Source organism: Dasypus novemcinctus, chromosome 16 (genome assembly GCF_030445035.2).
Source record: "Dasypus novemcinctus isolate mDasNov1 chromosome 16, mDasNov1.1.hap2, whole genome shotgun sequence".
Lineage (NCBI taxonomy): Eukaryota > Metazoa > Chordata > Mammalia > Cingulata > Dasypodidae > Dasypus > Dasypus novemcinctus.
The window spans coordinates 40471663-40543751 of NC_080688.1; the positions used below are offsets into that span (position 1 = coordinate 40471663).

Consider the following 72089-nt stretch of genomic DNA (forward strand, 5'->3'; position numbering starts at 1 on the left):
GGCATGACTTCTCTCAACACTCCTGCCCCTGCTGTGGCAATCATGGAGGACTCGTGTTGACATGGCAGAGCAAGAGGATCAAAGCAGCCTGGATCATTGAGTCACTGCATGGAGAAGAGCTGCCTTGGCAAGATGCCCAAACCCACAGCAGATTTTGCATGAGTGAAAAATAACTGTTTGCTGTCATAGCCACTGTGCTTTGGGGTGGCAAATTGCCTATCCTGAGTAGAGCAGGCAAGACATTCTCAGACACCTTCTTGCAGCCCTATGAACCAGACCGCTAATCAGCATCAGAAGCACTGAACTGATGGTAATGCCCATCAGTGAATGTCTCCTACTACACACTGAGCAGTCAGGACATGTCTTTCCTTGAGAGCCCAAGGAACCTGGCAGGCAAGGGGCTCAGGGTGAATTTGATGAGTGTGGTGTGGAAAATTCAGAGGCATATGGTGCTATAAACATCTGTGTAACTTCCTTGCACAAATTCCTGAGTTATGGCCTCACAAATCAGCCATCACGTGGCAGGGGCAGAGATGATGGCGAGTTATGGCAGGAATATAGATTTCACGCTCTTACTGTTTGTGGCAGGCCTTTAAAAGACCCCTGCTCCTCACCCCATCATTTGACCTTTGACATGTGTTCATTACTTAATGCTTATTAAATACTTAATAATTACAAATCCCTATGGTTCAGGGATGTTTTCTTGGCCTGACTCTGGAAAGTGTCCATTCCATAGGGATATTGGTCAGCATCTGTGGACCACTATTTGCTGATTTGAAGTGCTGAGTTTCTGAACAAAGCAAATGTTCAATAGCTATTCTTTGAATGAATGAATTCATCACACTCTCATCTTACCCCACCTCAAATCTTGCAAACATGAACTTAACTAACCTGAGCTAAGTAAATACTTTTTCTTTTTATTGTGGTAACATATGTATTTCTAAATTTGCTATTTTAATCATTTCACATGCGTAATTCAGCAGTATTAATAACTTTTACAATGTTATGCTACCATCATCACCTTCTGTTATTAAAGCTTTTTCATCACCCCAAATAGAAACTCTTTACCCATTAAACAATAATTCCCTGTTCTCCTCTCTCCTCCAGCCCCTTGGTAACCTCCAATCTAATTTCTGTCGTGATAAATTTGCTTATTCTAGATATTTCATGTAAGTGGACTTGTACACTACTTGTCCTTTTGTGTGCGTCTGTCTTTCACTGAGCATAATCTTTTCAAGGCCCATCCGTGTTGTAGCATGAATCAGAATCTCATTCCTTCTTTTGCAATTACCTCTGAAGTAAACAGCTGCCTGGTTGTCTACATCAGGCTCCATTAGAAATATTCTAGAATTTCTTTTCCTCATAAAAAAAGTAATTATATAGACCTAGAAGGGAAAAACTAGTTTGATTTGCAAACAGCCTTAAAATACACAGTTCTCTCTCTCTTTCTCTCTGTAGGCTCCAGGAGGCATTTCCTATTAAAAACTTCAGCTTTGCTTCTTATCACCTTTGCCCTCTTCTCTGCTCTGACTTCAAATTCAAGAGATGGTTTCCCTGGGGGATCTAGATCCTAGTGTCATGTGATCTGGCCTAAAGGCTAGTGGATGACAGAAGGGAATAAAAAGGGATGCTAACCTTGACTTCCACCCCTCCACGTGGAGCCTTCCTCACTGAATACCAGGAACTCGTTGTAGGAAATGCTCAACAAGTTCAGTAATACCTGTTAGTTTGGGTGAGTCCATCATTATTGGCAAGATTAATTCTGGGCTGAAAAAGGAACATGGAGTTAGCAAAATTTCTGGCTTTTGAAAGGGACTGATGAAAAAGTATTTCCCACCCACCCCCAAACAAATACATCCCTTTCCCCCTCCCCCTATTCTCTGGTAAACTCCAATCTACTTTCTGGCTCTCTGAATTTGCGATTCTTCATCATCTCTTATAAATGATAGGTAATATTTGTCCATATGTGCCTTATTTCACTGAACAAATTGTTTTCAAGTTTCTTGAATGTTGAAAGCCTGTCTCATAACTTCCTTCTTTCTGTCGCTGAAAAATATTCCATGGCATGTATATACCACAGTAGTTTATCTATTCATTTGTTGATGGACATGTGGGTTATTTCTATCTTTTGGTTATTGTGAATATTGCTGCTATGAATATATGTGTACAAGTATCTGAGACTCTATTTTCACTCTTTGAGTATATACCTAGAATTAGAAAAAATGTATTTTTAAATGTCTTATTGTTTTATCTATTCTTACTACTTGCTCATTATAGAAAAAATTTAGGGAAGTGGATTTGGATCAATAGATAGTGTCCGCCTACCACATGGGAGGTCTAGGGTTCAAACCCAGGGCTTCCTGACCTGTGTGATGAGCTGACCCATGCACAGTGCTGGTGCATGCAAGGAGTGCCCTGCCATGCAGGGGTGTTTCTTGCGTAGGGGAGTCCCACGTGCAAGAAGTGCACCCTGTAAGGAGAGCCGCCCAGAGTGAATAAAAGTGCAGCCTGCTCAGGAATGGCGCTGCATACACAGAGAGCTGACACAGCAAGCTGATGCAACAAAAAGAGACACAGATTCCTGGTGCCGCTGACAAGAATACAAACGGACACAGAAGAATACACAGCAAACAGACACAGACAGCAGACAACTGTGGGGGCATGCGGGGAAGGGAAGAGAAATAAAATTTTAAAAAATAAAAATCTTTAAAAAAAAATTTAAGAAATACATGAGAGAAAAAAGAAAAATAAATTTCAATCTCTACACACAGATGCTGCTATTAACATTTTCCTTTGGAACCTTCTCCCCCACCCCCACCCTGTATGTGAATGTATCTGTATCCAAGTATAACTACTTATCTATGATTATATATATTTGATATCATTTTAACTGGAAACAGAATTTCTCTCTGGAGACAACTGTATTTAGGAAAATGCCTTGATAAATTGTTCAAAGTTGGACAGTGTGACACTGAAGTCATGGTTGACAAGAGATAAGTAGACCAAAGAGATGGCTAAACTGCTGATGCCAAGGGGTTAGAGCTGGAGTTGTAAAACTCACAGAAGGATGTTTTGAGACATTTCAGGGAAATCTAACATTCAATTTGGAATTTTTCTTCAATGGGGAGCTGAAATGTAATCCTTCCCATTATTTCTCCAAATCTTCAGTGCATTCAGTGATCCTTTCTGGAAGATATCTAGGAAAGTAGCTCTGTCCCACTTCTGGGGTGATGTGCTGGGATATCAACCAGGGATAGCACAGAGAAGGGCAAGATTACCTACTCACTGACCTACTTCAGCAACAGCAGGAGCTAAGAGCCAGCAGAAATGAAGAAAACAGTAAGCTGTCCCTGGCCTCCAGTCCCCAAATGCCTAGACCTCAGGAAGAGAGTCCCTGGAGAGAATAGGAAAGAAGGAATGTGGGTTGGAGTTGGAGGAAATGTAATTTGAATTGCAAAGGCTAAACTGCTTTGGTCTTCATCTATGTTACATGTATATAACTTTACAAAACTGGTATCACACTATTTTTGTTATTTTACATCCTATGGATTTTCACATGAGTATTTCAAGATTGTCCATGACAATGCATGCCAAAAAACATTATTTTAATGGTTGCTGTGTCAGAGATTGGCTCTCTCGTTGTTATAGATATTAGGTTGGTACAAAGGGAATTGCGGTTTCGGATCATGAATTTTAAAAATCATAATGAGGCTCAAACACATCTTTATTAATCAAAATAGGAATCATTACAATCAACACATTTTTTGCCAAAGGGAAATAAATTTGTGTATTCCTGTAGAGTAAAAATCCATACTTTGGGATTTGACAAACTTTGGAAAGCATTTTCTACATCCTGCTGGTTGTGAAACTGTTTCCCCTACAAAAAGTTGAGATGCTTAAAGAACTGGTGGTTGGTGAGAAGTCAGGTGAATACGGCAGATGAGGCAAAACTTCATAGCCCAATTCGTTCAACTTTTGAAGTGTTAGTCGTATGATGTGTGGTCGGGCGTTGTCATGGAGAAGAATCGGGCCCTTTCTGTTAACCAATGCCAGCTGCAGGCATTGCAGTTTTTGGTGCATCTCATCAATTTGCTGAGCATACTTCTCAGATGCAATGGTTTCACTGGGATTTAAAAAGCTATAGTGGATCAGACCAGCAGAAGACCACCAAACAGTGACCATGACCTTTTTTTTGGTGCAAGTTTAGCTTTGGGAAGTGCTTTGGAGCTGCTTCTTAGTCTAACCACTGAGTTGGTCATTGCTGGTTGTCATAAAATCCCCTTTTCATCCCATATCATAATCTGATTGAGAAATGGTTCAATCTTTTTGTGAAGAATAAGGAGTTTTTTGGATTTTCAGTCAGCTCATGAAGTACCCACTTATCGATCTTTTTTTCACCTTTCCTATTTGCTTCAAAATCAATTGACTGTAGAATGGTTGACGTTGATCTTTGGCAACTTCTCGTGTAGTTGCAAGAGGATCAGCTTTGATGATTGCTCTCAATTGGTCATTGTCAACTTCCGATGGCCAGCTACTACATTCCTCATCTTCAAGGTTCTCATCTCCTTTGCAAAATTTCTTGAATGACCATTGCACTGTACATTCATTAGCAGTTCCTGGGCCAAATGTGTTACTGATATTGCTAGTTGCCGCCACTGCTTTATGGCCCATTTTGAACTCAAATAAGAAAATCACTTCAATTTGCTTTTTGTCTAACTATATTTCTATAGTCTAAAAAAATATAAACAGCAAGTAATAAGTCAATAGCAAAAATACATAAAGCAAGAAATGCACATTAAAATGATGTATAACAACCACATTTATTTAAGAATGTATGCCAATATCAAATGGCAAATTTCAACAATGCAAAACCACAATTACTTTTGCACCAACCTAATAGTACAAGCAATCATCAATATCTGTTTTTCTCTCCTTCCAAGCATATGGAAGATCCACTTTTCACTCCCTTGCAGTAGGGCAGGACCATGTGACTAATTGTGAGAAAAAGTGACAAGTCCTTCTTGGCTGAAGCAGTGAAAAGACCATTCGTGAATTTCCAGTTTCCTTCTTCGCCATCTTGACAATTGTGGAAGAAGTTGATGGTGCCAGAAAATGAAAGTGGTTTAGATTGCTGAGTCATCATATGGACAACAACTGTCGTGTAATATCCTCCAGACTTTGTGGGAGAAAGAAATACATTTTTGTTGGTTAAGCCACTGCGATTTTTGGCGTTCATACTCCAGCTGTATTAAGCCTACCCTGACTAACATACTAATAACTAAGCCCATTCCCCCCTTTCCTGGACTGTCAGCTGGGTCACCTTTTCCAGCCTTTCTAGTGGATAGGTTTGACTTTATGGCTAGTTTTAGCCAATGGATTATGTGCAGAGTTGTGTGTGCTACTTTTGGGTTGAGATGGGTAAGAAGTGGGTGTAGCCCCTCTCCCTCTTTTCCTCCTCCTGCTAACAATGGCAAAGCTTAGAAAATAAAGGAGCAATAAGTTTAAAAGGATTATGGGTCCTTGAAATGCTATTGGAGGGGAGCTGCCCACTATCCAGGAACACTTGTTTTGGACAAGTGAGTGAGAATAAATTTCTATCAGGTTTGAACCATTGTACATTTTTTGTTTTGTTCACAACAGCAGCTAGCATTTCATTAAATTTTAAGGAAACTGGTACTTTGAAGTAGAGTGGTTCTATAACTAAAACCTAAAATATATACCATCTGGCTTAATGGTGGAAGGCCAATTGGTAAGGCAGGTAGTAGCCTAGAAGACCAAGCACTCCATTATGTAATGGCAAAGCATGTAGCAAAATTGTTGTGTGTAATAACTTGGAAGTCTAATCCTATCAATATCCAGACTGTTAACTCAGGGAAACGGCTGGAAAGAGTGTCAGTACAAGTATGGGAAGGCTACTATTAGCTGATTTTAGTTGTTGAGACAAGAATTAGCTAGTTTTCAAGCAGAGGTGAGAGAGACTGGAAAGATCAGAGCACAGCCATTTTGAACTTAACGTGAGAGAGAATTAAATTTCTACCATGCAGGCATTTTTGTTTTGTTTGTTACAACAGTTATCATTACATTAACTGGTATGGATGTATAATATTTTATTGTATAGTTATGTTACACTTGGTTTAAACAAATCCTACTAAGAATTGGGATGTTTCCAATTGTTTTGCCATTATAAAACACCCTACTTTGCACATCCTGTACTATAGCTTTATCCAATTGTCTGAATATTTTCTTAGAATTTATTTTTGAATTTGGCATGGTATAGTTATAGAATTTGGGCATCTTAAATTTTAGCAAGTACACTTAATTTATACCATTTTGAAATCCCATTAACATATAGTTTCAACAGTAGATGTATTAATATTTTTTATCTTTAAAAAAGACAAGTAGAAAATACGTCCAATTGCTTAAATTTGTTATCAAATTTAAGTCAGGTTCAAATGTAAGTCAGGTTCAACATAAGTTCATATATTAACTGCCACTTGAATTTAGTCATTTCTGAACTATACTTCTCTTGAGACATTTGTCTTATTTATAAGGGCTCAATTTATATTAAGGATATATTTAGCTTATCCAGGACAGTCCCAATTTATGTCTATTCTTCTAATGTAAGTATTAAAAGCACCCCTTTCACTCTCAAAAGAGTCTTGGTTTAGACAATAAATTCTATGGCCACCCAAGATATAATCCCTTAGTGTGATGCATATATTGCTATTTCCCCCCAGATTGTCATCTGTCTTTCAAGTTTGATTAAATTTTTGGTATAAAATTTGTCCTTATTTTTCCTTAATGATTTCCAGGTACAGTATCATACTTTGAAAGCTTTTCCCCAGTCCAAGGTTATAGAAATAGCCGTTGAAATTTTCTTGTATTCCTTTTATGATTTCATTATTTACATGGGAGGACAACATACCTTCCACACCTCTGTCAGATCTTTACCCAAATGTCACCTCTCAGTGCGGCCTTCCAGGACCAAACTGATTTAAATTCCATCCCACCCATATCTCTTGGGAACACTCTTTTCTTTGCTTTATTTTTTCTCTCTAGCATTTATCACCATCTAATCTGCTACAGAAATCACATATTAAATGAATTTATTCTCTCTCTTTCCCTACCAGAACATTAAGCTCCACGACCATGGGAATTTTTGTCTATCCTGCTAACTGCTGGTTTTGTAGGAGTTAGAACGGGACTTTGGCATACAGTAAGTGATCAACAAAATACTTGATTGGATGAAAGTTAATCTTAATCCATCTAAAATTTATTTTGTAGTTAAGATGTAAGTATTCAGCTTACTCTAATCCATCTTTTCCTTATTGAATTAGAATACCCTGTAGCATATACTGACTCTTTATTTCTGTTCTATCATTTAGTCCCTCTATTCTTTCCCTGGCATCATCTTTAAAATTATGTAGTATTAATCTATTTCACAGTGTCTTGTAGGACAGATTTGTCAATAATCTTTTTTATTTCTAGTTTTCCTTATTTTTGGCCTCAAATATTTATTCTTATAGATAGAATTTAGCATTATTTGGCATGTTCCCATAGATACCATATTGGGGATTATGATTGAGAGAGTGTTTAAATTATAGTTTGATTTAAGGGGAATTTTTATTTCTACAATGATGCTGTCTCTTGCCTTAAATTATAGTATGAATCTCCACCTTTCAAGTTTTCATTTTATTAATTATTGTTAATACTAGCTGCTAAAACATAACTTCTAAAAAATCAGTCCCATTGGGTGGTCACTGGGCTACATTCTGCTTGGAAATTCAGGGACCAAAGCTGCGTCAGGGTTTTGCTCTGCTTCTCTAGCCCATGCTTTAGAATCCTTTGCCAGCAGATGGGAAAAGAAGGTAGAGAAGGTATACCGGTTTCTTAACCACCTTGGCCAATGACACATTATTTCCATCTCAGGTCTTTTCACACTGTTCTAATAGATAGAAATAAATTAGAAGAATAAGAACTGGAAGGGAATGGACAAAGCAAATATCATACCTAAATGTAAAATCTTATCAATTCTATTATTTTTTTTCTAACAGATTGCTTAATTTAAGATCAATATATAAGAATCAGTATTATTTTATTGCACCAGTAATAAAGAAATAGAAAATATAACAAAAAGGTTATCTTTTGTAAAAGCAAAAAAGTCCTATATTGAACATAAGAATAATAACATACATAAAACCACTACAGAGAAAATTCAAAACTCATAGAAGAATGTATACAAAAGATCTGAATAGTCATTTCATGCCCTTGGAAGGAATGACTTAATATTACAAAGACATCAATTTTTCCCCAAATTATTGTATATACAATTTAATAATGATTATATAAATTCAATGCAATAACAAGTAAATTCCAGCTGGATTTGTTTAGGACTCCAATGAGAGTATTCTAAAAAGCATATAATAATATTAATGGTACAGGTGTTTGAAGAAGAGCAGCAGAGAGAGAGAACTTGCCTGATCAGTGATAGGAATACAAATAGTGTGGTATTGGCACAAGATTGACAGAACAGAATAAAGAGCTCTGAAAGAGACTCATATATGCTTGGGAACTTAATGTGAGATAATAATGCCATCACAAAGCAGTATCAAAAGGACAGACTGTTAGTAAAGTGTGTTCAAAAAAACCGGCTCACTATATGGAGAAAAACAAAATTGGATCTACTTAACACCATAAAATATACAAATGGATTAATGGCCTAAATATGATGGAAGAACCCTGTAAAATTAATAGAAGAAAATATAAGAAATTAACTTTTTGACCTAGGAATGAGGAAGATTTTCTTAAAATCCTAAAAGTATAAAAATCCAAGTAAAAAAAATGATAAAGCTTAATCCCAATGAAATTAAGATTGTACTCAAAAAAGAAAACCATGGAAAAGTTTGACAGATAAATAAAAGACATTTGCAATTTCAAGAACCAGTAAGAGTCTAATATCTACAATATATAAAGTGCTATTGCAAAATCAACAAAAAAGAAGACAAATAGAGAAAGGGGTTAAGGTATATGAATAGACAATTCCCAGAAAAGAAACCCTAAAAGGTGAATAAGCAAATGAAGAGATGCTTAATTTATTATATTTAGGTAATTTCAAATTTAAATAGCAATGATATATTTTTATACCCTTACTCAGAAAAACTGGAAAACTGGATAATGCCAGGTACTGCCAAGGCCATTGCAAAACGGAAAGCTTCCACTACTGCTGGGGTAGTATAGACTGGTGTACACATTCTGTTGAATGATTTGCAAATACTTAGTCCAAATATTAATATATATACTCAATGATCCAGCAATCTCACTGCTGGGAGAGATCTCAAAGAATTTCTCACATAAATCTAAAAGAATGACACATACTAATATATTCACTGCAGTATTCATTTCAATAGCATGTAGTTGGAGGAAATCACTGGAGGAACAGACAAATGCAGTGTGATGGATGTACTCTATAAACAATTTGCCACAGTTAGAAACAATAAACAGATGTTTGAAGTATGATGATGAGTGAACAGAATGAAAAAGAATGAGATGTATAGTAACTATTATGAAAATTAAAAATACATGCATACAAAATACTCAGTTCAAGAACACATACAAATAAAGGATACATATCAAATACATTAGGATGGTCACCTCTGGTCAGCGTAGAGAATGAAGATAAAATTTAAAAATGAAACAAGAAAAGTATTACAAGGATCATTTATGATAGTGTACTCTGGATGGAGGTGAATGAATATAAATAACAATACACTTGTCACCCGGGGTCCAAAGAAAAGAGGAGGAAAAAGAGGGAATGAGAGAAAACACATTATAATCAAGTGGATGCAGTAATGGTCTGATATATTTATACATACTGATGTATTGTTTTTAAAAAATTTTATTTTTAATACTCTGTCAAAAGAGGAAAGTGTATATGATAAGATCCCCCCAAAGGCATAGTATAAAGTGCAGCATTGATTCTTGATAAAGCTTCTAATTAAAATTTTAAAAATATTCCTTATTAATAGAGAAATAATAATAGCAAACCTGAATAGAATACTTTGTGCTGGACACTTTTCTGAGCACTGTACATAGATTAACTCATTTAATGTTCCCAAAACTCTGTGAAGGAGGTACTAAAATTATCCCTGTTTTACAGATGAGGAAATTGAGGCATAGGAGATTACCTTGCCCAGTATCGCACAACTAATGAAATGTCAAAACTAGGATTTGAAACAAGATTCTCTGGCTCTAAAATCTATATTATTAATCACTACACTATCCTATCGCTCTACTAATAATGTATTTGGATATAATACTCAGTGGTTTTTTCATGTTGACATTCTTGAGATTTTCCAATTAAATTTATAGAGTATAATTGTTGCCAGGAAGTGGGTACCTTATCCTGAGACTACATTTTCCTCAGCTTCCTTGAACTGATTTAGAATTAATAACATGTACTCAAGATATGTATGTACATGAAACGTGTAATCTTATAATCTTATACTCTCACAATCAAATAGGGTTTCTTCTATGATTGCAAGGCTATTCAACAACCAAAAATCCATAAATATAATTCATCCCATTAGTAGTCTAGAAAAAATCAGGATTATTTGATAAAATTCAGCCTCTCTTAATGGTAAAATGTTAACCAAACTAGTAGCAAAAAGAAAATTATATTTATAAATATTATATACCATAGACCTATAGCACGTATTACCTTTCATAGAAAAAGTTTAAACAATTTCTTTAAGGGCAATAAAAAGAGATGCCCACTTTACCAAGGAGAAAAATTACTATATGTTAAAATATTGGTATAACTTTATGAGAAACTACCAAACTGGTTTGCAAAAGAAATTGTCATATTGTATTCCCACCAGCAGTGTATGAGAGTTCTAGTTGCTCCATATTCTTGTTGGACTTTTTAACATTAATTGGTTTTTTCAGTAGATGTGTTATTTTATCTCATCGTGGTTTAAAATTGCATTTTCCTATTGACTATGGATGTTGAACATCTTTTCTATGCTTATGATTTTTGTATACTTTTATGAAGTATTCAAATCTTCTGACCATTTTTTAGTTAGGTTGCATGACATGATTATTGACTTGTAGTAGTTCTTTACATATTTTGTCAGATACATGCATTACTGGAACTTGCTTTCCACTTTTTCAAGAGTATCTTTTGAAGAGCAAAGATTTTACTTCTAATGAACTTTACCTTAACAGTTTTGTTTTGTTTTTACACTCACGCTTTTCTGTGTTCTAAGAAAACTTTGCATACTCCAAGTTGTTTCTTCCTTTCCAGGAATGATATAACTTTAGTGTTTATTTTCAGTTCTGGGATCCAGATGGAGTTTGTCTTTATGTATGGAGTGAGATGTGAAGATCAAGACTTATTTCTTTCCATAGAGACCTTCCATTTTTCTAGCACAATTTACTGAAAAGGCAATTCTTTCCCCATCGGCATTACTGTCAAAAGTCAACTGACCAGATACGTGCAAGTCTATGGCTATTTCCATACCCTCTGTTTTATTTTGGAAGGACAAACTGGAACCTGGGATGGACTCTCTCCAACCTCGATTACATGCATGGCCTGCAGGAGCCCTTCACCAATGAGCTGCAAGTGCACACAGCCCAGGACTCAGAAGTCCATGAAGGAGATCTGGGGTAAGCGAGAGGAGCACCAGGCCCAGGTGCTTCTCCTCTACAATTTAAGCCTGTAGATCAGTATTATCTGCTCAAGCTTCCAAAGATTCTGGCACTTTACATCTCCTTCAGAGTATAAAAATGGCTGCTGCTTCACTTCTGCCTTCTAAACATCATGCAAATTTATCTTATGGCTAATCCTGGAACTATACAGGGAGAGAAATTCTGAGAAACATAGTTTCAGCTTAGTTTACTTGATGGAGTACAAAGCCACCACACCTGGTATCTTGAAATTAATTCGGTTTTTAAATCCAGTATCTTTTTGGTAGATTCCTAAGGATTTTCTATGTACACAATCTTTCTATGTACACAATATTATCAGAAAATGTTTCTTTTCTTTTCCTTGCCTTATTGCGCTGGCTTAGGTCTTAGTACAATTAGGAATACAGTGGGTGAGAACAGATAATTTGTGCTCTTAATATTAGGGAGGGAATGTTTAATCTTTTCCCATGAAATATGATATTAGCTGTAGTTTTTTTTATCAATTCCCTTGATCAAGGTAAGGAATTTCCCTTCTATTCCTAATTTTCTGTGAGTTTCTATCATGAATTGGCATTGAAGTTTGTTAGTTGCTTTTTTTTCCTTTTGTATTTATTGAGGTCAGCTGATTCTTTTATTCAGTTAATATAGTGATTGAATTTCAAATATGAAACCACTTTGTATTCCTGGAGTACACTCTACTTTATGATCTTTTAATGTATTTCTCGATTCAAACTAGGTAATATTTTGTTAAGTATTTTTGTATACACACTTATGAGGAAAATTGACTTATATGTATATTTAACATTTTGTAATGACTTTGTCTAGTTTTAATATCAAAGCGACCTGATATCCTAAAATAAGTCAAACTACTATGTAGAATTGGTAGTTTTTATTCCTTAAATGTTTGATAGAATTCACCAGTGAAGTCATCTGGGTCTGGAGTTTTCTTTTGGGGAAAGTACTTTAATTGCAGATCAAATTCTCAAATAAGAGGCTATTAAATTTTTTCTATTTATTATATCAGTTTTGGTATAAACATATTCTTTCAAGAGATCTGTATAAGTCATCTAAGTTGTCTAATTTGTTGCCATAAAGTTGTTCGTAACATTCTTTTATCATTTTAATGTCTGCAGGATAGGTGGTGATACCCATTTTCTCTTTTTTGATATTGGTAATTTGTGTTTTCTCCCTTTTTTTCTTGATAAATTTAGGTAAAGATTCATCATGTTTATTGATGGCTTCCAATAAATTTGCTTTTGGACTCATTGATTTTCTATATTCTTTTTCCATCTTAGTGTTTTCTGCTCTATATTATTTTCTTCTTGTTCTTATTTGGGTTTAATTTCTTCTTTTTCTAGGTTATTAAAATGAAATCCTATATCAATGATTTTCAAATTTTCTTTTCTAATATAAAAATTTTTAGCTCAATATCCATCTAAGTACTACTTTAGCTGCATTGCCTAATTATAATGTGTTTCTTCACAACACTTTTCAAAATATTTTCTAATTTCTTTTGTGATTTCTTCTTTGTCTAAGAATTATTTAGAAAAGTGCTGTTCAATTTAAAAATACTTGGGTATTTTCTGGACGTCTTTTTCTTATGTAATCTAATTAAATTTCATTCTGTTTGTAAAATGTTTTCTCTGTGATTCTAATCCTTCTCACATTTATTGAAATCTTGTTTTATGTCCCAGAATGTGATGTACCTTAGTGAATGTTCCACTTATATCTGGCAGTATATTCTCCTGTTGTTGGGTGTAGTGTTCTGTAAAGGTCGATTAGGTCAAGTTGGCTGATAATGTTATTTAGGTCTTTTTAATTCTTACTGATTTTGTCTTCTATCAGTTTAACTATGTTGAAATCTCCAAAGATAATTTGTAAATTTGCCTATTTCTCTCATTTCTATCATTTTTTGCTTTTTGTATTTTGAGGCTCTTCTATTACTGCATAGATGCTTAAGACTGTTGGGTTCTTGGTGAATTAACTCTTATCATTATGAAATATTCTTCTTTATCTCTGATAATATTCTTATTTATGAAGTCTTCTTTTTCTAATAATAGCAGATCCATTCCAGCTTTCTCCTGATTAGTATTTTCCTGATATGTTATTTTCCATACTTTTGTTATTTGGGCTTTATATTTAAAGTTTGTTTCTTACATATAGTTCAGTCTTACTTTTTATTCAAGTGATAATACTGCTTTTTAATAGGAGTGTTTGGTCCATTTACATTTAATGTCATTAGCCATATGCTTTTGGTTTTTTATTTGGCTAGTCCATTGTTTGTTCTTTTTTCCCCCTACTTTTCCTGACTTCTTTTAGATAAAATGGAATCCTGAAAATAATCAGTTAAACTTCACCATTGACATGCTAATGATACATCTTTGGTTTATTATGTTTTATTTCTTAGTTTTGCTGTAGGTTTTACAATACACATCTTTAAATATCAGTGTACCTTCAAACAATATTATACCTCAGGTAAACTCTCATTTCTCTGTTCCCATCCTTTGAGTTATTGTTGTCACAAAATTTACCTCCCTATATATTATAAGCCCTATAATACATTGGTGTTATTCTTTTTATATCTGAAAAGACAATTATCTTTTCAAGAAAGTAAAAAAGAAAAAAAAAGATATTTCATATATCCAGCTTGAGTATTATTTCTTCAGCTCTTTTCCTTGTGTAGATCCAAGTTTCTATCTGGTATCATTTTACCTCAGCCTAAATAATTTCCTTTGGCATTTCTTGTAGTACAGATCTGTTATTTCTCTCAGCTTATGTTTACCTGACACTGACTTTATTTCACCCTTGTTTAAAAAGAATAGTTTTTCTGGATAAAGATTTCTAGGTTGATATAATTTTCCTTTAGCACTATAAAGATGTCATTTCACTGTCTTCTATTTTGCATTGTTTTTAAGAAGTCTATGGTATTTTTTGTTTGCTCCTTTCTATGTAATGTGTCTTTTTATTGTATATTTTGATTTTTTTCCCTTTATCACTGGGTTTTCAGAAATTTATGATATGCCTTTGTTTGTTAAAAAATATTTATCAGGCTTGTGGTTACTTGAGTTTCTTGAGAGACTAAATATTGTTAAGATGTCAATTCTACCCAAAGTGATTGACAGATTCAATGCAATCTCAATATTCAAACAAACTTCTTTGCAAAAATGGAAAAGCCAGTCAACAAATTTATATGAAAGGGTAAGGGACTCCAAATAGCCAAAGCCATCTTGAAAAAAAAGAATAATGTTGGAAAACTCATACTTACTGATCTTAAAACTTATTACAAAACCATAGTCATCAAAACAGCATGATACTGGCACATGGGCAAACATATACCAATGGAATAAAATTGAGTTCAGAAATCAACCCTCATATTTTTGGCCCACTTAATTTTGACAGGGATTCCAAATCCACTCTTTTTTGTCAAATACCTTTTCTGTGTCTATTGAGATGATCATGTGATTTTTCCCCCTCTCTTCTGTTAATGTGGTATATTTATTGATTTTCTTGTACTGAACCACCCTTGCATACCTAGGATGAATTCCATTTGATCATGATATACAATTCTTTTGGTGCACTGTTGCATTTGGTTTGCTGGTGTTTTGTTGAGGATTTCTGTATCTGTATTCATAAGGGATAAAAGTCTGTATTTATCTTTTCTTGTGGTATCATTATTAGGCTTTTGTTTGAGGGTGATGTTGGCCTCATAGAATGAATCAGGGAATGTTCCCTCCTCTTCAATTTTTGGAAGACTTTGGGTGGAACTGGAGTTAGGTTGTCTTGGAATGTTTTACAGAATTTCCCTGTGAAGCCATCTGGTTCTGGGCTTTTCTTTTTGGGGAGGTTTTTGATTACTGATTCAATCTCTTTACTAGTTATTGGTTTGTTAAGTTCTTCTATTTCTTCTTGAGTCAGTGTAGGTAGTTTGTGTGTTTCTGGGAAGTTGTCCATTTCATCTAGGTTATCGAATTTATTGGCATACAGTTGCTCAGTTATAGTCCTTTCTATTTCTGTGGGGTCAGTAATGTCCCCCTTTTCATTTCTGATTTTGGTTATGTGCCCTCTTTTTTTTTTTTATTAGTATAGCTAAAGCTTTGTCAATTTTATTGCTTCAAAAAACCAACTATGGTTTTGTTTTTCTTTATTGTTTTTTTAAATTCTCTATCACATTTATCTCCACTCCAATTTTTATTCCCTTCCTTCTGATCACTTTGGGTTTAGTTTGTTCTTATTCTAAATCCTCTAGTTTTGAGGTAGTCTCTGCTCTTTCTTTTTTTAATGTAAACACTTAGAGCTTATAAATTTCCCTCTTAGCACTGCCTTTGCTTCACCTCATAAGTTTTGGTATGTTGTTTTCTGTCATTTTCATTGACCTCAAGATATTTCTTAATTTCTTTTGCAATTTCTTCTTTGACCCATAGAGTACATTGTTTAATTTACACACATTTGTGAATTTTCCATTTCTCCCTCTGTTTTTGATTTCTTGATCTTTCTATTGCAGTCAAATAAGATACATTGTATGGTTTCACTATTTTTTAAATTTGAGGCTTGTTTTGTGACCAAACATATTGTCTGTCTTGGGGAATGATCCATGTGCACTAGAGAAGAATGTGTATTCTGATGCCATTGGGAAGTGTGCTATATATGTTTGTTAGATAGCTAGTTTAGAGTATCATTCAAGTCTTCTATTTCCTCATTGATCTTCTGGCTAGATGTTCTATCCTTTATTGAAAGTAGTTTATTGAAATCTATCAGTATAGAATTGTCCATTTCTGCCTTCAAATCCGCCAATATTTGCTTCATTTATTTTGTGGCTCTGACATTTGCTGTATATATTTATAACTTATGTCTTCTTGTTAAATGAATCCCTTTATCAGTATATAGTGACCCTCTTTGTCCTTCATAACTGTTTAACTTAAAGTCTATTTTATCTGATAATTAGTATAGGTACCCCAGCTCTCTTTTTGGTTACTATTTGCATGATAGAATTTTCTATCCTTCCACTTTCATCCTACCATGTCCTTAAATTTAAGGTGATTCTCTTGTAAATAGAATACAGTTGGGTCATGCTTTTTTTTATCCGTTCTGCTAATCACTACCTTTTGACTGGGGAGTTTAATCCATTTACATTTAAAGTAAATACCAATAATGCAGGGCTTTCTTTTGTCATGTTGCTATTTTACGTTTGTAAGTCTTCAAGGTCAAAAAATGAATAATTCTTCCAATAATGACCACTTTCACATATATTTAACTTTTCTATTGTACTATTTTGAGTCCCTTCTTATTTCTTTCTGAATGTTTTTCATGTATTTTTTTTGTGTGTGTGGTTACAATGGGGGTAAAAGTTAGCATACTAAATTCATAACAATCATACTTTATTTGATACCAACTAATCTTCAGTAGCATACACATACACTGATCCAACACTCCTCTGTCCATCCCTCTCCCCTTTTCTTAACTTACTAAAACTCTGTCTTTGTACATTATATGTCCAAAACAAAGAATATAATTCAATAGTATTGGCATTTATAATTACCTATATGGTTACCTTTACCAGAGGTCTTCATTTCTTTATGATGTTTTGATCCACTGTCTAGTTCCCTTTCAATCTGAATAACTTCCTTTAGCATTGCTTGTGGGGAAGTCTAGTTGCTGACAAATTCCTTAGCTTTTGTCTTTCTGGGAATATCTTAACCTCTCCTCCATTTTTTAAAGGAAGTCCTGCTGAACATAAAATTCTTTGACAATTATTTTCATTCAGCACTTCAAATATTTGTACCACTGCCTTCTTACCTCCATGATTTCTGATAAGAAATCAGCACTTAATCTTATTGGGATTCCCTTGTATGTAGTTTGTTGCTTTTCTCTTGTAGCTTTCAGGACTGACTTCTTGTCCTTGGCATTGGATAATTTGATTACTATGTGTCTGGTCATGGTTCCCCTTGGATGTTTATTGGACCTCTTAAATGTGTGTATTCATGTCTTTCATTAAATTTGGTACATTATCTACCATTATTTCTTTGACTATTCCTTCTGCCCCTCTCTCTTTCTTCTCCTTCTGAGATTCCCACAATGCTTATATTGGTCTGCTTGTAGGTGTCTTACAGGTCTCTTAGGTTCTTTTCATTCTTTTGTATTCTTTTATCTTTCTGCTTCTCAGCCTGAATCATTTCAGTTGTCTTGTTTTTGAGTTCACTGATTCTTTCTTCTTTTGTCTCCAATTGCTGTTGAAACCATCAGGAAATTTTTCATTTCTGTTATTGTGTTCAATTCCATTATTTCACTGAAGAGATTCTCATATTGTTAATTCATTGTTTTCTTCATAACCTTTATAGTTCTTTCTCTGTTTTCCTTTATCAAAGATAATTGTTTTAAAGTCTGTCTCTGTTAAGTCCAAAGTCTGATCCTTTCATTGTTGGTATCTGGATTTTTATTTTGTTTCTTTGGATGGGCCATCATTTTCTTTTTCTGTTGTCTTGTAATCTTATGTTACACATTGCATATTTTAATATTTTAAGTGTTAAATCTAGGACTTAGTTCCTGGGCTGTCCCTTAAGTATGTGTATAGCTAGTAACATATGAAAGACAAATCAGAGTTGAGTATGGCCTTTTATTCTGGACGTCAAGGTTTTGCAAAGGAAGCCAGAATGGAGGAAACTTAAGAGGGCATATTTTTCCTTCTTTTTTTGGCTCTGAGGGTCCCCAGGGCTTTTTCTATAAAATTTTATCAGCATCAGACTTTCTTGAACACCAGTTGCTAATCAAAACAAACAAACCAAGATCAAAATCATCTTTTGCTCTCTTTGCATGTTGGCTCTGCTTTGGCTAGTAGTCTCCTTCAGAGCTTAGCCATCTATAAGCAGATCAGCACAAGGCAATGGGAAGGGTATTTTCTGTATAATCTGAACCTGCTGCTTCTCCTGGGCTTGTGCTTGCTAGAGGCCTTAGAATTTCCCAGTTTACAGGAGTTTGAGTGAGTGCCTCCTCTACTCCCTTTGAAAGAGACTGCCTCCCTTCCTTGGGTGCTCTTTTAACAACTTAATGCTAGTAGTCTGTTGCCCTAGGCTACTTCAACTTAATTGTTTCTCACACTGTCCCAGCTTCTCTGCCCTCTGGGAGGGTGAACTGGAGACATGTTCCTAGTTCAGTCTCTTAGACTTCCACCCAATAGATTGGCACTGACATACATGCACCTTAGTTGCACACAGAGACACTCTGCTCCTTCTGGAGCAGGGACAGGGACCCACAATAGGAGTACAAGTTGGCTCTACCCTGCATTGTGGAGGGAGTGGTGGAAGGGCCAGCAAAGACATCAGGAGCTGCTTCTGTGCCTTTTGAAGCTGTGTTTTCTTCATTCAGCAGTAGCCCAGTTAATATAGCACTATACTATTTTCCGTAGTTTTGAGAAAGGTTACTATCTTTAAGATCCCTCTTATGCTTTGTCCTATGAGTGGTTGGAACAATGGCTGCCTTTGGAGCAGTCCTCCAGGACTCAGAAATAGCTGATCAAATGTAGAGATCTGGGAGCAGACCACACATCCCCAGAGTTTGGAGGACTAGTTCTTTATGTCCCACCCTGGCACCAGCAAGCTGAGCCAGGAGCCAGAGCTCCAGTCCCCATTGCTGCTCACCATGAGGCTGGGGGAAGAGGGATGGTAGCCTCTGTGGGAGCAGGAAACTCACAGGACTTCATCACAATTTACCAGCCTCTTCCTTGTGCTCTTCCCCTTGACTCCAGAGTTTCTAAGTGGTTGATTCAGACAGTTCCTGCCACTTCAATTGTTGTGGTGGTGGAGGGTCTGATTCCTGGACCTTACCATGCTACCATCTTCCCACAATCCTCCAGTACATCCACTTTTATTGTGGTCATCCAAGCCTTCCTCAGAAGCTCCTATGAAAAGAATAAATGAATGAATTATTCTGTATTCACTAGTACTGGTGGTCCTTCAATGCCATAACTTCCCTATTCTTTCTTTTGGGTTTACTTTTTCCATGGCTATACTACGTTGGTAAATAGCATTGAATTGTTCATTGGTGAAATAATTCCCAAATTCTTGCTAGTTTGAGTATGCCTTTTTCTTGCTTTTATAAGAATAACTGCTCAACATTTATGGGATACTTGGTCACAAACTTTCCTCCTCAGAATTCTCTAATATTGCTATTATACATCCTGGAATAGCCTGATGATTTTCATCGTTGGTTATAGATTTTCACTGGCTGTTTGTAATAATAGATAGCATTTACCAAGTACTTATTTTGTGCCAGGCTATAGGCTAAATCCTTTTGCAAGGGTTTATTCACTTCATTCTCATGATAATCTTCTAAGGTGGATACTACTGCTTAAGATCATAGAAATGTGATTTGAACTTAGGTCATCTGACAGCAGTCTTAAGCAGTGCTATACTGATTGAAGGATATTTTTTTCTTTTATTTTTCTTAAATTTCTATAGCTTTGCTCAGAAACAACTTAAGGTTTGAGAAAGTTTTATTATGCCTGTTGTCATGAGTCTTTGTCATTGTCATATTCTTCTTTTTGTTTTTCCTGACTACTTTTCGACTTGTTTAGCACTTTTCATTCAAAATTTTCATTGTCTGATTTCCATAGCTATCAAATCTGATCATTTTCTTTCCTTTGCCTTTTTTTTTAGCAATTTTATTGAGATATATATTCATTCCACACAATCCATTTAAAGTGTACATTCAATGGTTTTTGGTATAATCAAAGTTGTATATTCATCACTGCAATCAATATTACAGCATTTTCATTACTCCAGAAGGAAAATCCCTACCCCCTTAGCAGTCACCTCTCAATTTCTCTATCCTTGCCACACATATTCACTAATCTAATTCTCTCTGAATTTATATTTAAAATTTATATAAATGGACTGAAACAAATGCAGTACTGTGTGTCTGGTTTCTGTCACTTAGAATAATTCTGTTTACAATTGATGAAAAAATATTAATATATTACTATTCACTATAGTACATAGTTTAGGTGTATTTTTGCCAAATACTACCTTATTAACATTTTGCATTGACAAGCATTTGTTCTTATTCATGGAAGAGCATTATCATATTTGTACTAATAACCATACTCACTGTTCACAACAGAGATCACTAAATTATACAGTTCCATGATTCAAACTTTCCCTTTCAACTGCAATCATAGCCCCATACGGGTGCCGTTCTAATCATATTCACTCTAATGTGTTATCACCACCTCTATCCAATTCCAAACATTTACTTTTAGCCTTATTACAAATTCTGCACAAATTAAGCCTCAGCTACCCATTCTCTATCCTTATTCTATCATTTGTCCTTTTCTATTCATTCTGAGCAATTTTCTCTAAATAATCTTCTACTGTTCCAATTTTAGTGTCAATTCTTTGCTGCTTCTGTAGTTTTAAGTTCTATAATAATTTTCTCCTTTTGATTTTTACTTACCTCTGAGAGTTTTCTTTAATAAATTTTTATTAGAGACATTATAGAAAAGTCATGCATACATCCCCATACATAGTTTACATTAGGCTTCATTGTGATTTATAGTCCTATGCTGGTGTTGTTTAATTTTTACTTTAGTAATATATATAACCTAAAATTTCTCCAACTATTTCTGCCTTGTGCCAGTACCATGCCTTTATATTTTTGTCATAAATTTTAAAATTAGGAAGTATGAATCCTCAAAGTTTGTTCTTTTTTGATGACTTTTACTAGTGTCCTTTATAAACAGAGGACCAAGAAGCCACAAACACAGAAAAAAAAGCCACACAGAAGTAGAGAAGGAAACCAGGAATGAGGAAGCCACAGAGAGAGCTGAAGCAACAAGATCCAGGAAGGAAGCAGATGCCTCCATGTGCCTTGCCATGTGCAAAAGGACTCCAGGATTGCCGGTGGCCAGTCTCCTGCTGATGCTTTCACAGCCTCAGTACCATAAGCTTATAACCTAATAAATTCCCATTATGAAAGCCAACCAATTTCTGGTATATTGTCCTGGCTTTGTGCTTGCTTCTGGCCTTAGAAATTCCCAGGTTTATAGGAATTCAAATGTCCCCTCTACTTCATATGAAATAGGCAACTCTTTTTCCCTCCCAGGTGCTCTGTTATATGAACTAAATCCTCTGCAGCCCAGGCTGCTTCTGCCTGCAGGGAAAGTTCTGGGAAAATGAGCTCAGACATGTATCCTGGTTCAGTCCTTCAGGTTGCTCACTTGACAAATTGACACTGATTTATAGGCACTCTGGTCTGTGTTTAGGTGTTATTCTACTCCCTTCAGAACAGGGACTCACAGTGGGGTTTTATCTCTGCATGTTAGGTTCATTTCTTTTTCATTGTACAATTGTTCTATGTCTCAAGTTCTGTTTTTATTCTGTATTCTTACCTTTTATTGGGTATGACTCTTTAGATGTGAATTTACTACTAATATAGGGAAAGCAGTATCTCCTAAACTTTTATTTCATAGGATTTAAATGGAGAGCTGGATGGTATATATCATTAGTTCAGTTTCTTAAGGAAAACAGAAGAGGAGCTAGAATCATGGAGAACTTTGACTAATTGCAATTTGATATATACTGAAACTCCTTCAGTAGTGCCAACTCTTGATGGAGTAAGAAAGGGGAGCTCCTGGGTTTCTGTTTGTTTCCCTACTACACTGCAATGCAGTCAGTTAAGTGGGAACCTAGACATTTTATTTGGTCAGTCATATGTTTTCTCAACCAATAACTTTTGCTGCTCACCTAGGGTTGCAATGTTGTTTCCTAGAAGAATGTCTCACAGGTTTCATCTGTTTTAACAATACCTCCTGACCATGCTCTCACCCTTGAGAAAGCTACATGGACCCTGTGAAGCCTGAGGCCTTCCAAAAGTGTGGTGCCCACTCCCAATCCACAGGCAAGGAATAGGCTTCTGGGAACCCATCTTTTCTGTTGCCCACTCACATCTCCATTTCCCATCTCACCAAGCTGGGAAACATTTTTAGAGACTGACAGAATTGTCCCTGCTCAATTCCCTTAAATCTCTGCCATTCTCATGAGTCTAGGAATTATACATTGATTCCTGGGATATTCTTTTAATTTGGTCAAAATTGTAGTATGTCTGGCAGATAGTCCTAGAATCTTAGCAAATGATTACATTTGGAGGAAAATCCAAAGAGCAATATCACAGAAGCCAAGTAAAGCAAGTATTTTAAGAGGGAAAATGTGGTTAAAATGAAATGCTTCTGAGACAGAGCGTCCATAGGATTTGAACAATCGAGAGGCCAGATATAGGTGGAATGGAGGGAAAGTTTTTAGTGGAATGTCTGGGGGCAAAGAAGATCTAGCAGAAGGTTATTAATGAAATACGTGAAATAAATGTGGAAAGAAGTATGTGGTTGGAGAAGTGGTCAGTCAGCTCTCGGGTCATCAGTTTCCATAAAATAAGAAGCTAACCTAGATAATCTCTAAGGTGCCTTCCACTGAGTCTGCCAAGTTGAAGAGCTGACTCTCCCTATCTACTGCACAGGAACTTCCCCATCAAATCTGTACAAAGAACACACTGATGAAGAGCTCTTGCTGAAACAAACCAAAACTGACTCTATTCAAGCCTTTAGATCTACTTTCCAATGTAGAGGAAATATGGGGAAGAGAGGAACAAATTGAAGGTGCTACAAGGAAACAACAGGTCACAGCATGTAGAACATTTTATAGGACAAAGCATAAATGGCATTTTTTAACGATAACAGCATCAAAACCAGTCAGGGGCTTGTAACAGATTCTTGCCCTACCCCATAAATCCCTGAGTTCACCTGCAGCCACAGTGAACCGTTTCCTGTACAGCATTCCACACAATCCCCTGAATCTGCTTCACTGGTGCAGGGCCACCCAGGAGTATTCAATGAGGGGTGGAAGTCAGTGGACAGAGATACCACTTTCCCCAGCTTTGGGGGGATAATTCTGAGAGGCATGCTTCACTGTTCCTCCAAGTAACCCCAGTAGAATTAAATCCTCATTGCCTGGGGAACAGATGTAACTCAGTGGTTGAGCACCTGCTTCTCATGTATGAGGTACCAGATTCAATCCACTGTACCTCCTAAAAAACAAACAAACCCCACTGCCCACAGCGACAACCTATTTTCTTAGCCTTTTCCCCTTTCCTATATCACTTTTCCTGCTCGTTCATTTTGCTTCCTAGTGATACCTCCAAATAAAATACCTACCTCCAAGTCCTTACCACAAGTGCTGCTTTTAGGGAAACCCAAACAAGGAAAATTGGACTATTTAAGATTAAAAGAGATTCAGGAGACAAAACACCTAAATGCATCCTGTGGCTACCAACTGGATCCTGGTTTGAACAAATTGCTGTAAAATGATATATTTGAGAGAATCCAAGAAATCTGAATACATTAAATGATATTAAGGAATTATTTCCTTAATTGTTAATTGTATTCTTATAAGAAAATGCCTGTATTTGGAGATGCATAAGGGTGAAATGGCCTGATTTCAGGGATGTTTTTAGTACTTAAATAAAAGGAAAAGGAAAAAGGAATAAATAAGGCAAGTGTGGAAAATGTTGACAGTTGTTGAATCTGGGAATTAGGTATATGAGTGTTCATAAATCTTTTGCAATAAAAAGTTTAAGCATTCTTTTAGAAAAGAAATTTAAATTCCCAGAAAATACTAATTTTGATAGGAAACAAAATTCCTCAAGGACATTACTTTCAGAAATCTAATCCCAGAAAGACATTCCTAAACTCCTTTATGCAAGACAATAAAATAAGCAAAAGACCCTCTCCCTCTGCAAAATGACATCCACTAATTACTCAACTTTTGTCTTCCCTGCCTGCAGCTTTGCCAAATGCCACATTTCTCTCTCTCTAGTATCAGAAACCAAACAAACTCTCTTGAAATCAGTATATTCCACTGCAAGAGGCCAGCCACTGAGCAGTCACATGAGAAGTGCCCTGAGCACCAGGGTGAGTTTTGAAATATTCCGGCCAAGCATATTTCTAAAGGCAGAGCCCAAGCATGCCATGCAGCTCTCAGAAGAAAATCCCATACATTTTCCATGGACTGATTCAAGATACCCACATAAATAGACCACGGCATCGCTGAATCAGTAAAGACAGGAAGGAACCTCCTAAAAAAGAAAGCTTTTGGTCTCCTGCAAGGTAAAATGTGTGCCTCAGATCTGCAAATGAAAGAGTATCACAAACATATGGTTAATGACTCATCCCAAATGGAAAAACAGAGTTTGTTATATTTTATGGAGATTTTACACGTCGAAGGTACATCTGTTGCTATTTACGCTGACATGTATGTAGAGATTGGCAGACCAAGTGCTCTGTAGGGATGAGCGAAATCCAAACCAAACCACAGAAGTTTCTAACTTTGAGGCTGGCTCCTGGAATGGAAAATGGTTTCCTGATCCCTTGAAACACTGCCCAGCTGAGGAGGGTGACTTTGAGAGGCCCACATCCCCGGCTGCAGTTAGATGAAGCAAAAAGTCCTGCTTTGCACAGGGGCCCCACAGAGAAAAGAACAAAGGCATGAAGTAGAAGAGGTGTTGGCAAGCTTGAGGAACAGTTTGATTGCCGAACACCTTCATTAACTGTTCCAGGCAAAATAGAGAGTATTTATTCGCACATAAACACGCCACCCCAAATCAGACAAAAGCCTACTCTTTAGTCCTGTTGTTACCATTCTATAAGAGGATGTCTGTGTACTCTGGAAGACGATTTTTTCCCAGTTGGGTAGCTTGGATACAGGTTTTCAACTCCTGGTCATATCATCTCCTTTTTTTTTGGTGGTTAAGTGGTCTTTATTTTTGTTCAGTTGTGTGATTATTTAATCTGTGGATGGTGTGTCAGGACTATTTTAGCTGGCCTGCTGCCTTCCTCCTCCTCTTTCCCTCTTCTTTGCTTGCCCTTTAACTGAGGAGCAACAGCAGTTAAATAAGCAACTAGTATCCTAGAAGGTTGAAAGACAGAGGTGCTATGAGAGTCAGCCAGATGAAGTGAGAATCCAGAGGTGGAAGAGAGAACTTAGGCTTGGTAGGATCAAAATTATTATCGGAAAGAGGTGACATATAAACCAGGTCTTGAGAGATGGGTAGAATTTGCTCATCAAAGACTCCATGCTTTCCACAGCTTTCAGTAAGGCTGAGAAACAGTTTTGGTTCCGAAGCTCAGCTTGCTTATATAGACCTACCCAAGGCCTCACACTCAGCCCCAGCAAGTTCATCTCACACTCCTGTGATTGGGAGTGTCTCCACAGCAGTTACACACTGTTCTTGCCTGTCCGATCCTTTTCAATAGCCCACTCTACTCACAGATTTAGGTGAACCTACTTTAAAATTTACATGCTCGTTAACCTTCTTGTTCATCTGTGCATTATTACCACTTAACAGGGGCATAGTGCCAACTGTGGGTTGAGTACAAAACCAATCCTCCCCATTTGAAGTGTCTCGAAAGAAGCAAACTAAATGTGAAAAGCAGAAACTTGATCGACTATAATACAGTATGAGTGAGACCACTTCACTTAACTCACTATTTGTCTCTAATCATCCTCGGTACAATGGCTGCTGTTGAGTATTACATTACCCATGTACTAAATTAAACGCAAGTTACTTTCAATATTGCCTAAAGCATTCTCCTCTAAATCCACTCTTTCAAGATCCGCAGTATGAGAGTCCAAGAACATATTACTGACAGTCATGGAAAATGTATTTAGCATTCTTATAAATGTTATAACTCCCTTTCTGGCAGAGGGCAAAATTGCTCCTTCTGCATTTATTCACGTGAAGTCTGGCTTCATCCCAGAGAATCACAGCGATTTGAACTGGGGAGGCTCTACAGTATCAGACAGCAGGTTGGGTCTCCAGCCTCTCCTGATTTTAAGCCCTCTACTTCCTAAAGATGATCACAGGTGTCACTCAGCTACAGTCATAAAAATCAACCCATGGTTTGCAATGCTATTCTGAACTTTAGAGTGATATAGCCAGAAGAGTCACTCTAGGGCATTAATGGAAAACTTGGGTGCAAGCTGCGTCAGATAAATATCAGAAGGAATGTACGTGCATTTGCTATAATGAAGGCCAAGGTCCAAATCAAATTTATCTTCATTGCAAAAGTTCTTGTAACAGGTCCAGGTCCTCCCCAAGGACTTTCCATCATCATAAATTCTGTGTAAGGACACTCTTGATGAAGAGGGGCACTAGGACTATTCCAGGCAGCAGGCCCTGAAATTTTTGTCTGAAAGACACTAACAGTATTGGAGAGAGGAAAGATTCCATTTTGGGGAAGTCAAGAGATCTCAACAGTTTGTGGGGTGTGTTTTGGAAAAGGAGATTAAGAGTTATGGCATCAGATCTGTATTTGTCTGTGTGCAGTAGGGAGAATATGCCCCTCCCCAAAAGATGCCTACATTCTGGTCTCCAGAACCTGTGAATATTACCCCCCATGGCAAAATACAGATATAATTAAGTTAAGAATCTTGAGATGGGGAGATTATCTTATATTATCTAGATGGGTCCAATTTAATCACAAAGGTCCTTATAAGGTAAAGAGGCAGGAAAGTCTGAGTAAGGAGAGGTGATGACAGATGGGGGAGTGGTAGGGAGGGAGAGGAGGAGGAAGAGAAGAGTGGAAGACCTTCCCTGCTGGCTTTAGATTTGGAGGAAGGAACCATAAGACAAGGAATGCAGGCAGCCCTTGGAAACTGGAAAAAGCAAGGAACTGGATTCTGCCCTGGAACCACCAAAAGGAACCAGCCCTGCGAACCTATTTTAGACTTCCTGAAATTTAAGAGAATAAATGTAGGTTATTTTAAGTCACTAAGTATGTGGTAATTTATTCCAGAAGCAAGAGGAAACAAATACACCAGCTTTAGCACTTGATAAACAGTGACTGGCTCTTGGGCAAGCTGCTTGACGAGTCAACGTCATTCTGGGCATCTATGAAAGGTCAAACAGTAAGACCCACTTCCCAGGCCTGTACTGCACTTTTCCATCCATTGAATGTGACTTCTGGCTACACCTGCTTCCCAAGGTGACTGTGAGGATCCAACAAACTAATAATGTAAACCACAGTACATAAGATGTGATTCAGGTAAGAAAGAATTTTTTGCTGCTGCTTGGCTAATACCCAGTGATGCTGCACCTCATTATTGGCATTTGGAGAAAACCTTGTGCCCCTCCCCTCATCCCCACTTTAGCCTCCTGGGCTGTAGCTTGGATCCTTCTCCCTCACTAGCCCAGGAACCCCTCAGGAGAGGCCTGTTGGATTCATCTTTGCATCTCCAGAACCTAGCTGTGAAGGTCCGTGAGAGTTATGGAAGCCACACGAGACTTCCTGTTTCTTGCCACCCTCAACACACCAGGTCCCCTGTTAGCAACTGCATTTGGCTCAAAACTATTTTGCTGCAAACCAGTAGTTTTCAACCCTGGTACACATTAAGGGCACCCGGGGAGCTTTTAAAAAATTACTGGTGCCCACACTCCAAGCTGGACCAATTAAACAGACTCTCTGGGGGTGGAGCCTGATCATCAGTAAAGTTTTAAGAGCTCCCCTGGTAGTTGCCATGCACAGGGTTGAGACACAACCAACAGGCAGCCATCACTTCAGAATGACTAACTCTGAACTCTGACATCACAGGTGAGATGTCATTAATCTATTATTTTTTTTTGGTTCTACGATCTTTTTTTTTTTTTTAAATGTTACATTCAAAAAATATAAGAGGTCCCCATATACCCCCATCCCCCCTCACCCCACTCGTCCCACATCAACAACCTCTTTCATCATTGTGGCACATTCGTTGCATTTGGTGAACACATTTTGGAGCACTGCTGCTCCACATGGATAATAGATTACACTGTAGTTTACACTCTCCCCCAGTCCATTCAGTGGGTTATGGCAGGATATACAATGTTCAACATCTGTCCCTGCAGTACCACCCAGGACAACTCCAAGTCCCGAAAATGCCCCCATGTCACATCTCTTCTTCCTTCTCCCTGCCCTCAGCAACTACCGTGGCCACTTTCTCTACATCAATGCTACAATTTCTTCCATTACTAGTCACAATAGTTCTATAGTAGAATACCAGTAAGTCTACTCTAATCCATATTTTATTCCTCCATCCTGTGGGCCCTGGGATGGTGATGTCCGGTCCACCTCTAAATCAAGACGGGGCTTAGATTCCACATGGATGATGGATGCGATTCTCCATTAATCTATTCTTTTCATCACATCAGAAACATTCTTCATTCTTAGGGACTCGGATTTTAACTCTCTCATGCAAAAATAACCTTTAGTAACTGTGCAGACATGTCAGGTGGGTTTTCTGTAAGCAGGCTGAAGGAATAATGGCCCCCATTTCTCTCAGGTGCTTAAAGTAGTGGTCCACACCTGCAGACCTCCCCTGCCGATCAGAGTTCTCCCAGCATCCACGCAAACAAGGTATTCCAGGTAACGGTGAGAATGCTGTTATATTTACTTTCATTTCACTTCAAAAAATACTCATTTCTGCGTTAGTATATGAAAATGGCTAACCATGTCCACCATGACTTCAGCTCTCAGGCTCTGTCACCCGAGCACCACAGCCAGTTCTAAGCACTGAGACATTCCAGAAGCCAGAGGCAATTGACACAGGACACAGAGGAGAGGTCCTAGGCCTGCCACAGTGTTCTCCATTAACCACCCAGGCTGTGTTGGAACAAATCAAATCTCACCCTGCTTTTCTTTTTCTTTTTGTAAAGGTCATACTGGGGATTGACCCCGAGACCTCGTACATGGGAAGCAGGCATTCAGCCAATGAGCTACACCCGCTCCCCTCTGCTTTTCTAACATGCCACTTCATCTCCGAGCACCTTTAGCAGGTCTGGTAAGGCACTGCTGATGACTGCAACACACTGACAACACTATCAGAATGGAAGTTAGCTACAGTATTTGAACCAAAACTCCATGAATTACAAGAAATATGTGCACAGCTATTGGAAATAAAAAGTTGTGATGTGGGAGCTGCATTGGCTCCTTACAATTCCCGTTTTTATTTCTAGGTCTACTGAAATTTGACCAGTGTTATTAAAACCTCAATACCAACCACAGCTTATTGAGTCAGCTTCACCATAGGTCAGCATTCACTATACTTAAAGTGGACTTTTTTTTGTAAAAAGCTTTAAAAATCCATTAAAGTAATGTGTTTTATATGTTACTGTACATTACTATAGAGAAGTTTAAAATAAAACTCTAATAACCTCAAGAAAATGCTCAGCCTTTAATCCCAAATCATTGAATAATAGCCCCAAGATTGTCATCTCTCCTGATATATGACTTTTCCTAGCTGGCAGAGGAATATTTATGATCCCCATTAAATATATATGAGTAAATGATACAGATGGCTTGAATGCCAATTAATACACATGAAAATATCCAATAATATATCTTCTTTTTGTAAATGATTATAATTTGACATTCTTGAAATACTTTCCTCTAGTTCTTTAACTTATGCTAATACCATTTCCCCTTCTTGCTGCTGCTTTTATTTATCTGTGCTGCTCAGCACACACACACACACACACACACACACGTGCACAAACCCACAAACTCACATACAAAGGCAATTACTGTCACTGAAATTTATATGCAAACAAAGTGAGCTATAAATGGAGATATGTATAAAAGATTCACATGCATTCTCTCTAATCATGACAGTTCCTAGTTTCCTTTACCTACTAAGAGAAATATTTAAGAAGCAGTATATTTTTTCTATTCTATTTCTGCAGTAAAATTTTTCCCCCAAAGTACACAAGTTTGGTAATAAGAAGGAAATCATTCTATATTTTGGGAAAGTAAAATCATGGCTTATATGAGTTGTGAAAAATTGTTGCAGTTGTAGTGACAGGATACATTTGGAATGTTTTTGATATCTAATATCCTTAAAATATGTATGACTGAGCTTTCATTATCTTTTATATCTTTTCCTTTACATTTTAAAGGTAGAATTTATATATAATTGTGGTTAATAGTACAAATACAAGAATGTTTCTATTACAAGGTGTTAAGAATATGGCAATACATGGGGAAAATACAACTAGCGTATAGACTATAGTTATCAGTAATACTGTAATATTTTTACAGCAATGGCAAATAAGGTACTATATCAATGCTAAGGGTGAATACTGGGGGTATAAGGGGGTATGGGTTTTTTCCCCTTTGGAATAATGAAAATATTCTGCAATGGACAAAGCTGATGACAGGACAGCTCTGTGATGAAACTGAGAGCCTCTGAATATGCACTTTGGATGGATTGTACAAGGCAGGGGACTATTTAACACAGCAAACCCCATGGTGACTGATGGGCTGTGGTTAACAGTACAAATATGAGAACATTCTCTCCTGAACTATAGCAAATATACAATACTAATACATGGTGTTAATAATAGGATGGTTTGTGGGAAGAATACACCAAATACAAGCTATGGACTATAGATAGCAGTAATGTAACGATGATGTTCTTGCATGATTCGTAACAAATGTATCATAACAATGTAAGGTGGTGGTGGAGCTATGTATGGGAATCCTGTGTGGTATGCATGATTTGTTAACTTACAACTTCTCAAATAAAAAAAGGCACATGGAATAAGTTTACTATTTGATGATTTTTGATGAATGTATGCAGTTGTGTAACAGAAATCCCAGTTAAACTACCAAACATTTCTATTGACTCTTCACGTTTCCTCATACTCATTTGTAGTCAATTTCCCCAACCCCCACCTCTAGATACAACCACTGTTCTGATTTCTATATGATAACTTATTTTTGTCTATTCTATAACTTTATATTAATGGAATCAGTAAGTGCTCTTTGAATCTTACTTCTTTTGCTCAGCTTAATGTTATAATGATTTGAGATTCTTTTTTGTCATATGTACCAGTAGTTTCTTTTTATTGCTGTGCCTTATTCCAATCCATTAGTTTGTTTCCAGTTTGGGGCTGTTACAAATAAAGCTGCTATGAAAATTATTGCATGAACCTTTGTTGTGGACATACGTAAATAGCTGAAGAGTTAGTCTAAAGTTCATTTATAGAGAGTCAGATCAAGATATTTCTGTCTCCTTCCTGCAAATGGCAGTGCACACCAGAATCTAAAGGAAACAGGTGCATTGATATGTAGTAGGGTGCTGGAAAATATAATATCCCAGCTCTTTCAGGGATACCTGTACCCCTTACTTAGCTCCCTTAGTATAAGTAGAGTTGGTTCCATTTTCTTGCTGCCTAGCATAGTGCCTACAATATAGAAAAAAACTAGATGAATGCTTATTGGATTTTAAAAATACATGCTAATTGACTGAATAGATGGATAAATGAATGAGTTAGTGAATGCCTCCTAAAGTTCTATATACGTGAGCCCAACTTCACACAGGTTCATAGCAGCTACCATGATAAAATCTAGAATGAAGCTATTCTTTCTGTCACTCAGGTAAGCATGGCTCTGCCCTCCCAAATTGAGAAAAGAATGAATAACTTTGAACATACCAAGATAATAAAAATCTAGGAGTAATACTGGGGTGAGTTTGGTGAATGCCTTCTCCTGATGCTGTCTTAAAACCTCAAGAAAGACAGGTTCACCAGAGGTGATCTAACAAAATCCTTGGGTGCCAAGCTTCTAGGATTCCTAAGGGTGACAGATGACTAGGCAAAATTGCCTCCCCAGGGGAAGTATAAAAATAAGGGATCTTCTTGAAAATACCCAGTTACCCCCCAGAACCTTTACCTCTAGAACCATCTCACATTAGCAGCAAATGTTTCTTTCCTGTTCTTGAAATTTCCTTCAATGTGTAGGGAACTTCTCTAACAAAACCCTCCTGGCCTCTTTCCACTGTGTGCCTCATCTCCTTGGAAGGGGGTTGGAATCAGTTATCTGGAAATGAGTTGGGAAGAAGAGACTGAACATGTTTTCCAGCCTTTTTCTCTTCCTGCTCTTGAGAACTATTGGTTCATAGGAAGCAAAATTTTTGCCCTGCTTGTCTGTTCCAAAAGTTTTATAGGGACAGGCTCTCATGTATGGAATCCAGTAGTGGTTCAGCCAACTGGATAAATCAGGTAAGTCTCTAATTCTGGAGCTCTGTGTCATGACCTTCTTGCCTGCAAACATGGAGATACTCTCCAGTATTGGGATAGTAAAGGTGATATTTTGGTTTCCTGTCATACTTTTTATCTTATTTCTCAAATTGCTTAAAATTCAGGTGGAAAAGAGGGTATTATTTTTTCCTTCTCCATGCCCCACTGAAGCTTGAACTTTTTCTTGCCCCCATACCTACATGGCCTCAGGAATCTGATACATTTTGTTCTTGAAGGACTCAATTCTCAGTTACTCCAAAAACATTCTGTAGCCAACTACTACATACAGTACTAGTTGCATTATATGGTAGAAAAACTGAGAATTCAGGAGTCTCAGTTTTTATGAGCCAGATTAAATATTGCCCCATTGTCATCCCACGTATAGAACAAAGGACCTGGAGGTAATCTATTTTACAGATAGAAAGTAAAAAACAAACCAAGTAGGCAGCAGGGAAGGTCATCCAATGAGTCTCAGGCAGAGAGAAGTTGGACTATCTTACTGATTACCTGCTCCTTGTGCCAGCTGCATTCACACAAATACATTTATACAGGAATTCGTGGGTAGAGTAGCAACTCAAAAGGGAATTCACACCCTCCCAAAGAAAGCTTGAAATTTGCTAGGTTTTCTAAATCTAGAAGGTTGGCCAAGCAAGGCAGAGGCTTAAGCTTGCAAGCCATCTTTGTGTTCCTTTGAAGAGCAAGACAGTGAAATAGCTCATCTATTTATGGGGCCTTGATAGAGATATTCCCAGCCAATTATGATGGTACTAAGCAATGCCAGAAAAAGGGAGAAGGGAAGGAGAAATCTTCCCTTCCTTGTGATCACTCTCACTCAGTAATATCAACTTATTGTACCTGTGGCAAGGCCACATCCACCACTCTCTCCAGAATACCATCTCTGGAAAGATGCCATTGCTCCAAGACCAGGTCCTGGGAATGGTAAGGGTAAAGGATTGGCTTTGGTCAGTAATCATTTTCTTGTCACAGTCTGGCACATCCTTAGGTTCTGAACTCTAACATTGGGTACCTTCTAGTCCCTGTCACGTGCTCCTAGATAGGCATGCCAAGAGTCTCTGGATGCTTCGCCAGATCCAAAGAGGAACTTGGAAGTAAGTCAAAGTCCCATACACTGCCACCCTATCAATCCTAGTGTCAATTTTTCTATACCAAATTCCCCACAAGACCAAGACAAATACACTTTAGGGGAGGGAATACTGGGGGCTGGAGACTGAACCCAGAACCTTGTATGTGGGAAACCAGCACTCAACCACTGAGCCACATTGGCTCCCCTGAGTTGGTTTCTTTTGTTTGCTTTTGCTTATTGTTTTTGTTTTTTCTAGGAGGCACCAGAAACTGAACCCAGGACCTCCCATGTGAGAAGCAGGCGCTCAACTGCTTGAGCCACATCCGCTCCCAACAAATACAGCTTTAATTCTCATTACCTGACAGAGTAAATTTTAAAATTCCTTCTGCTTGAATTAACTTGGTCTCAGCATTCCAAGCCAAACATTTCCATCACTTTCTTGGATACTCTAAATAACACACATTCCAAGCAAAAAGTGGGAAAACAAACTTGACATTAAAAACATGGTAACAACTAGCCATGCTGTTTTGATTTGTGATTGAGGTGAGGTGAAGGGGTGATTTTTTTTTTTTTTACCTCCCTCTTTTTCCTTCACACTCCATCAAAAGAGCTGCTGACCCACCTCAGGCAAACATATTTGGTCATTTCTGATCTTTTCTTTCTACCTAACAACCTCTGCTTTGTGATTACGATTCTATGCTTGTACACAGATTTATTCCTTCAGACTTACTCCTAAAGAGTAGCCTGTGCGTGTCAACAAACTGCAAAATGGAGTTCATAATGATTTTGCTGCTGCCTTATCCATACCTCTAGCTGCAGGCAAGGCATTGAAAACCAATGAAATCAGGCAGCTCTCCTCGACACAGAAATTAAGATGTCGGAATGTTAACAGAGACCCACAGATGGGAAAAACAACAATACTTGTTCGTTGTTGGAAAGAGAACACTGTCTTCATGCTTTTTTGATAGATACAAACTGTGCATCTCTCAGGTGGTGATTGCCTGGGATATCGCAAGTGCATTCTACTGGCAAATCCTTGCGTGTAATCTATCAGCAAATTCCTTAACACAGAGTTTGCAAAGAAATTGCCAGTGTTCCTCCTCTTTTATCCTTGTTCTCAGACTCTTTAGCAGTGTCTGCCCCTTTTCTGGTGTTTACAAGCTAAAAAACTTCCAGAAGTGAGAACCCCAACTTTCAAGTAAGGTGTGAAATGCTGTTTCATGCTTGAGGCTCCCTTTCAACTCCTTTCTCTTCAAGGAATAATAATGACTCCCTTCAAGAAGGTTCTGGCAGAGAGGGTGATGAAGAGAAGTAGATCCTTCTTTCTCACAGAGGAACTGAAATTAGCCTAATTAGATTTTTGTGTGTGTGTCTAGATACCACAGTGATAGATGCCATCTAAATACATAGACAGATAGGAGGAGAGCACAGATGTTGTGTGAGACCACTGATTTAGTTCCAAGTCAATACTCTTAATTAACTGCAAACTGTTTAAATATATAACATTCCCAACATGAAGCTGGTAACACCTATATAGAACTCTTAGCATGATTACCTCAAAGTAGAGTGCAAAATAGCAATCACATCCCAAAATACAGAACTGTTATAATAATTACTTATATTTAATTACTGTCTCTGCTTTTAGGACCCCTAATGGTTTTACATATTTAGGACATAATTGTCTGTTGTCCAAAACAGAAATGCAGCCATCAGTGATAAGCAAAAACAGCTGCAGCCTGAAAGATATTGACCATGCTGTATGGACGGAGCTTTTGGGTTTGTTTATCTTTTTTGGTGTGTTTGTTTAATGATTACCTGACCCAAGGAAATGTATCTAATTCCTAAGTAGGTTTGTGCCTGGATGTTGTGGCATTGGCTTTAGACTGGACTCCTGGTCCAAAGTGTCAGTGGGAGGGGAAGCTCACTCCTCACTTGAAGAGGAGACAGTATGTGAATCTTGGGCATAAAGCAAGCCTTAAGAGAGAAGCAAAATGCTTTGTGTTTGCCAAACCACCTCCACTCAAATTCAGAAACCCCTTTCCTCTGAGAATCTCCAAGGCCATTGGCAATACTCATTGGTAGCATATTACTTTTTCTAGAAGTTGAAACAAAGACAAGAGTTTACTACTACCCTATTCTCTTATTAGCTGTAAGAGAGAACTCCATTTAATAAACATGGTCACCTCACTTGCTGCTCCAGAATATGACCACGACATCTATAAAAAATAAAAATAAAAAGATGATGATGACTATGAGTAGCTCCTCACAGGACAGACTCTGTGAATGGGGCAATGAGAAATAAAAGCAAATACACACCTGAGGAATCAATTGTATGACTGTAGTAGCAGTCTCAATTTTTAATCATAACAAATATTTATTAAGCACTTACTGTGTGTTAAGTAATGGGTATGCAGTAATAAAGCACTTAGCTACCACCGTTGAGGCCACCGTTGAGGCCATAGCATAAAGAAAACAGAGATTAAAGACATAAACTCAAAAACTTCTAATAAAGGTGATTGAATTAAGTGGCTATATGAAAACTCCTGCAGATAAGAATGATAAAATCTGTATTAAAAATACGTACACACATGCATATATAAACTATAGGAATGGAAAAGCATCCAAAAACAGACAGAAGCCAGAAGAGAGCATACTTTTAAAAACTGCAACTAAAGTGGGAGTTTGCAGTTATATTGCCTGAGGATGATCCTCAACACCGCTGCCCTCTCCCAGGCTAAGGCCAAGGAAAGTAGCGGTTAACTTATAGGATCAGAGTGACAGAGAATAGCGGTTAGGATATATTTTGAAGATAAATACAGAAGAAAGGGAATGGCAAAAGAATCAAAGCCCCATAATCTGGGTAAAATTCTGCCAAATCACTGGTTGACTGCCACACTATGCACATGTGGGGGAGAAAAGATATAGGCATCAGAGAGGCAGACAGAGTGGATATTGTCCCAAATTCCTCAAGATCAAGGAATGAACAAAAGTAAGGGGGAAGTATAACCACTTGAACTAACTTAGTAACTTGTAACACTGATATGAAAAATAAATTTCAAAGTAAAAAAATAAAAGCAGACAGAGGCCAGAGAAGACTGTAGCCTTTAGAGCTGTACCAGGTGAGTTCTGTGACTTTATCAAGTGAATGTTTAAAAATTCAACAGCTCAGAGTCATAAGAACTGAGCAGAGAAATCAACAACTACACAACACAGGGGAGATAAAGTTCTGAATTTGAGTCCAAGAAAGTTAAATGTCTAATGAAACAATAACAACACCCCAAAAATATACTAAAAAGATTGAACAGAATCCAGTCGTTACATTGTATTTCTACAGTGTACAACTTTCAAACAAAAATTACTAGACATGCAATGAAACAGAAAATTGTGACTTATACTCAGGAAAAATAAAAGTCAATGGAAACTTCCTCCAAGTTGGCCTAGATGTTGGATTTAGCACAAAGACTTCAAACCACCTATTATAAATAAGTTCAAAGAATTAAAAGAAAATTGCCTTAATGAATGAGCAGTTAGGGAATCTGAATGGAGAAATGTAAACTATAAAAATATGGAAACCTAGAACTAAAATGTACCATTGAAATGAATATACTAGTAACTGAAATGAAAAAGTCACTAGGTAGATTCAACAGTAAACTGTGGAGTCAGGAAAAAGGATCAATAAACATAAAAAGAGATTAATACAAATTACTCAGCTGAAGAACAAAGAGAAAAGAGGCTGAAGAATAATGAATAGTGCAAAGATCTTTGGGACACTATCAAGAGTGTGGATGATTGAAGTGGTAGGAGAAGAGGAGAGGAAGAGAAAGGAACACAAAAAGTTTTGAAGAAAAAAATGACCAAAAAATTCCCAAATTTCGTAGAAAACATTAGTTTATAAATCCAGGAAACTCAGTAATCCACAGGTAGGATGAACCATCACAGTCAAAATGCTCAAAGCCAAAGATAAATAGAAAATCTTTAAAGGAGCCAGAGAAAGATGACAACAGGGGAAAAATAATATGATTATGACTTCACATAATGAAGGCCATAAGAAATTAGAGTGGCATATATCAACTATTGGAGGAAAAAAAACCGTGACAATTGAGAATTATGTATCCAAAGAATTTATCGTCAGAAAATGAAAGAGAAATTGAGGTATAACTAGAAAAATAAAACTAAGATAATTTGTTGCCTAAAAAACTCTATTATTAGAGATACTAACAGATGATTTTCAAGTCTGAAGGGAAATGACACTAGATAGCTACTCAGATTTATAGGAAAAAATAATGAGTTCTAAGAAATGGTAAATATGTGGATTAAATATAAACTCCTATACCCATGTACACACACATATACTTTATATTTTGTTCCCTTAATTTCTTTGAAATACATAGAAGTTTAAGAAAAACTTATAAAACTGTAGTGTTGATAACATATTTTGATGTCATATATATGCAAAAAGTAACACTAACTGCAGAATATACATTCTTTTCAAAAGTATATGCTAAATATATATAACATATTAGCATATAACATCTGCTAAGACATGTCTCAATGTATTTCAAAAGATTGCAATCTTAAAGATAGCATTTTATGACAAATGAAATTTATAGTAATGATATTTCAAGAAAATAACAAATATTATGAGAAGATACAACTCATGCCTAAAGAATCCATGAGGCCAAGTAGGAACGATGAAGAAAATTTAAGAATATTTTGAGCTAAACAATAAACACAGCATATAAACATTTGCAAAATACAGCATATGCTCTGCACAGAGGTCTGTATATAGCTTTAAATATTTATCATAGAAAAGGAGAAAGATGTAAAACCAACAATTGAACCTTCCATTTTGGGAACTAGAAAAGGAAGTGTAAATTATATGCAAAGTAAGTGAAAGAAAGGAAAATAAAGATTAGAGTGAAAGAAATCAAAGAATTAGAAAATAAGCAAAGTTTCTGTTAAAACTTTTAAAAAAATCAATAAAACCAAAAACTAGTTCTTTGAATAGATCAATTAATAAGATTCTAGATAGACTGATCAAGAAAAAGTAAGGGAAAACACAAGCTACTAATATCAGGAGCAAAAGAGAGGATATTACTACAGATCCTACAAACATTAAAGTAAGAAATATGAACAATTTTATCCCTATAATTTCAACAATTTAGATGAAATGGACAAATTGCATGAAAGACACAAATTTCCGGAATGAGATAAGAAGAAATAAAAAGTCTGAATAGCTCTATGCTTGAAAAAAAGAAATTGACTTAAGTAAAAATATTCCCAAAAGGTAAGTTCCAGGTCCAGATGGCTTAACTGGTGAGTTCTATCAAATATTTGAGGAAGAAATAATACAAATTCTACACAAACTCTTTGGGAAAATAGTTCCCAATTCATTTCTTGGGTACCAATATCATTCTAGTACTAAAACTAGGCCAGAAAAAATATTACAAGAAAAAGAAACTACAAATCAGTAACCCTCAAGACATTGACACAAAAATCCTTAACAAAATGTACTAAGTAAAATAAAACAAAAAATATGAAGCAATAATACATCATGATTATATAGTCATAATTTTTCAGAGAAACAGAACTGAGAAGATATATATATAATGTAAATATTATGAGAGTTATTATAGGAATTGGCTCATGCAACTGTGTGGATTGGCAAGTCTGCATTCTATAGGGCAGGCTGCAAGTTGGGAACTCCAATGAAGGTTTCAATGAATTCCCTAGGAGAAGCTGGTTGGCTAAAGTAGAGATGGAAATACTTTCTGACAGCTGAAATCGTCACTTCTCCCTATTAGGCCTTCAATTGATTGAATAAGACTTCTCTCATTGCTAAAGGCAATCTCTTGTTGACTGTAGATGTAATCAGCCAAAGATGCAATCAACTGACTATTTAAATTCACAAAATACCTTCACAGTATGATCAGGCCAGTGCCTACTTGACCAAACAACTGGATATCATACGAACTACACTACCACAATCCACCCCTTGTCAACTTGGAACCCACACACATCTCCTTAAAACATACTGAATGCCAAAATAGAAACAATAGCAGTCATATTTTCACCTAACATAATTCATCTATCATGCGTACAATCAGAAATGCACTAATGCTTTCCCCAGAAGAGGATGCAAGTCCCCAGGCAATATAGACTCATAAACTTAAATACTATGACATAAAATTAATACATCTTATATTATATGATAAGGGACTAATTATTTTAGGAGGAACATAGAATATTTGCTTTATGTATATAGCCAAACATATTCATAACAAAACAAGAAAGAAATACTCTTAACCAGTCTTTGCCCAAACCTTCATTCCTGAAGGGTCTGAGCCATTAGTAGTCCTGCCTGGATTGGGTTAGGTTTTCCATTGACTTTAATCACTGGGCATGGAATTACTAAGAAAAGTCTTAATGCAAAACAGATATGGCTCAACCAGTTGGGCTCCCGTCTGCCATATAGGAGGTCCAGGGTTCAATGCCCAGGGTCTCCTGGTGAGGGCAAGCTGGCCCACACAGAGTGCCAGCCCATGTGGTAATGCCGCCCCACACAGGAGTGCCTTCCTGCATGGGAATGCTGCCCCACGTGGGAAAGCCACCCCATGCTGCAGTGCTGGCTAATGCAGAGATCTGACACAGCAAGATGACATAACAAGAGACACAGAGGAGAGAAAATAAGAAGACAGCAGACAAGGAAGATGAGGTGGCGCAAGAGAGTAATCACATCTCTCCCACTCTGGAAGGTCCCAGGATGGGTTCCTGGAGCCAGCTAGTGAGAATAGAAGCAGACACAGAAGAACACACAGCAAATGGACACAGAGAGCAGACAACAGGGGGAATAAGTAAAAATAAATCTTTAAAAAACAAAAGATAAGAAATGCCTTAAGGGATCTCCTGTATTCCAAGCAAACTCTTCTTTAGCTCCATTGTGCAACAGCACTTCTATTTCCCTTTGAACATCAGGATCAAGTACCTCAGCCAGTACAGTAATTCCTTTATCTGCCGGTTGACTCAGAGGCATTAGGAGCCCAAAGTAGCTGGGTGGCAGTCTAAACTTCTATTTCAATGGAGGGGTCATTGTTGTATCTCCTGGTGGAAGCATTCTTCCTTTTGGTACTAACAGCAGAGCTAAGGGCAGAGAGAGAGGAAGCAAAATTTTTCTAGTGGATCACTAGGGGTAATAATGAGTTGTGCCACTAGCATTTATACCCTTTGGGTCCCGGACTTGTGAATCTGGCTATGGGAGAAACAGCACCATGGAGTGGACACTGATTTAGAGCATATATAGCTTCATGAAGAACACTACCTCAGCTCTCAAGGTATTACCACCCTGTTGGTGCTGTAATTGTGTCTTCAAAAGGCCATTCAACCATTCTACTTATCTAGCTGCTTCAAGATGATGGGGAACATGATAAGATTAGTAAATTCCCTGAGTATGTGCCCATTGCCACTCTTTATATGCTGTTGAGTGGTTTCCTTGATCAGAAGTGATGCTGCATGGAATATCATGATGGTGGATGACATTCTATAAATACATGGATGGTAGTTTTATTTACAGAAGCATTGCATACAGGGAAGGCAAATGTATCTCTAGAGTATGCATCTATTTCATTAAAAACAAAACACTACCTCTTCCATCATGGCCACCAGGTAGTGGCTGATCACTTCAGGGAACGGTGTCATATTGGGGAATGAGTGTTGGTCTCTGCTGATGGCAGACTCGCATTCAGCAGTAGCTATAGCCAAGTTAGCTTTGGTAGGTGCAAGTCCATGTTGCTGAGTCCATGCATAACCTCGATTCCTACTACCATGGCCACTTTGTTCATGAGCCCATTGGGCAATGACAAGAATGTCTGGGGAAAGAAGCCAACTGGTATCCACAGAGTAGGTCATCCTATACACTTATTAAAATTCTTGTCTGCTGAAGTGACCCTTTGTTAAGCATTCCCATGCTTTTCACTGATTCAAAAATGTCTATCCACATACCTCCTCTCCAGACCTCTTTGTCACCAATTTTCTAAATAATATGTTCCTTCCAAGTCCTTCCAACATCCAACCAAACCACCGGCCATAGCCCATGAATCAGTTTACAAACACACTTCTGGCCATTTCTCCTTCAAGCAAAATGAACAACCAGGTGGACTGCTCCAAGTTCTACCCACCAGGAACAATTCCCTTCACTGTCCTTCAGGGATGTCTGAGGAAAGGGTTTAGTGCTACAGCTGTCTACTTTTGGATGGTACATGTATATCATGGAGAACCATCTGTAAACTCAACCTGAACTTTCTCTTCCTTAGTCAACTGATCATAGGAAATTCCCCCAAGAGGCCATAGCTGCAGGCTTGGAAAAAGGAGGTAATATGGCAGGAGTGGTGGTTGTGGTCATTTGGGCCACTTCCTCATGGAACTTACTTGTGCCTTCAGGGCCTGCTTGAACCCAGTCTCACATATCCCACTTCTGTTTGATGATGAAGTGATGTTGTCCAAGTTCAACTTCACGGCTTGGTGGCTTAGACAACACTCAGTTCATGATGGGCAATTCAGGTCTCATGGTAACTTGGTGGCACATGGTTAAGCATTTGGTCTCTACTAAGGCCCAGTAGAAGGCCAAAAGCTGTTTCTTAAAAAGAGAGTAGTTATCTGCAGAGGTTGGCAGGGCTTGATCCAAAATCCTAAGGGTCTGTATTGTGATTCTCCTATAGGGACCTGCCAAAGGCTCCAAACAACATCTCTATTTGTCACTGAAACTTGTGACCCTATTGGATCTGCTGGGTCATATGACCTAAATGGCAGAGCAGCTTGCACAGCAGCCTGGACCTGTTGAAGAGCCTCCTCTTATTCCAGTTCCCACTCAAAACTAGCAGCATTTTGGGTCACTCAGTAAATAGGCTAGAATAGCACCACCAAATGAGGAATATGTTGCCTCCAAAATCCAAAGAGGCCAACTAGGCATTGTGCCTCTTTGTTTTGGTTGTAGGAGGGGGCAGATGTAGCAGCATACCCTTAGGTGACATGCCCTACACCACTAGAAATTTTACTGAGGTGGAAGACCTCGTGTTTTTGTTGGACTTATCTCCTACCCTCTAACATGCAATAAGTCTACCAATAAGTCTAGAGTAGTTGCTACTTCTTGCTTACTAGGTCCAATCTGCATAATGTCATCAACAGAATGAGCCAGTGTTATGTCTTATGGAAGGCAACCAAGGTCCCTGTAGACTAAATTATTAAAAAGGGCTAGAATGTTGAAACCCCCAAGGTAGGACAGCAAAAATGTACTGTGGCCTTGCCAGCTAAAATCAATCTGTTTCTGGTGGTTTTTAACAGATAAAGAAAAAAGCATTTGCCAGATCAATAGTCACTTCCAAGCTGGTGTAATCCCTAAAACCATCCCAGAAACATCTGATTATTTCCTTTTCTTCAATATACATTCACCCTGGTAATAAACCAAAATCCCTCTGGGGAAGGCTGGGAGGAGGATTAACAGTACAAACTTTGGCAGTGTAGCAGGGTCCTTCCCCAAGGAGACCTGGCCTTTTCCCTTCATTCAAGTGATTCTGGGGCTGTAAACTGTCTCAAGTCTGGGAATTGATTGAGGAGCCATGATTCTCTGTTTTTATTGATTCAAGTTGGAATCTTGTGCATGTGACCTAGAAGTCTGCTTATAGTGATCAAGTAAGAATTTAGTACTTCTAGGTACCCCAACATCTACTAGCCAATGCCATAGATCTTTGCAAGTGAGGCTATTCTGATTACTGCTTTGACCAAGCTGCCCACCATGCTAGCCATGTGCACCTCATCTTTGGTGATTAAGTGTTGCCACTTGGCTTCTGCCAACCCTGTATCTGATCACCTCCATTGTATTTAAGGATCCTAGTTCAGTGGCAGCAGTTTCCACAGTAACATGTGACCTACAGAGAAGAGCCACCACATTACTCTGCAGGGATGGTAGAACTGCACTTCCAAATTTATTCCTCACAATCCAAGGAAAGGTGTGTCCTGTGGACATTCCTGGGGTGGGTGAGCAGTTCTGATATGATAGATCCACTCTAGCATTCCAATTTCTCTAAGCCTTTGGATCCCTCATTTATAATACACTAAGGTAAGTTCTGGCATTTCAACTTCAGTTAATGTAGACCACCTTCACACAACTATATAAACAAACTGTTAGAGGTCTTTTAAACCCCTCGAGCTACAATACTAAATCCAAAACCTCTGCTTACTGGGCCAGTATTAATAAATTCTATCTGATCCATTTTTATGTTCCTTCCACCATTATCTCATACCCTTAATGTCTATTCCCACAAATATTTCTCCAATTTCTATCCATATAAGTTGGAAAAATCATGCAGTTCTTTTGGAGTGTAGTGCACCTCCTCACGGGTCACACTTTGTACCTCACCTTTCAACTAGATTGTTGGGACTACAGTCTAGTTATAGGTCTGGAAAAAAGGGTGTGGTGGGGGTGGGTCATTAGAGCAATTAGCAGTGTCTTGCAAGCCAACTACCTCAGAGCATTCCATTACAATTTCGTCTGGTGAAATAGAGTTATTCTGATTAGACGGAGATGTGAAGGTTTTTTCCTTTGATGAGGCACTTACAGAATTATCCAGTACAGCAAGGTCAGTCTCTTCAGGTGGAGGCAAATGGCTGATTCTTCAGGGCAGACCATTACAGGTTTATCTGGCAAAGAAGTCTCAGCAGAATCTAGGGTTTCAATGTCCCTACCATCATCATTATCAACCCATACATATCCCTATTCTAATTTGTAGGATACCGTTCCTTCCCAATCAATTCCCTCACTTTAACAGCAGATACCCTTCAAGGTGGGGAGTTCCATGTCTAGTGTAATTCAACCACTCACGCAATCAGCCTGGATCTGGTTTTCAGAAACCTCAAGTCTGCAGTTACAACACAGGAGTTTCTTTCAGTATACACATAGAAACTTTGATGTCCTTTATGCAGTACTTGATCCAGGAATTTGAAGTCTTGGGCTCATCCCTTTCTCAAACAACGTATTTAGGAACAACCAGCCAACATCATTATACTTTTTATCTCCATAAAACTCTGTTAAGATATCAAATATACTGTCACCCAGAGCCTTGCCTTATATAAGCATTTGAGTAGCAATAGCCAATGGCGATATTTTGCATATCTCTATTGCCAATTCATGCAATGAACTATCAATGCTATCTTATTTCTGAAGATTTTTTAAAAATTTTATTTCTCTCCCCTTCCCCCACACTTCCCTTGTCTGCTCTCTGTGTCCATTCACTGTGTGTTCCTCTGTGTCTGCTTGTATTCTTGTCAGTTGTACTGGGAATCTATGTCTCTTTTTGTTTCATCATCTTGCTGTGTCAGCTCTCCACGTGTGCGGCACCACTCCTGGGTGGGCTGCACATTTTTCGCACTAGGCGGCTCTCCTTATGGGGCGCACTCCTTGCATGTGGGGATCCCCTACATGGGGGACACCCCTGAGTGGCAGGGCACTCCTTGTGCACACCAGCACTGCACATGGGCTAGCTCCACAGGGGTCAGGAGGCCCTGTGTTTGAACCCTGGACCTCCCATATGGTAGGCAGATGCTCTATCAGTTGAGCCAAATCCACTTTCCAATGCTACCTTGATCATTAGAAATAGAGTCATTAGTGATTTTAAAGCTAACCAGATTTAGAGAACCTATGCCAAAATCCCAGAACCAACTCAGAAATCTCATCCTTAAGGTTGTTTCTTAAGAACCACTCTCAGTAACAAAATCTGTATCGGTCAGGGTTCTCCAGAGAAAGAGAACTGAAAGGATATGTATATATGCAATATATGTAAGTATTATGCAATTTATTATAGAAATTGACTCACATGACAGTGGGAATTGGCCAGTCTGAATTCCACGGGCAGGCTGCAAGCTGGGAGTTCTGATGGGGGTTTCGATGAATTCCTGAGGAGAAGTTGGCTGGCTGAGGTAGAGACGGGAAATGCTTCTTTTTAACTGCTGAAATAAGTTCTCCCTTTAGGGCAAGGGTTCTTAACAAGGGGTCAATGAACTTGAATTGAAATTCACAAAAACATTATTCTTGTGGGGATGAGTTGGTGTGGGTGTGATATATTTATTAAATAATACACAGCATAGTGTGGACCTAAGAAGGGGTCCGTGGTTTTCACCGGACTGGCAAGGGGTCCATGGAAAAAAAATGGTTAAGAACCCCTGCTTTAGGGCATTCACTGATCGAGTCAGACTTCTCTCATTGCTGAAGTCAACCTCCTGTGTTGAGTGTAGAAGTAACCAGCCACAGGTGCCACAACTGACTAGGAATTAAAGATGTACCCTCCTAGTAACAGTGTGGCCGGAGCTTGCTTGACCAAACACCTTGATATCATAACCTTGCCAAGCTGACATAGGAATTTAACCATCACAATGAAAAAATGGGATTTAAAGTCTGTGTAACATTCAATAATCAATCTATTTAATTCACCATATAAAAATATATAGAAAAAAATATGATTGTCTCAGATGTACAGGAAGCATTTGACAATTTTAACATCTATTCATAATGAAGACTATTAGTAGAAAATATCCTCACTCAGATAAAGATTTCTCTAGAAACCCACAAGTAACATCTTACTAAATGATAAGATACTGAATGCTGTCTACCAAGATCAGCAACAAGCAAAGTTGTCCACTCTCACTACTTTCATTTAGCATTGCACTTGAGCTCCTAGTCATTGCAATAAGGTTTAAAAGATATAATATTGGAAAGGAAGAAATAAAAGTCTTTCTTTGACGATGGTATAATCATGCACATAGAAAATCCTAAGGACTTTATAAAAAAAATTACTAAGTGTAATAAATTAATAATGTTAAAGGATTTGGGATCAAGATACAAAAACAATCGTATCCCTATATGCTAATAATGAAAAACTGAAAGTGAAATAAAACTTACAATTCCATTTAAAATAGCATCCAAAACATGAAATACTAGGTTAGATATAACAAAATACATGCAAGATTTGACCTCAAGAATCTAAAAAATTGACCTACCTTTATAGGGTCAATTTTGATCTTTGACATAAGTATTCATGTATCTCAGTAGGGAAAGGCAAATATTTTCAACAAACATGCTGGAATGATTAAATATCTATAATAAAAAAAGGAACATTGACTATTACCTCAAACCATGCACCCTAGAAATTAACTCAAAATGAATCATAGACCTTCATGTAAAAGCTAAAACTATAAAACTAATAGAAGAAAGCATAGGAGAAAAATCTTTGCAATTTTATTGTAAGCAAAGTTTTCTTAGGTCACAAATATCATGAACCATAAAATAAAAGGTAAAATTGATAATGTTGGACTTTTATCAAAATTAAACTTCTCTTCTGTAGCTATAGTTAAGAAAATGAAAGAGAATCCACGGACTGAGAGAAAAGGTTTAAAATAAATATATCTGATAAAGGATTTTTATCCAGATTATAAAGTTATATATGCTGTAGGTGGGACTAGAAAATGTTACAATCACTTTGACAGTTTGCCAGATTCTTTTAAATTTAAAGAGACATCTACCATGTCTCAGCAATTTCACTCCTAGATATTTACCCAAGAAAACTGAAAAACAGATATGCGTACGATGACTTGCACACAAATGTTCACAGCAGATTTATTTATATTGGGTTATAATAAATATAACCCAAATATCCAAAAACAGGTGAACGGAAAAAGAAATTGTATTACATTCATACAATGAATATACTCAGCAATGAAAGGAACAAAGTAGTGATACATGCAATAACTTGGATGAAACTGAAAAACGTTATACTTATTGAAAGAACCCGGATTTCTAGTCTATAGTGATAGAAAGAAGGCCAGTGATTGGTAGTGGAGAAAGGATCAAGTTGAAGGGGTATGAGGGAACATCTGGGGATGGTATAAATAATCTGTATCTTGATTGTGATGGTGGTGGTTCCATGGATATATACAGTTGTCAAAACTCACTGAAGTGTATACTTTGAGTGTAGTTTCTTTTATGTTTACCTAGTACTCAGAAAAGTTGATAAAGAGAAAAAACACAAAAATAAATATATATTTGCAAATTATGGAGATCTTCAAGAAACCCTCCATCAGGAAACCACATAAAAGTTTCAAGTGAGAAAGTTAACGTCAAGAAAATTGTATAACTAGTGGGCACCAAATCTTACCACTTCCTGAATAAGCATGCAAGGCTCTATTTTCCACCCTTGGGCTCCTGTTGGCACTTTTCATGTATTAATTGTAACACTCTGTTATAGGGAATTGTTTATTTGTAATGATTCTACAGCAAAGACCATGTTTCGTTGCCTTATCACTAGCACCTCACACTGAGACCAGCTAAATGAATGAATAAAGGCCTACATAAATATCACTTTAAAAACACAACATGGGAAACGGACTTTGGCCCAGCGGTTAGGGCGTCCGTCTACCATATGGGAGGTCCGCGGTTCAAGCCCCGGGCCTCCTTGACCCATGTGGAGCTGGCCCATGTGCAGCGCTGATGCGCGCAAGGAGTGCCCTGCCACGCAGGGGTGTCCCCCGCGTAGGGGAGCCCCACGCGCAAGGAGTGCACCCGTAAGGAGAGCTGCCCAGCGCGAAGGAGGGAGCAGCCTGCGGAGGAATGGCGCCACCCACACTTCCCGTGCCACTGACGACAACAGAAGCGGACAAAGAAACAAGAACAGCAAAAAGACTCAGAAAACAGACAACCGGGGGAGGGGAGGGGAATTAAATAAATAAAAATAAAAATCTTAAAAAATAAAAAAATAAAAAATAAAAACACAACATATGCACATGAAAGAAAGCTTTGAAAAAGGACAAATATAGATGATATACTGTCCGTAGGCCTTTGTCAATAGTTTTAGTTGTTTCCTCCTAACTATTTTTTCCCTTTTTGTAGAGTTTTAGACTTTTTCTTAACAAGATATTCAGAGTAGCAATTGTTTGTATATCATGGTGAAACTTCTACTTTATTCATGTTGAAAGTTTCTCTAGTTACAACCTGCTGTTTTGATTTTCTGAAACACACAATAAAATGTGGTCAGCTACCAGAAACTGAAGGAGGCCGCTGGTCATTAAAGCAACGAGTCAGCATTTTATGGCAATCACTGGGCAGGCTCCCTGACTCCCAACCTCAACGAGTGCCCACGGTTCACATGTGTTGTGATAATTACAGGGGGTTGATCTAGGTGTTCTTTTGCAAGAGTCCAGCATAACCACTCTTTTGCTCATGCATAAAATGGTATAATATGTTAAAATCTCCAAACCTAGAAATCCAGGATATGCCCATTAGACAGAAATTGGGGCTGTGCTCTATCTCCAATATACCAGAGCACAATTTCCCTGGAAAACAATGCTGTCCAAAGAAGAATCTGAAAATGCTAAGTAAAATGAGTCCTTTTCCAACTCCTTGGTGCTTCAAGAAACAAAGTAGGTCACAGTAGAAGCACGAGGTTCAAAAACAATAAATTTTGTACACTGAGAGAAATAAGATTCAAACAGGAAAGTGCTTTTCCAGATAGGCTAATACAAGTGTTTGTCAGCCACAATGAAAACACTCAGTTAACAGTATCAAACATCCAAGAAATGTCCAAAAGCAGGAACAACACAAATAAGGCTCTGGTCATTAGACACAACAAACCAGTGGGATCATTGTCTGGGAGCTAAAAAACAGAATAAAACCCAGACTGATTGAAATTTCCTATATAAACACAGAGATACACAGCCTTTCCATAGAAGTACTGCAGACAAATACTTATTAGCTACTGTGAAGAGTAATCCTCCACACGTTCTTTCTTGGAAAATTAGATATGTGGTTCCAAATTCTGCACCTTCACTTCTAACAGAGAAGAGATGTGCCTGGAGACAACAAAAGGCAGGATAGAGATAATCACAAAATCACCTGACAACCCTTTGCAAATCTCAATCTTCCAGACACTGAGAGAAGTGGGCTAGCTGGGCAGAAATAACCTCTAGAAATAACCTCTAGATGATACTTTGTATGGCTTCACTAGATGGTAAGATAAATCAGACAGGAAAGGGAAGGAAAGACTAACTGGATGAAATGAGAAAAGAATGACTCTTCTGGAAGCCAAGGTACCTGGCCAACCATGCACCAGACTTCTCTCAATATGGCACTCTTGAGGGCAAGCATCCTGCAAGACCCTGCCCAGCTCATGACCTCAGGGTGGCTTCCCTTGGTAGTCCTGAATGTCCTCCATTGTATCACATTGGACTGTCCTTAAATTTTTTATTCTTTGTTTCCCCACCAGATCATAGCAATCGGCTGCATTGAATTGCTCATTTGTAAGAATTCTGGGGAAAAGACCATGTCTCATTCACCACCTTATTGCCAGCACCTAGCACAGAGCCCAGCTGAGTGAATTAAAAATGCATACATATATATTGATTTAAAACACAACATATGTACATAAAAGAAAATGTTTAAGCTCCCTAAGAACTGTGTCTTTTATCTCTTGTTCCCCAGAATCTAGTGACATACCTGGCACAGAGCAAGATCTCAACTCCTTCCAGATGAAATCAAATGTTGAATCATGCTTAGGCTCACATTTTAAACTTAGCAAATTATACTACCTTGGTTTTATAAAATGGGCCATCACCAAAAGAAAAACCATACTGCCTACCATTCCTTGGGCAAGGTTATCTGTCCAAATTTTGGTAAATTAGAATATCTTTTAAGAATTAAGCCAGGCGGACTCAATTCGGGTGGAGTGCCCCTTACTCAGTGTCCTCACTATCCAACAACAAGCTCAAGAAGATAGGCTTGTGACTCAACCCTCACACTGTTACCAAAAAACAATAAAGACACCTCCTCAGTCAGTCTGGAAGCAGCAACTACAGGAGAAGACTTCAAGAGAAGGAAGGTTGCAACATATCTAATAGGAGAAGCTTCCCTTGATATCATGTTTACTTCAACCCAGAAAAGGAAAAGTGGAATTTTTCACTAGAATTCCAAAGAACAAAGAGAGACCTGTTAGATTAATAGAAAAGAAAGGTTAGTGGCATATCTTCAGAACAAGAAGAGGGCAAGAAAGTAGGCGATTTGCTCCACATAAAGCTTTGGAAGAGAAGACTATGAACTGTGAAAAGACGTCAGTGTAAAACAAATTATTCCACCTGCAGAAGAGGAGGCTGTATGTACATAGAGGCTTGAAGGAATAGAGAATAGTACAATTGTCAAGGAAAGGGACTTAGGCTGCCTCTGAAGTGTTAGTTTCCCAAGCACTCAAGGAAAACCCAAGAGATGATGAATTCCAGATGTCACCTCAGTTCCACCTTTCAACTTCACCAGACCAATTTTGATGACTTGTTTCCGTTCTCCCTTTGGGTGGGAATGCATTCATTGCTCCTGGTACCTGCAGAGTTATTGCTCCTTGCCTGGGTAGCAATTGCTACCAGCTCCACTACCAGGAGGGCTCCATGTCTGTTAAGCTCCTGTAATTCTACTGGGAACTTTTGCTTTTGCTGTCTCTAACAGAAGGACATTTTTCCTCTCAGACTGAAAGGCCTTTCAACAAACCTTAAGTTCTTTGCCCTTAGGTGAACAGAGCTTTTTTTAGATTTACATTGTCCTTTGTTGAAGCACTTTTTCCAGATGCTGGGTCATGGCCTAGTTGGGAATCCTGCTCTGAGCTGTAGCCTACTTCCCAGACTCCCACCCTCTGTCTCCAAATGTCATATATATGTCCTTTGACATACCTCTACTTCTAAGCAAGACATACCTTTCTGGAGCACCTCTTTTCCCTCCCACCTGGTTTCCCCTTAAGTAGTCTGAAGGATTTGATACTAGTATTATCTTGTCCCCAATCATCCTCATTATTTATCCCAGGGGAAGAAATAGCATGTAGCTGGCACATCTACATCTGCTTTACTTTCATCTGGCCAGAGAAGATATTCCTGTTCAACCAGGGCCTCATGCAGCCTCCTTCCCAACAGCCAATTCCACCTAGTCAGAGTAGGCACACCACATGGGACTTCTTCACCATGCCTTGCATAGGGACTCCATATTCCCATGTTATTCAGGCAGACTTTGGGGAGTTCTGGGAAGATGGCATTGGAGTAGACAGGAAGGGCTCAACTCTCTCCCAGAAACAATGGAGAAAGGGCCAAAACCTGTCTGAGGATCAGTGCTGGGCAACCCGCAGGAGGGTGAGAGACAGAGAGATGAAGAATCTGAAACAACAAACGTTAGTGACTAAACCTCTGTCGTGGCCAGGAAGGGCCCCATCCCCCACCCTCAAGTCATTAAGCCTAGATAAAAACCCTGGCTCACTGCAGCCAACTGAGAGGGGAACAGACATCTTCTTTCCAGGCAGCTGTTACAAGGGAAGAGGAAAGGTGCATTGGATGGTAGAGAGTGGTTTCTCTTCAGTCATTTCAATCTGCAGAGCTCACTCTGAATCTCAGTTCTGATAGGACCAGAAACACAGGAAAGCAGAGGTTGAAAGAAATAACTTCCCAGAAAGGGTTGCTGGTGAGTGCCATCTGCTGGCCAGTCAGGAAATTGCAAGAGAAAAAAACCTGCTTGTAGATCTCTCTTTAGCCCCACCTCCTGGGAGAAAATCTGTGCCCCATTAGTGGGTCTCTATCCGATTCTGATAACTGAAGCTGGGCTATTTTATTTTTATTTATTTATTTTTAAAGATTTTATTTACTTATTTATTTATTTATTTATTTCTCTCTCCTCCCCCCCCCCCCAGTTGTCTGTTCTCTGTGTCCATTTGCTGTGTGTTCTTTGTCTGCTTCTGTTGTAGTCAGCAGCACGGGAATCTGTGTTTCTTTTTGTTGCATCATCTTGTGTCAGCTCTCTGTGTGGGTGGTGCCATTCCTGGGCAGGCTGCACTTTCTTTCATGCTGGGCGGCTCTCCTTACAGGGTGCACTCCTTGCGCGTGGGGCTCCCCTACATGGGGGACACCCCTGCATGGCAGGGCACTCATTGCGTGCATCAGCACTATGCATAAGCCAGCTCCACATGGGTCAAGGAGGCCTGGGGTTTGAACCACAGACCTCCCATGTGGTAGACAGACACCCTAACCACTGGGCCCAGTCCGCTTCCCATGGGCAATTTTAAAGACACAAAATAAGTTGAACCAAAAATGAAAGAAGATCTGTGAAAAAAGAAACTCTAGGCAAGAGAGAGAAATTGACCATCAGAATAAATTTACCAACTTATTCAGATACCTATACATCAGCAAAAATTTAAAAGTCACACTAGGAAACAGAAAGAGATGACCCAGCCAAAGGAACAAACCAAATTTCCTGAAGAGACACAGGCTTCAAAATAATTAAACAATGAAAATCACACAAATCTCCTAAATCAATTCAAAGAATTGAAGGGAAATATGACTAAAAAGATAGAGGATACTAAGAAGACATTGGGTGAGCATAAAGAACAATTTGAAAGCTTATGGGAAAAGTAAAAGTAAAAAGAAACATAAAAGAGCTTATGGGAATTAAAGACATGATGGACAAGATTAAAAATAAATTAGCAGCATGTAACAGCAGATTTGAATTGTTTGAAGACAGAATTAGTGATTTCAAGGACAGAACATATGAACTGGAAAAGACAGGAGAACAGAAAGAAGAGAATGGAAAAAAAATGGAACAGGATCTTGGAATTGAATGGCAATGTGAAACACACAAACATACACATTATCACTGTCCTAGAAGGAGAAGAGAATGGAAAAGGGGCAGAAAGAATATTTGAGGACATAATGACTGAAAACTTCCCAACCCTTATGAAAGACATAAATATCAATATCTAAGGACAAAATACCCCAAACAGAGTAAATCCAAATAGACTTACTGAGACCCCTACTATTCAGAATTACAAATATCAGAGATAAAGAGAGGATTCTGAAAGCATTAAGAGAAAAGCAAAGCATCACATACAAAGGAACCTCAATAAGATCGTGTTAATCTCTCATCAGAAACCATGGAGGCAAGAAGAAAATGGGATGATGTATTTAAGGTAATGAAAGAGAAAAACTGTCAGCCAAGAATTCTGTATTTGGCAAAACTGTCCTTCAAAAATGAGGGTGAGTTTAAAGTCTTCACAGAAAACAAAAACTGAGAGAGTATATTGCCAAGAGACCAGAATTACAAGTAATATTAATGGGAGTGCTGCATCCTGAAAGGAAAAAACAAGGGCAAGAAAGTTAGAGAAGGGTGTAGAAATGAAGATTATTAGGAAGGGTAAATTAAAGGGTGTGATGGCAAACAATAGAAAGATATGACAATGGAAAGCCAAAGGATAAAATGGACAAAGTAAGTAAAGCCTTTACAGTAATAACATTCAATGTTAACAGTTTGAACTCCCCAAATAAAAGACATAGACTTATAGAATGGATTAAAAAAAATACATGAGCCATCTATATGCTGTCTACAAGAGACTCACCTCAGACATAACACCTCAGGTGTTAAAAACTGCTTTTTGACTTTGGATAAAAAAGGAGAAAATGGAAAGGACAAGTCTTCAAAAAAAGTCAGGAGGTCATCAGAGAGGTGTTGCTTATGCACACCTCAGCAGGGTACCAGAGACAGCCAAGATAGATGGAAACCCAGGTGCTGGTTCTCCTGAGGGCTGCAGAGACCCACAGGTTCTATGGTCATGGCAGATGGTTCTGGAGTTCAGGGCCATGTCAGTTGTCCCTACTTTGGAGCTTGTGTTCCTGAGTGTGATGGAGTTGGACTCAGATATGACCTTTCTACACATGCCTTTCCTGTTACTTTTACCAGACCTGTGGTTGGCGTTTGGGTTGGTGTATACTCAGGAGACATGAATCTCTGGACTGTCCATGTGACGGCCAGGCCCTGGGCCTCAGCAGACTTGCGGCTCCTACCCTCTGGTTTGTTGGACTTACCCTGGCCAGCTGACAGGGAGGTGAAGAGCCAAGAGTGCCTACAGCTGCCAGCAGGAGAATTGCATCCATCATCCACGTGAAATCTAAGCCCCCTCTTGATGTAATGAGGGACTGGACATAATCATCCAGGGGTCCACAGGATGGAGGAATAGAATATGGATTAGAGTGGACTTGCTGGTGTCCTGCTGGGGAACTACTGTGATTAGTAAGGGAAGAAATTGTAGTAGTGCTATGGAGAGGGTGGTCATGGTGGCTGCTGATGGTAGGGAGACAGAAGAGATATGGTGTGGGGGCATTTTCAGGATTTGGAGTTGTGTTGGGTGGTGCTGCAGGGACAGATGCTGGATGTTGTGTGTCCTGCCATGGCCCACTAGGTGGACTGGGGGAGTGTGGACTACAATGTGGACCACTGTCCATGTGGTACAGCAGTGCTCCAGAATATACTCACCAGGTACAGTGGATGTGCCGCAATGATGGAAGAGATTGTTGATGTGGGAGGGGTGGGGGGTATATGGGGACTTCGTATTTTTTTAATGTAACATTTAAACAAAAGTAAAGAAAAAAAAGAACAAGACAAGGATGTCCCTTGTTATAACTGTTATTCCATATTGTGCTAGAAGTTCTAGCTAGAACAATTAGGCTAAAGAAATAAAAGTCACCCAAATAGAAACGGAGGAAGTAAAATTTCCTTATTCGCTGATATGATCCTATATCTAGAAAATAATGAAATATCCACATCAAAACTACTAGAACTAATGGATAAGTTAAACAAAGTGGTGGGATTAATAAGCAAAAATCAATAGTATTTCTATACACTACTGATTAGAAGTGGTGGGATTAATAAGCAAAAGTCAATAGTATTTCTATACACTACTGATTAGCAATCTGAGGAAGAAATCAGAAAAAAAATTCCATTTATAATAGTGACTAAAAAAATCAAATATTAAGGAATAAACTTAACCAAGAACATAAAGGACCTGTATTCAGAAAACTACAAAACACTGCTTAAAAGAAACTGAAGAAGACAAATAAATGGAAGGATATTCCATGCTCATGGATTGGAAGACTTAATATTGTGAAAATGTCAATTCTACCCAAATCAACTTACAGATTCAAAGCAATCTCAATAAAAATCCCAACAGCATTTTTTGTAGGAATGGAAAAACCTATTATCAAATTTATTTAGAAGGGTAAGGGGCCCCAAATAACCAAAAATGTCTTAGAAAAGAACAAAGTTGGAGGGCTCTCATTTCTAGACTATAAAGTGTATTACCTAGCTACAGAGGTAAAACAGCATGACACTGGCATAAAGACAGACTGATTAACCAACAGAACTGAATAGAGAACTTAGAAATAGACCCTCATATGTATGGTGAAGTGATTTTTGTCAAGGCTGTCAAGCCCACGCAACTGAGCTAGAACAGTCTATTCAACAAATGGTACGGGGAAAACTGGATATCCGTAGCCAAAAGAAAGAAAAAGGACCCTTATCTCACACCTTATACAAAAATTAAAATGGATCAAGGACCGAAATATAAAAGAGACAACCATAGAATTCCTAGAAGAAAATGTAGGAAAACATCTTTAGGATATTGTGGTAGGCAATAGTTTCTTAAACTTTAGATCCAAAGCATGAGCAATACAAGAAAAAAAAGGTAAATGGGACCTCCTCAAAACTCAACGCTTTGTACCTCAAAGGACTGTTGAAAGGGTGAAAGGGCAACTGAAGCAATGGGACAACATATTTGGCAGTCACATATCCAGTAAGGGTTTGATATCCATAATATATAAAGAGATGCTACAACTCAACAATATAAAGACAAACTACCCAATTTTAAAAATGGGCAAAAGAATAGACATTTGTCCAAAGAAGAAATACAAATGGTAAAAATACACATGAAAAAATATTCAACATCACTAGTGACTAGGGAAATGCAAATCAAAACTACAATAAGATATTATTTTACACCTATTAGAATGGCCAATATTAAAAAGTTGGAAAACTACAAGTTTTGGAGAGGATGTGGAGAGATAGGAACACTTATTCATGGTTGGTAGGAATGTAGAATGGAACAGCTACTGCGGAGGACTGTTTGGCAGTTCCTAAGGAAGTTGAATATAGACTTGCCATGTGACCCAGCAATACCACTACTAGGTACGTACTCAATAACTGAGAGAAATCAACTGATGAATGGATAAACATGTGTTGTATACACATGATGGAATATTATGCAGCTGTAAGAAGAAATGAAGTCGTGAAGCATATGACAACATGGATGAACTTGGAGGACATTATGTTGAATGAAGCAAGTCAGACACAAAAGGACAAATGCCGTATGATTATGCTTTATGAACTAAATACATTGTGGAATCTCATGGAATTAAAAATCAGAACATAGGACACCAGAAATTAGAATGAGGTTAGAGAATGGAAAGCTGGGGGTTAATCTGTGCAGAATTGGTAAAAAGGTTGTTTGGAAATCTTTGGAAATGAATGGAAATGGTGAAAGCACATCATAATGTTTATAACTAGTAGTGCTATTATATGGGTATGACAGTGGTTGAAAGGGAAAGTCTAAGGTCATGTATATTACTAGAAGGAAAATGAAAAAAGATAACATGGGACTGTATAATATATTTCATGTGAAATATGAATATGGGCGATATTGCTTATATAAGACTTTTTACAAAATATAAATACAAATAAGCCAAAGAGACAGAAGCAGAATAGCTGCTATGTATAGCAGGCAAAGCATAGAGAGATTGAGAGGTGATGAGTTTTTTGTCTGTTTTTTGTTTTTTAATATTATTATAATTGGAATAACAAAAAAGCTCTAATAATGATTAAAGTGATGAATACATAACTGTGTGATCATACCAAATACCATCGGTTGTATTTATGCTTTATTAATAAGTATTAATAAAATTGACTTGTTAAAAAAAAAAAAGGCAAGTTTCCAGCTTGGGCTCCTCCAACCCTTGAGTAAAGAGAAGCTTCTTGCCTCCTTGATTATTTGCTAGAGAAATGCAAAGAGAATCTGGGGAATAACAATGTTGTTTTTATGACTAGCTGAACAACGGATAGGTCTTAAATGCTTAGGGATGGGCTTCTTTGGTGACAGGATAATCTAGGTGAATACCAAAGCCCCTTCCTTAGGAAGACACTTTGCTAAGAACGCCAAAAACACTTGAATGCTTGTTTGCCTAAGTTCTGCCTAGCCGTTTTTTTATTACCCAGCTAAAATGTCTCAGCCAGTCATATTAGGACAAATATAAGACTGACTTTCCACATCATGGAGGTGTCTGAAAAATCATTGTATTTATAGAATTATGAAGCTAGAAAGTGCATTACAGGTTATTGAGTCCAACCCTCTCAGACAAAGCTGAGGCTCACATATGTTGGGTCCTATAATAGGTTTCTGAACCAAGTGGTGGCAGAGCCGGGCCTGCACCAAGCTATGCAATTTCATGGTCAGGCTTGTCCCCTGGGCCTGATGTCTTCTCTAAGGACCCAGGAAAGTCCCACAATTTACATTCCCCTTTTGCTTTCTGGTCTCAGATACTGCTTCCCTGAAGAGCACACTTGTGTGAACAAAGGCTGGAGATGACAGAGAAAAACATCAAATATTGCACATTTTTGTTGATGAATGGCCCTAAATATGATTCACTGGAAAATAAAGTGAGATTGAATTCATTTTTCTTGGGTGGAGAGAAGGATAAAACTCTAGATGGCAACTTCTTTTTGAAAACCTGTCAAGATTATCTCCATGTTGTGGACCCCACATCTGCCAACGCAGGAAGAAAGACCTGATGGCTGGGCCCCTCATCACTATTTAGAGGAAAGTTGGGTGAAAGATATGGAGATGCTCAGGCAAAGAACAACTAATCCCAAACCAACCCTAGTACCCTTTCTCCATCTGCCTCAAAGGAGCTTTAAACTTGATTGCCTTAGGGAGATAAACAGGGACACGTGGCTATACGGTAGCCAGTGTTTATAACCAGTGTTTATCATATTGCTTTTATTTAAATGAAACTTTCTTACACCAGTGACCCCACTTCTGGTTGAAACTGCAAAACAAACACAAATGTTTCAGGACTTTTTGCTAATTCTTCTCTTTTCAGGGTGAAAGGGAGATCTTGAAGGAAATCATCTGAGTAAATTCCCATCAAAGGTAGGTCCATCTTTTAATTCATACGGGGGATTCATGGGGAAGTGTTTGTTTTGTTCCTTTTGAAATAGCTAGGCAATCCCCTGACTTTTCTAATGATGACTTGTACCCAAAAGGCCAATCTAACCATTCCTACCCTGGACGCGACATCCTTCCTGAATGCCCTGGGGCATCGGCATTTCAGGAGGTTGTTCTGTGCCCCCCCCATTTTCATTCTCCTCTCCACAGCTCTGTCCTCACGCCCTCTACCCTTCAGTCTTTAGTACACACACTGCACGCACACGCATATGCACGCACACGCACACACACACGTGTGTACACGCACACGCCTGCACCTGCCACGATCTTCAAGCTCTCCCAGCATCTCCACCTGACTGTCTCCCAAATCCCTCACGGGCGTTCACGGTTCTGGCAAGCCACTTCTCAACACAAACCCGTTTCTCTGGGCTTTCAGACATCCTGTACACGTAATGATACACTGTTACTGCCATAATGATCATAATTTATATGTACAGTAGCCTTTTATCCCTGAGTGCTTTAACAATGACATATTCTGCAGAAAGCTCCGAGCAAAGCACCTTGCTGCTCCCTCCGGAGGCCCTCCGTTGAATGGGAAACATCACAGATCGCTCTAACTTCACGGTAACACCTCATAACCGTTTCAGGCAGGAAGTAAGGAACTCTGCGCAGTCAACACTGCAGAAAGGAATTAGGTAATATAACACTTTTTCTTTCTCTTCTCCAGAAACTCTGAGAAATTCACTTATTCTCAGAATGGCCTCCCCCAAACAGTCCCCCTGTATTGCTGCCTTTTGCCTAGGGATTACCTATTTCCTGGAGCAGTGAATTTTCTTTTTTCCCCTTGTCTTATTTCCTTCCAGAATGGTATTTATTTCGAGCATAAGATAAAAATATCTATATGGCCAGGCTATCGTCCCCTCACACAAAGAGTGTGACTGTTCTATATTTGTTTGTCTATCGTGTAAAGATATCCCTAAGAGACATCCATTTCCTCCATAAAAGGCAGCCCCTCCTATAGACCAAAACTAAGGGAGGGGGGGAGGAGGGTAGAAAGGGAAGGAGTAAAGGAGAACTAAGGAGAGGTGAAGAAGGAGGAGGAAGAGGCAGCAGCATAGACTTTTCTAAAGAAAACAGTTGTGGAAAAGTGCAAGCCAAGGAGAGTCTTGCTTCAAATACTTGCCTTTGCAAAACTTTGATCTTGCTGCCCTGCTCTTCAGTTTCCTTCCTAGTTCAATGAAGAGAAGCATCCATATTTCATATGGTTGTTGTGAGGATTAAATGAAATAATAACCATGAAGCATCTGGCACAGAGTAGGCAATCTGATTTCTGTAAACTCTGAAACCTGAGATGCTCTGTGCTAAGAATGGAGAAGTTACTTGATGGTAGGCACCTGGCATTCATGTCTCTTTGAGATGTTTTAAACCCACTACTGAACTTGTACCTCTGCATTTAATGATCCAGTCATTTGCTCACTCCATGGCTATGGTCTGCCTGATAGTCAGTGCCAGGATCGCCTAGCAGGAAAGAAGGGCCTGGCCCAAGGAGCTTCAGACTAGTGAGAACTGGGCAAACAGGCAATGTTGTAACACATTCACAGGGTAAAGGACCAGGTGTGGGCACACGAAGGGGGAGCCCTAACCCAGTCTCAGGTGTTCAGAGAGGAGGAGGGTGTAACTTTTACACAACTCTCCTTGCATACCCTTCAACCTGTACCCAAAGTCGTTGTTTTTTATATACCAGGTTTTTTAAAATGATCTACAAATGGCAGAGGGTCTAAAAGAGCACAGCAGTAGCTCGGATTTTAGCTAAGAAATGGCCAATCCCAGTAGGCAATCCATCTTCCCACAATAAGCTGATGTTGATGAACCTCCCAAGAAGCTCCCAAAAGGTCCAGGTCCTAATTAAACCCAACCATTACTCACTTAGGAGCGTCCTGAGGTGGACCGGCAGGGAGAGAGGCATCTTTTAAGGCAAGGACAGGTGCCTGTGTGATGCGCATGGCCCGAGGTCTCGCTCTCCGTCCTCATTATTTTTCTTTCTCGTGCCCTTGACTTTTCCCTTTTTCCTTCTTTCTCTTCAGCTCCCTGTCTATGCCTAGAGCCTGCAAATGGTACCGAGGCACCAACAATGCTGTTGGCACGCAACACTAATTAGGTTGTTGATTTTTAAAAATATCGTCATGGCCATCCTAAAAAAAAAAAAGAGCCCAAGGAAATGATGGTGGGATGCCAGCAGAAGAGAACAATGAGTCCAGTGAGGAGAAAATGCAGATTGCCCAAGACCTAGTCCGACAGGCTTTCAGAGCAAGCATATCAACATTCAACATTCACTCAACAAACATTTCAATGGGCATTTATGAGATAAGTGCTTTCTGGGCCCTTGGGACATGGCTGAATTAGACAGGGGAGTGGGTGGGGGATAGGGTGTGGAGACAGACATAAAAATAAATAATTAAAATTCAATGACTGATAGTGAAATCTGATCTAGCTAAATCCCTGCAGGAAAAGGGGTAGTGGATAGACTAGTAATTTGGAGCCTTTTCATCAAAGCCATTCCTACTGATTTGTTATGTGGCCTGGGTAAGTCATACAAAATTGTGCTCCTACAAAATGTGGCTAGTGATACCTAATCAGAGCTGGGTTATGGAAATTCCCAAATGATAATGAATATGAAAATGATTTGAATTATTAAGTGGAAAACACTATATAAATCCAAAATATTACTGCTTTCAGTTTTGCAAAAACTTATCTACTCATAAAATTCTGGTGTATGCTTCAACTGTAAGGGAGCAGACCGGTTCTCTTCCTCTTTTTCATGCCCACATCAATTAAGAGAGTTGTCCCATCAACACACAGTAATTGAGGAACTCCTGTTGCCACACAGTCTGCCAGGCCCTGGGGATAGAGCTGTGAATGAAAGAGACATGGTTTCTAGAAAAGACCTGTCTCTTTCCCAACTATGAATGAAGACTGTCCATTTCCATATCCTGTGCTCTGGGAGGCGGGCGTGGGTTTCTCATGGAAACATTATGTTTGGGGCTGCAGTGCTGAGAAGAGGAGAGCATGAAGGACACGCTTTCCTGGGGGTCCCCTTTCGATGGGTGAGGAACTTTAGGGAACTGGTCTGAGCTGAGGGTTTGGGAAATGCATTCCTGATAGAAGGTTGGAGAAGCTCACCTCTGCAGTCAGAGTGGCATTCCCCCTGAAAGAACGGGACATTTCAACTGGGAATCACTTGGTGAAAAGATGTGCCTTGGGACAGGAAACGAGGACTCGGGATGGGGGGCCCATCTGAGATAAGGGTCTCCTTGTACTGCAGGCTGGGAGTCAGCTTTGGCAGAGAGGGGTATACTCCTGGTGGGGTGTGGGTTTGGGGGTTGCTTGCAGGGGAGGTCTGTAAACAGACCTGGGAAACGTGCCGTGTCCTACAGCAGTAGCTGTAAGTCACTGGCCTCTGCCCCCACATCTACAGTAAAATCTCATTCACCCTTAATGGCCGGTGGGGGAATGATAGGAAAGGGCTCTTGTGGGATAGGAAGGGAAAGGGTGTGCGATGGATGACAGCTGGGGCCTGCAGGGAACAGACCTTGGGAAAACGGGGGGGGGGGGGGGGGGGGGGGGGGCTCACCCTGAGGCTGGGGGAAAGCCAGCAGACGCTCCCACCGTCCCAACTACACAGGTACTGATATCTATCAGCAAACCTTCCTATTGTAGCGGGAAAAGGATGCTGTCCTTTGCCCCTCCTCCAAGGAGGAACTGGGCCTGAAGTGGGCTTTGAGGAAAGAGGGGGGAGGGCTGGGGGAGTTGAGGAGCGGGGAGGGTTTAAGGCGAGGGAAGCAGGAGCAAATGCAGGAGACAGAGGAAAGCCGGCAGCTGTGGGCAGGCCAGGCGGAGCAGAGGCCCCAGTGGCCAGAGGTGGGAGGAGACTGGTTGAATATGCAACATGGGGTCAGCCTCTTAAAAAGAGGTGACAAATGTCCACATAGAAGAGGTGGCATTGGATTGGGAAAAGTGGACATGGTGGACGATGGGTATGGGGAAAGGCAGGAAGAGATGAGAGGTGGAAGCGTCTTTGGGACATGGAGCTGCCCTGGATGGTGCCTCAGAGGTAATCACCGGACATTGTAAATCCTCACAGGGCCCACTGGATGGAATGGAGGAGAGTATGGGCCATGATGTGGACCATTGTCTATGAGGTGCAGAGGTGCCCAAAGATGTACTTACCAAATCCAATGGATGTGTCATGATGATGGGAACGAGTGTTGTTGGGGGGGGAGAGGGGGGGTGGGGGGGTGGGGTTGAATGGGACCTCACATATATATTTTTAATGTAATATTATTACAAAGTCAATAAAAAAAAAAAAAAAAAAGAGGTGACAGATCTCCATGCTCTCCCATCCTCAGACAGCGCAGCATAAAAATGACTCAGTATCTAGGGGAGTTGACCTACACGAAAGCCAATCGGGACAATTCAGTCTCTCCAGAAACTCTACCTATTCCCCATTAACAGGGGTTTGGGTTTGAAATATGCAGATAATTGCCTCACTTCTCCACTTACAGGAAGCGGACTTGGCCCAGTGGTCAGGGCGTCCGTCTGCCACATGGAAGGTCTGTGGTTCAAACCCTGGGCCTCCTTGACCCGTGTGGAGCTGGCCCATGCGCAGTGCTGATGCGCGCAAGGAGTGCCCTGCCACGCAGGGGTGTCCCCCGCGTAGGGGAGCCCCACGCGCCAGGAGTGCGCCCCGTAAGGAGAGCCGCCCAGCGCGAAAGAAAGTGCAGCCTGCCCAGGAATGGCGTCGCACACACAGAGAGCTGACACAACAAGATGACACAACAAATAGAAACACAGATTCCTGGTACCACTGATAAGGATAGAAGCGGTCGCAGAAGAACACACAGTGAATGAACTCAGAGAGCAGACAACTGGGGAGGGGGGTGAAGGGAGAGAAATAAAAAAATAAATACATAAATAAATAAAATGTGGTATATATATATAAAAAAATTCTTCACTTATTTTGCCTGTAGATACGTACCCTCAGAGGGGTGTTTTGAGGATAAGTGAGACACAGGCAAAGTACTTTGAACTCCTTAGATGAAAGGTAGCATATCAATATAGGCCTTACATAATTAAGATGCTTCAAATTGCCATTACATGTATATTTATAACAACCATTATCATCACTGGATAGCTTTTCTCTGTTTTTATTTTTTATAAGAAGAAGGCAGGAAAATCTCACTCTCTTTTTTAACCACACTACTTTTGAGCGTGTAACATTAACCTTTCCTTCCAAATGTCATTAGCTGCTAATTAAGATGTTGATTTGCAGATTGTATATATTGCAATAGAAGTGATTTGTGAATACTTACTAGGTGTTTATCAACCTATACCACTCATATTGGTTTAGCAAGAGCCTGGTGCATTTTAATTTACTGAGCAGTTTCCCAATTCTCCACTTATTTCTGCATGTGCATAATGAGAAAAAAAATGATAAGAGAGGAAAAATGTGAAAAAGTGTAAATAGTTTCTGAAGAAAAATGCCATAGAAAAGAGTTATGGCTCTAAGTCGGCACTAAAAGAGTGAACAGATTGAAATTATGTTCTCTTTTTAACTGGGGCATTTTAAGAAATAAAATGTTCATGTTGGTTAAGCGAGCAGGTGCCAGAATATACCTGTATGGATGTGTGCACGTACAAACTGCTTATAGAGAGCCGGCAAAAGAAAAACCACCATAGACTTCTTAATTTTCAGGAATGCCCATGCTTTTGTTTTCCAAGCTTGGCCTGCTCTTTTGCCATGCTCAGGCCTTTAAGGTTTCACAAAGAACCTTCTTGCTTCTAGAATAGCCTTTAAATCAAAGAAATAAAAAGGTTGTGCAGTTACCACGAAGGATTCTGCAACATAGGGGGGACATTTCCACAGGACTTTTTAATGTAATTTATGAATATTTGCTAGCAACATAATTGTCTTTTCTGCTGACATTTTCAAAGCAACAGTGTGATTTGTTGGGTCTCAGGAGAGTCCAACTACAAAACTGATAATTATATTAAATATACATAGACAATAAAGAGTGTGTTTACATAACTATGCCCATAAATATCTGATTGAACAGTCATTGTTCTCAAACCCCTTTTAAGCGGCTCTCCAAGGACTCCAGTTCTAATGACATGATGGTTTAAAAGATGTTGCTCAGTCTTGTTCCATATTTAATTAACTTTCCTTTTTTAAACTTGTGATGGCAGAGACAATAACAAATAGCTCTGAAAAGAGGGAGCGCTTTGAAACATGAGTGAGACCTTGTCAGGCTCCAGGCCGCGCAGACAGAAGCTTTGCCTGTGAGGCTCACTGGCCGGGGACCTCCAGGCCTCCCCTGGGATTCTATTATGAGGCCATTCAGAGCACTCTAATCCTACACACGCTCTCGCACACTCACCGCTGTATATCCAAGCTCCATGCACATGCACTTGCCTGTGAGCAGCTGCAGCTCGATTTCTAACTCTGGTAAAAAAAAAACCAGAGGAATGCAAATGAGAACACCAACTCTCCTTGAGAGGAAGAAGCAGGGTAGTGGAGAGGGAAGAACGGGAGCCTGGGAGGCCCAGATGCTTCCACTCCGGCCTGGGCTCTGCTCTGCTTTTTGACTTTGGGTGTGTGTATCCACTTCTCATCGCTGCTGTAACAAATGGCAAAGATGGCGGCTTAAAAGAGCAAACAAGGTTCTCTCTCAGTTCTGAAGTCAGAGGTCTGAAATGGTCCTCAAAGGGATAAAACCAAGGTGTTGGCAGGGCCGGTTCCTTTTTGGAGGCTCTAGGGAAGAATCCTTACCTTGTCCAGCTTCTAGAGGGAGCCCATATTCCTTGGCTCCTAGCCCTTGTTCCATCTTCAAAGCCAGCAGTAGTCAGTCAGGTCTTTCTCAAGAGGCATCATTCTGACATCAGCTCACCCATCTCCCTCTCATAAGGAGCCCTGGATTATGATGGGCCCCCCAGATGATACAGACCAGTTTTCCATCTCAAGGTCCTTATCTTAATCACACCTGCAAAGTTCCTTTTGTCATGGGAAAATCACAGGTCCTGGGACAGGATGTGGCTCTTCGAGGAACTATCGTTCCGCAGACCATGGCAAATCAACTAACACTGTTAATGAGAAGATGGCATGAACGAGATTTATTCTTCCAACAAGTAAGATCCAAGTGACCCAGTAATAAACAAGATGGACTCAATCCCTGTCCTCAAGAGCACTTTCAGTACGGAGGGAGAAACATTAACTAGAAAAAGTAAGTGTAATTTTTTTTCAGTTGTGTCGAAGACCTGGAAAGTCATTACCGAGTATAAGGAGAGAGTTTTACAAAAGCAATCAGGCCCAGCTGTGGGTAAAGGGGGGTGGTCAAGGAGGACTTCCCTGAGGTGGTGACATTGAAAGCAAAGATATCATAAATGACTGGGTGACTGGTGAAGGGGACTGAAGAGAACTTTCCAAACAGAGGGAACAGCTGAGGACATGTGAGGCCCTGGGGGGTGGTGGTGGTAGAGGAAGAACTTGGCATATTCCAGGAACTGAGAAGAAACCCTTGGGACTAGAGCACAGGGAGTAAGAGAGTGGCTTGCGATGTGCTGAGAGAGGTAATGAGAAGGGAAGTTAACACTTAGCAAGTGTTTACCACACATCAGGCACTGTTCCAAAAGGTTTATGTGTAGCTAATTCTCATAAGATCAGTACTATTATTATCTTCTTTCTGTGGATGATGAAACTGAAGCCCAGAGAAGCTAAACCACCTCCCCAAGGTCACCCACATGCTCGAACCTGGACTTGAACCCAGGCAGAGGGGCTTCAGAGTCTCTCTGCATCCCTATGCAATGCTACATCTTGCACAGGCTGTGGTCATACAGGATATATAGAACCTAGAATTCAACTCTTAGTCTAGGAACACTTGGCAGCCATAGAGAAATTTTAAGCATGTTTGAAAGATTTCTCTGAATAATCAAGTGGAGGCACCAGACCAGGGAGGAAGCTCTTAGGTGAAATAATATTGGCTCCTTCTACAGTAAGAATAGCACAGATGGCAAGAAATGAAGAGATTCATGTAAATACTGAGGGGGTAAAACTGATACATCTTGCCAATGGATGTAGGGGGTAAGGAAGAAAGAAGTGTCAAAGATGATGCCCATGCTACTGGGCAGATAATCTAGAAGGACCAGCAGCTCCCCCTTCCAAAATAAGGGGCTCGTGAGAATCTGTGGACCAGAAATATAAACCTATGCTATTAACATAGTAATAAGAAAATAATTTATGAATTAAAAGGGTTGAATGGATTTCAGATTCTCAATAATAACTCAGCAGAATCTCTCCATGGCAGTCTTCCCTTTGCAAGCGATGAATCCTGCTTACCATCACTGATATGCTTCAGTGTTTGTGCTGAACTCTTCCTAATTGTCATCAATTATGATTCATTTACTTTTAGGTGTCTTGCTTGTCATAATATTATCATTTGTAAGTCTTTCCCTTTGCAGTCAGTGAGAATCTGTTATGACATCTCAATAAAGCAGGATTCAATCAAGGTGTGAATGAATTGTTAATCTTGTTATAAATAGAAGGTACCATATGTCAGTATGTAAAGGACGTCTCCCTCTTTGTTGAAAACAATGTTAGTGAAACAAAACAAAAGAAGTTTCAGAAATAGTGGGTTCAGCTCTCCAAGCTTCCAATTATATTAGAGCCAACCATTCTCTTCAGCTGATAATACAGATTTCTGAGACGTGAACTTGCACATATTTATTTAGAATTATCATTTGAAAGAGAAGATGAGGGTCAAGTTTGGATATCAGAACCCCAGGGCCACCCATCCCAACTGACTTGGACCACGGAGGTAGCCCTACAACTCTCTATGTCTTCAAGAGGCACATGCTACCAGCCATTTGATCAAAACACCTTTTCCCTTCTTCTTTGCACTGTCTGCATTATATGCAGATTTTAAAAATACATCCAAGCCTGCTGAGTTCCAGTTCACACCAGTTCATGGAAAGTACACCTGAATCTTTCTCTACACTTGCTGCTCTTCACAGCAGAGACTCTGGCCCATTCCACCCCGACAATGCATCCTAAATGTGGTACTAAGGCACCTGTGGCAGTGTATTTTCTGAGGAGAGCCTGTGTGTGCTCAGAGGTCCAGCAAATGCCAGAACCAATAAAGCTTAAATTAGCATCCTGCAATAGAGAGCTATTTCCCCTTTGTTCTTTCAGAGCCCTCCCCACACCTCCTCCCTCCCCAACTCCTAACCCAATCAAAATGCACTTCTACCTTGCTCCATTTCTTCAGGGCCTTGATAAGAGACTTGCTTGTTAGTTCAAAATCAAGTTAATGGCTAATAATAGATTTCCCCCAGTGCACGGTGGCATTTCCACTGAGAATCAATGCAGAGTAGTCAAAAGAGCTTGGATTTTGGGATCAGCTACATTTATTTTGGAATCAGCCACATTTGGCCTCTTCTATTTACCAGCTGAGCATCCTGGGCAAGTGGTTGAACTTTTTTGAGGTTATATCCTCACCTGTAAAATAGGGAGTCATATATCATGGGGTTGCTATGAAGATTAAAGCAGATAATGCCATGTTATGCAGCTAAAAAAACCTTGCCTATTTATTGACAGTTGGCTGTCAGAAGGATATCCACCTTACTTAGTCACCAATGACAAGGTAGACCATGAATTTCATTCCCTTCCTCGCCCTGATTCTCCCTCCTTTTCTTCTTTCCTTTTCTCCTTTCTTCCCCAATGATTTGTGGAGCTCCTGCTGGGTTCAAAACACTTGGCTTCTTTATTTTCATTATCACCATCACAAGGCACAAAACTCGTTGGCCGCATGTAAAATGAGCAGAGTAGGTGGGGAGCCAATGCCTGGTAAAGAGCCATTTAGAACATGACCTTCCTGCCCTGTCCCTCCAAAATTCATTGTAAACTTGTTTCACAATAGTCACTAGAGACACGAAGGAAGTGTTGATAAGCTCCATGATTCATTCGAGGACCAAGGTTAATTTTTATTCATTCCCAGGTCATCACAAACAGAGGCAGATGGTGGTGGCATTTCCTTCTTGCCGGGAGCTCGATATTATCTGGATAGATTTCAGCAGGCTTTGTGTCCATTCCCTCTCAGTGTGGGCAGCTTTCCTGGATAGAGCCCCAGCCATGGAAACTGCAGACGGATTTCACTTCACTAAGATGATTTGCGGTAAGTACTTGAGGTCATTTGGGCATGGCTGGAGGAGAGCCAGCATTGCCAAGGAGAAAGGCTGACATCCTTTATCCTTTAGAGTCTCCTTTAGAGGATTTATTTTTGGTGACCCATTTAGAAGGTAGCTTACTAAGTTGCAGCTATCAGTTTATTCAATGTCACTTTCTCTCAGTTTTACTAGCATCCGATACTTTGGCATGGTTTAAAACAATGGCCTTGGGATAGCTACTTACCCAGTCCTGTAGGGATGGCCATAAAGAGTCATCCCCATGTTTAATCCAGTTGGTTTTCTGGTAAACAAAAGCAGAATTCACAGTTTGTATTTTAAGAGTTATTTACCAATTTACCTATTCTAGATAGAGAGAGCAGTCATTGCACTCATGACAAGAAACCAAAATGGTGAAAGTATATGCATAATGCATTGGTGGGTTGTTTGTGCATGCCAATCGAGCACCCATCCTGCTCTTTCAGGTCCTTGGCAAACTGAGAACAATATATGGAGAAAGATAAGGAGCAAAATCCCACCAGCTTTATTTCTAGCTGGGCAGCATGGAATAATGCCTCCCAACAGAGCTGTGGTTGACCTGAAAGCAAAGCATGGCTTCCACACAGCTCCCCAAGTGGGCTGGGGCCTCCCATGGGGCACTGGGCCTGTGCATCCCACAGGTAACCAGCACCCTGCACAGAGCAGGGAGACCACTGCGGACTCGGCAACTGAAAAACTAAGGAGCACCAAAGAGGCCAAACCTATGCCCCCAGAGCACTTTCATGCAGAAGCTCCCTCCTGGGATAACTTGGCCTGCCGGTGCTGGTGTCTAAAAAAATCTCACTCCTTTTCCTGCAGCGAGGAATAAGACCCAAGGGAAAGAGGAGGGGGAAATGGTATTGTGCCCATATTGCTCCCTCGTGGGGATAGAGCTGAAATCTCCTTGCTAGGGAAATGGGAAGCCAGAGAAGGAGAATTTGGCCCCGGATAAAGATTTCAGAACATTGAGGCAAAGATCAGAAGGCAGCAAGAAAGGCCAGATTTGAAAGGATCAAGTCCTGGAACCAGGATACACTCCCTGGTGGGACCCGCTCTGACAGTCCAGAATTGAACACTGGCCTGGCCAGGTGGGGAATGCTTGAGGGGAGTTCACACAACCAGGAGGATTGGGGAGTCCAACCTGAGTAACAGGTGCTGTCCAGGCCACTGGGACATTCAGAGGGACAAACCTTCTTAGAGCAGATGATATTCAGGTGACCAGGTAGAACATGAGGCAGGCAAGATGGTTAGCACCAGAGAGACCTGACACCGTGTCATCAGGGTAGTGCTTGGGCCAGGCTGGGCCGGGCAAGAAGGCGGCAGAGCTGGAGCCCCATAAGGCTGCTCAAGGTAAGCTCAGGAAAAGCAGGACAAGGGAACGCCCTAGGGAAGAACCAGAGCATCAGGAGGCGAACAACCAGACTAGCTTCAGAACTGGGGCCCTAGGTTTGAGATCTTAGCAGCGTGATTGATTTGACACTAACTACTGAATTAAAACTCCTGGAATGCACCCTAAGAAGACAGTCTATCCCAGAGCCTGGGGTGGGTGAATATCAGGCTGGGATCTGCTGTTCACATTTCCAGGCCCTGGAGAGACGTGGGAAAGAGTCCAGCAGGTCCCTGTAGGCAGATACAGCCAGGAGTCACAGCCGGGGATCACAGCCCTTCAAAGAGGCAGAATCTGGTCAGCAGATAAAGACCTCAAAGCAGGGAAGTGGACTTGGCCCAATGAATAGGGCATCCACCTACCACATGGGAGGTCCGTGGTTCAAACCCTGGGCCTCCTTGACCCGTGTGGAGCTGGCCCACGCGCAGTGCTGATGCCCGCAAGGAGTGCCCTGCCACACAGGGGTGTCCCCCGTGTAGGGGAGCCCCGCGTGCAAGGAGTGTGCCCTGTAAGGACAGCTGCCCAGCGCAAAAGAAAGTGCAGCCTGCCCAAGAATGGTACCGTACACACGGAGAACTGACACAACAAGATGATGCAAAAAAAAGAAACAGATTCCTGTGCCGCTGATAAAGATAGAAGCAGTCACAGAAGAACATACAGCGAATGGACACAGAGAGCAGACAATTGGGGGGGGGGGAGTTTAGAAATAAATAAAACAATAATAAATCTTTTAAAATAAATAAATAAATAAAGACATCAAAGCAAGGTTAAGGAATTTGGACCTAGCTCTGTAGGCAGTGGTTAGCCATAGGAGGTTTTTCAGTAGGATGGTTTGTTTCTGTTTAATCTGATGGTGCTGTTGATACGGAAGGCAGGGGATATTAATGGCAGGGAGAACAGGTAAGAAGAGATTGTATTGGTCAGTTGAGGGGATCAAAGTCTGATGCAACGTGGTAAAGTGTGGCAAAGGAAGCGACAGACATTTCAGAAGAATTAACAAGATCAGGAATCTATTTAAATATGGTTAAAGCAAGGTAGAGAGAAGTAAAATAAACTCTTAGTTTATTACTGAATTGGAGCTCGGGGGACAAATTTTGAGAAACGTAACAAACATATCTTCACATTTTGGGGTCCCCTCTGCTGTCATCCTTGTCTGGATATTGTCAACTAGGTGGAGAGTCACAATTTATTTTTCAAATTACCCCATTTCAGAGACCATTTGGATCACGGATCCACCACTTACTAGTTTTGTGATCTTGGATGAATGTATTCATTCATTCATAAAATATTTGTGGAGAAGTCAGTGGGTGCCAGCACCATGGTAGGCACTGAGGTTACAGCAGTGAATAAAATGGGCAAAAGTTGGAGCTCGCATACTAGAAGAGGCAAACACGCAATTAACACAGAAAATAGTAAAACAGGATGTTATGCTAATTGGTGGTAAGAGTTATGGAGAAAAATATGTCAAGTAAGGAGAACAGAGTGGTAGTTT

General features: G+C 39.3%; 1 long non-coding RNA gene across 1 annotated transcript; it reads right to left on the reverse strand.

Moving 5' to 3' along the window:
* Positions 1 to 18281: 18281 nt before the first annotated feature.
* LOC131273672 (uncharacterized) lies at positions 18282 to 45840 on the reverse strand. The gene is made up of 2 exons (XR_009180948.1): positions 45724 to 45840; positions 18282 to 19576 (listed from the first exon to the last, which is right to left on the reverse strand). It is a non-coding gene; the product is annotated as an uncharacterized lncRNA (long non-coding RNA).
* Between the last annotated feature and the right edge of the window lie 26249 nt (positions 45841 to 72089).